A 72,089-nucleotide genomic window follows, 5' to 3' on the forward strand; every position below is an offset into this window, starting at 1 on the left:
TTTTTTCATTCTCACTGAGAAAACCATATAACAGACATGAATTGCTGTTGACATCCATAAATGTGACAAAGTTCCTGTTTTTCAAATTCTCACTGACAAAAACCATTAAACATCCATGAAAAACATCAAATAAATCGACCAACACACATAACCATCCAAGAAAACATACATAAATGTGACAAAATTCCTGTTTTTTCATTCTCATTGACAAAAACCATAAACCACGTGGTTCTCGTGCTCATATATGGTGTTAAAAAAAGTTGTAGGTGGCAGCAGGGGTGAAGCGTCGGGCTGGTACCCCCATTTCTACTTGTATGGTATACCAGACAAATACACTAAAGTGATTAGTGCTATGCACGAGAATAACACTGCTGCGGTTAATGCAGGAAATGAGGTTAGCAGCTGGTTTTGTATTAAATCAGGAGTTAAGCAGGGTTGTGTTCTATCCCCCTTTATATGGATTATTTTGATTGACTTTGTCTTAAGGAGCACAGGAAAGGCAATGGGAGACCACGGAATCAAATGGAGAGGAAAAAGTCTTCTGGACTTAGATTATGCTGATGATTTAAGCATTCTAGATGAAAGTGTGAGCAAAATGAATGAAGTTTTAGAGGTTTTGCGACTTCAGGGTGCTAGAATAGGTTTGAAAATTACTGTTAAGAAAACTACGTCACTAAGGCTAAAAATAAGTGAAGATGAAAAGGTGACGTTCGGTAATGAAAAGATTGATCAGGTGGGCAGCTTCACTTATCTTGGTAGAATTATTAGTAAAGATGGTGGGAGCAGTGAAGATGTTAAAAGTAGAATAGCCAAGGCCCAGGTTATTTTTTCACAGTTAAAAAAGTTTGGAAGAATAGGAAGATAAGTCTGCAAACCAAGTGATCAAATATGGCTCTGAAGCATGGGCGCTCAGAAAAGCGGATGAAGATTTGCTAGATGTTTTCCAGAGAAATTGCTAAAGGATTGTTCTGGGTACCCGGCTGAGCGACCGTATTTTAAACAATAGGCTATACGAAAAATGTGGTTCAATACCGCTCCCTAGGGCTATAATGAAAGAAAGGTTGAGGTGGCTAGGGCACGTTGTGCGGATGAAGGATGACAGATTGCCGAAGATTGTTCTTTTCGGCCAACCGTCTAGGGCTAAATGGAAAGCATGTCTTCCTCGTCTGGGGTGGGAGTACGTTATAAAAAAAGATTTAAAGGAAATGGGCACTTCGCGGGGGTTGTAAAAAGGGAGGCTTTAAATAGATTGGGATGGAGGATGAGCGTGCGTAGCTGCGCCGGCCTCAGGCGGCTTGGTGCTGCGGTGAGTTGTTGTTAGTAGTAGTAGTAGTAGTGTGTGCATAACTAGCTGAAGGAATGACAAAAGTCCTCTAAGCCAAACTCTCTTTATTGTTCTTCAATATAACTTAGGATACCGATGCACGGGGGCCCGCTTGGATTTTCTTCCAGTCTGTGAGAATAATCCCTGTGCTACGAAATATAGGCCTTTATTTTTGCAGCCATAAGTTGGCTTTCAAAATTAAAACTTTCAAAAATTTCAAAATTATAGTTGCAAAACTTTCAAAAATATAAGACAATATTAACTTCGATTCCAAACACATTTTGAAACTTGAGCACATTTTTGAAACATTAGAATCAAAAACAGATTCATGTTACTAGGGTCACCACCTGTAGCAAGAAGGTGTTATTTTAGCACTATTTCATTGCGTGTAGCACTGTAGCACGTGCTCAGGGTTGCCACTTGTAGCCCAAAAGTGCTATTTTAGCACTATTACAGTGAATTTCTTGACTGTACCACCGAAAATCGCTGTGTAGCATGCAAATTTGGGCAATTGTAGTACTTCAGGACATGACCGTGGTGGCAACCCTGCTTATTACACTTGCTTCAAAAATGAGCTCCATATGGTAAACCTAACGCAAAGAGTTGTCAAACTTTCGGCTCTACTTACACCTACAAACAGTTTTTTTTTTCTTTTTCGTCAATGAAATGGATCAAACACAAAAACACACTAAAACATAACGATCGTTGACCTGCAGCACAACTAATAATGCGCGAATACCCAACTTTACATCATTTTGAAAAAGTTAAGGGAAAGACTGGGTATTTCTTTTAAAATAGTTTTATTTTTCTTTATTTCATATATACCTTTTTCAGTTTTAGATTTATATTTTTATTTAAAATGTATGTTTAGCATCATTATTATTATGTTCAATATGATAACATCTAGGGATAATAGTAAACACAATAATAGCTAATTAGGTTCTAAATTTTCACTCCAAATGATGTCTATAAAGGGTCTAAATCTAATAAGGGAACATGTGATTTAAAATACGGCCCAGCAGGCTATGATGCATTCCGAAAATGGCCCGCAAAATCATTTGGGTTGGCCACCTCTGTTTTAACAGGAAGGCCACCATGACTATTAACAGATCTAGCACTGTTCATCAATTGACACCCATACTATCAAGGAACGTTTTTTTTCCCTTCAATTGTTTATTTAAAGAAGATGAAAAAAGAAATTGGACGTCGGAACTCTGCACAGATGCGAAAAACGTAACTTTTGAAAAAGTATAGAAGGGAAAGGACCCCCGCCCCCCCGCTCGTATTCTTTTTATATTCTTGTGATTTTATTTTCATCGTTGTTGGATAAAAAAACTTAAGCTGACTCAAAACTTTGCAGATAAGTTTGTCTTCAGTTTCCAAATAAAATAAATAGAAAAAGTTAGTAAAAGCAGTTTTTTTCAGAAATCCATATTAACCAGAATAATGTAAGACTTGGAAGGAGTTTATTTTTATATATTATTCATAAGTTGGCAGTCCTTTCTGCTTCAAAATAATATGAATCTGTTAATTTGAGCTATTTCAGGTCAATTCAAGCACACATTTTGAAACTGGAAGTATGTCAGAGGAGTATTTCAAAGAAGAGGGAATTTGCTTCTATAAACATTCTTGATTTAAAATTTGTTCATTTGAGAACATAATGTGGTTTTAATTATTATAGAAAATATGTCACTAAAGCTTTAGACTACTGGGAAATAGCATCAATATTTTCCTTTAATTTTGTTTATTGTTGCCTCGTTTTCAGGCTTATTTTATGCACGTTGAAGATATTTGAAATTAAAAATGTTGAATTTTGGACTTCGGAGTTTTTGGAATTTTAGCGTGGTTTGTGGATTAAATTCACCTACTTAGGTGACATGTATTAAGAAAAGTGTTAAATAATTTTTTTCTATGTTCAATAATTAACCGATCTTTTTTATTTTCAGACTACATACACAGACAAAGGACCAAAGGTAAGACTTAAATTCAAATGCTTTATTCCCTTGAATCTCTTATAACGCCTCAGAGAATCCACATGAGGATTAAAAAACATGCAAAAGAAAGGACTTCGGGGGAGGGATTTAAGATAATTTATAAATTAACTTCCTAGCTTGTTACATATGGTAAATATACTGTAAAAATCCAGTAAAAATATTAGATTCTATTTTAATATGTGAGACGACGTGATTTTCTTCTTTTTATACAAGAGCGTAGAATTTAGCTTAAAGTTTTTTTTTGTTTGTTTCTCTTTCTTGCAGTCTGCGCGTCGATACTCCACCTGGGCGCTGGTATTTACCCCCCCCCCCTTGGATACGGTGTTTACCCCGGAAGGAGGATTTTTTCTGGTGGAATATCTTCCACGTGGGTAATTTTCGAGGGGGGGGGGGTAAACGCTTAGATTCACTCCACCCATGGAAAAATACCAATTTCTCAGGAGAAGGAAAAGCCTATTTCTTTGTTTCTCAGTTGTCTTGTGTTTGAATAATTGTAAATAATAAATAATAGACATACACCAGCAAATAATAAATAACTGTCCCCATACAGGGAGAGTGGTAGATTGGGCCCCTCTCCAAAATGTGAAGAAGCGGAATTAAACACGGACCTTACGGACATTTAGCTATTGAACTTAAATATCCTTTCCATATTTGAGCCACAAATCAGCTTGAACTTTGGCCCCATTCTCCTCCAAAAAATCAATTAAGTTGGATAAAGGCAATGAGTGGTTATTTCGTTGTAAAATTTGTAAATATTTTTCTAGTTCAAAGACGAGGTAAGAGAAACCGTTTGTTATGTCTTTTAACAGTTTCCAGTATTTATTTAGATAGAATAAAATAATATTTATTTTCAAAAGGCTATCACAAGCTCTAATAGAGCCGATATTTACTTCATATGTCCAGTAAAAGAAATAAAAACAAGAAATCAACCAAGACAGTTAGACAAAAGTTAAAAAAATCAATCAACCATAAAAATGGTCAATAACAATTTATTAATGAAATATAGCATTAAAAAAAATTGTCTTCATGAACTAAAATGAGCTTTTGTACGATTATTGACAGAACAATAAAAGAGGAGGGGGAGGGATAAAATAACAGGAGAGAATAGTTTATGACAAGCAACTATCCGACGCTTTAAAAAAATCGCATTTCAAATCAAATACAGCAAAAATCAAAACAATTGAAATCGAAAACTCAAAGCCATTAAGGATACGAGAAGAATCAGAAATATTAACAATTAAAGAGAATTGTATAAACGACTAGATTTTAAAAAAGCACTTAAATATGTATCACAAATGGGCAGAGACAAAAATGCAACGTTTTATGACATCACTTGAAACGACTTAAGAACTACATAAGTATTTGCAATCATTTAACTTTATTTTACAAAAATATTCACATAAGTGCACAACCACGCTTTCAGACTTAAGGGATTCCCTCCTGGGAAACTCTAAATTTGGTGCTTACGATCTTATTAAACAACGAAGTTGGATAATTAATTTTTGTTTCTAGCTCCCTTTGAGGCTTTATTTTTCGGACCTAAGCCACTTTGGTCTTTAAAATGCTTTAACCTGTTAGCTGTCAAGAATTTCAATATGTGCTTATGATGACGCCTTAATGGCTTGCTTCTGGCAGTTAGATACAACCAGAATATTACAGAAAAATTATCATAGCTGTGACCCTTCATTTGATAACTGGAATTATACGCTAGACCAGTACCCATAACTAGTTTCAAACCTTCTTTTAAACATTTGATCACACCAGGGACTTTGATTTAGGTCTGTACAATCCTCTGAAATCGAGCAGACTGAATGGAATCAATTAGTATGGAATTTATTGAAAATTACTTGTGAAGTACTTGTGAAGAATCCAGTAAACACGCGATAGGTGAAGTTTCGTTAATGCTAATGAAATAAAACAAAATGATGAAAATATGATATTTCAGAAACCAATTTGGGCTATATTTTTGCACATTAGGGTGTGGGGGTAGAGCATAGCATATATTAAATAAGTAACCTAACCTAACCTAGGTACCTTTATTCACCCTTCAACCCCAAAAAACAAAAGTTTAAATCTTTGTCACAGAGTGAGCAATACGTCACTAGGCAGCGAAAACCTGTTTTTCATACAGAATCTTTGAGATTTCGATGCGGTCTTTCCCGTGTGTTTACTGAATTCTTAACGAGTACCGTTAAATCAACTAATGAAATTGAAAGATCAAAGATCTTTTTTTTATTTATAGTCGCATTTCACTTTTTTTTTATTTTACCAATCGCAGTTAGAATTGCGATAAGTTCCATTTGGCGGTGCTTTTGCTGTTTTATTTTTTCTTCTTTTTTTATTCAGACTATTTCCGGTAAATGGTTTTTTGTCTAAATTGCTTAAGCTTTTGTTCTCTATACTTTATCTGAATGATTTTTCTTTTTCAGCCAGAAGCAGGAAAGTTCATTCATTTTGACCATCTCACTTTTTGGGTTGGAAATGCTCAGCAGGTATGCTTTGTTTAAATAACCCCGATTTTTTTTAAGTCCTTCAAGTTACTATCTTCATTGAGCAGCTTTTCTATCTTCGTTGAGCAGCTTACTATCTTCTATCTTCGTTGTTACTATCTATCTTCGTTACTATCTATATTCGTTACTATAAGTTACTATTTTCGTTGAGCAGCTTACTATCTTGTATTTTCGTTGTTACTATCTATCTTCGTTACTATCTGTATTCGTTACTATAAGTTACTATCTTCGTTGAGCAGCTTACTATCGTATATCTTCGTTGTTACTATCTAGCTTCGTTACTATCTATATTTGTTACTATAAGTTACTGTCTTCGTTGAGCGGCTTAATATCTTCTATCTTCGTTGTTACTATCTATCTTCGTAGCGCAGCTTACTATCTTCTATCTTCGTTGTTACTATCTATCTTCGTTACTATCAATATTCATTAGTATCTTCGTTGAGCAGCTTACTATCTCCTATCTTCGTTGTTACTATCTATCTTCGTTACTATAAGTTACTATCTTCGTTGAGCAGCTGTTTCAGAAAAACAATAACTAAATTTAGGGAAGAATTTATAAAACTACTATTTTAAACCTTTAAGCAACAAATTCACGGCTATCAAAATAAATGATTATTAGATAGATTTAATGACTAGTAGAATACAGGTTAACCTTGATCCCTAGATCACTATTACAGATAACCTTGGTCAAGGTTAACCTTGATCAAACAGTTCGTGGTAACGAACTGTAAGTAAGGAGCGACCCGGCTCAATGGTAACCGAAACTCTAAAAAACGGGATTTTGATACCAATAGATACATCAAAAGAATCAGATTTTAATTCTGATTTCAAATATATAAGTTTCATTAAGTTTAATCTTACCCATCAAAATTTACGTGCCTGAGAAAATTTGGCTGATTTTCGAAAAAAAGGGGAAAGACCCCTAAAAGTTATAGAACCTTAATGAAAACCACACCATCAGATTCAGCATATCAGAGAACCCTACTGTAGAGGTTTCAAGCTCCTATCTACAAAAATGTGGAATTTTGCATTTTTTGTTTGCCAGAAGAAAGATCACGGATGCGTGTTTATTTGTTTTTTGTCTTTTTTTCCCCAGGAGTGATCGTATTGACCCAGTGGTCCTAAAATATCGTGGGAAGGCTCATTGGAACGGAAATTAAAAGTTCTAGTGCCCTTTTTAAGTGACCGAAAATGGAGGGTAACTAGGCCCCCTCCCACGCTCTTTTTTCCCAAAGTCACCCGGTCAAAATTTTGAGATAGCCATTTTGTTCAGCATGGTCGAAAATATGATAAAAATGTCTTTTAGGATGACTTGATCCCCCAAAGTCCCAGGGGGAGGGCTGAAAGTTATGAACTTTACTCAAAGTTAACATATAGTATTGGTTATTGGGACGTATACAGACTTTTTCAGAGGAGATTTTTTCTGGTAGGTGGGGGAAGGAGAGGGTCGGGGGCTATATGGAAGGATCTGTCCATGCAGGAAGTTTTCATGGGGGAAGGGACAGTGCTATGACGGGGTCGCAGGATTTCCCAGCATTATTAAAGAAAAAGATCAGGAATTAGATAAAAAAAAACAAGTTTTTCAACTGATCAACTGATTGTGATTAAGAGGTCGTTTTTAAAGAACTGGAAAAAAAATTCGAACTATAGTTTAAAGAGCAGGGTATTGACTAGGGGGCGAACCCCCTAATATACGTGTTAAAAATTTATGAATATAGAAGTTCGTTACGTAAGTTAATTCTAAGTTACGTATATTTATTACTAATAAAAACGTTCGTAAATAAAATTAAACAAGTTTCGAGAAAGCCATTTAACCAAATATAATATGCAAATTTTGTTTTAATTATTCATGTACGGTGAGCCAAAATCAAAAACTGCATTAATTCAAAAACGTTCAAAAATTAAATAAAAAAAAACAAGTTTTTTAACTGAAAGTAAGGAACGACGTTAAAACTTAAAACGAACGGAAATTATTCCGTATATGAAAGGGGCTGTCCCCTCCTCAACGCCTCGCTCTTTACGCTAAAGTTTGACTTTCTCACAACTCTATTTTTTAAACAATAAAAAAACTTTAGCGTAAAGAGCGAGGCGTTGAGGAGGGGACAGCCCCCTTCATATACGGAATAATTTCTGTTCGTTTTAAGTTTTAATGTCGCTCCTTACTTTCAGTTAAAAAAACTTGTTTTTTTTTATTTAATCACTTATAAAGGTTAACCTTGATAACAATGTAAATATATTTTGACCTGCCTTTTTTTGCTGATGAACTAAGCCTAATCATTATTTTGTTATGCAATTGATTAAGGGTCTAAGAAGAACTTTTTGAGAAGAAATAGACCCACCCGTATATAAAAATATTCATTGGGGGATTAATCTTTTCTTTTAATTTTTGGCGCCAAAGATTATTTGTAGAATTTTGGTTCTAGTAAAATGTACTTCTTGCACTTAATTATGAAGTAATATGTCATGGTTGCCATCTTACACGCTCTCTATTTTCAGTCTCTTTATGCCTAATGCTGTCCCTAAGCATTAAAGCACTTTCTATGTTGCCTATTGCAAATAATTTTAGTTATTTCTAGCTTTCCAAGAAGTTTTCAATAAATTGAGCTTTCCAATTTTGATGTGACAAATTCTGACAAATTTTGATGTGGCTTATTCTAATTTATTGCATTTAGTTTTCCCTTATCGTTCTTTATAACATGATAAGCTCCAGGAGATCTTTTGTAAGTGAGCAAGAAAACGTATCTGTTTTTATAATAGAACAAGTTTATCAAGTAAAATTCATATCTATTAGTGAAAATTCTGCTCACTTTACTTTTAACACTAAATTAATGTAGCTCTCCCACAGAGAACAGTGGTCGAATTAAATTCAGTGGGAAATTGCCTGCTATTGTAACATACAATTATATTCAAGTTTGTGAAATTACATTTAAAAAATGCAACTAAAATAAACATTAATTAGCATGGCCAAGTGCCTAGAATCATTAAAAGGCAGTTTGAGGTTATGTGCTCCAAGAAGCGCAGTGTGATTGGAAAGACATAAAGTGTCTCCATAAAGTCTTTTTCACTTAAATAAAAAATATTACTAATGCAGTTAATATGATCTTTTACCCTGATTTATGTTATTTCATTATTGTTTGTCAATGTTTTATTTGCACTGTAAATAAAACAATAAAACAATGGGTGCCGGTAGGGGGTGGCAGGGGGCACCCCCCCCTGGAAATTTGAGACTATAAAGTAATTATCCCAAAGAAACCCAACGAAAGAGAGCAGAATAGGGAAAACCCATGTAAAAAATGTGTCTTGCCCCATTGTTGGCTGCCTGCCAATAGATTTTGACCCTTAATAAGGAAAATACAATTCTAATTTGTGACTGAGTGACCCCTTTCTAGTTTCCCAGAAACATTTTTGCTATATTATTTGGTTCGAGCAACAACAAAAAATCAAATTCTTCATGGTAGCGAATGTTAAGTAAATAAAGATCCTTGTCAATAACGAAAGCATAAGAGAGTAACTATTGATAACATTAAATCTAAGAATCAGCTTTTATGGTGATTCTATATATGTATTTGCTAATTAGTGCACAAGAAAGTTCGTATGATTATAGAAAACAACTTAATAAGGGGTAATTTCAGTAAAAATATGCCGTCAACTTTTTCCTTGCATTGCAAGAGTACCCATGAGCTGATATATGAAACCACCATAATCAGGAATGTTCTCCTTAACCGGAATTCTAGGAATTGTTTCCTCCTGAACGGATACGTTTTTTGTCTTATTATCATTTTTTTCCTGGAGTGATTGTATTTACCAAGTTGTCACTTTGAAAAAAAAATTACAGTTATGAAGTATAAAGTGTCAAATATATTGGTTTTTGGTATTCAAAATTAAATAAAAAATATTGAATAAAAATTTTCTATTTGATTTTCTTAATCTAAGTCTTAACATTTTACTTTGAACAAACTACTTTGATAATGCGTTACTTTATATAAACACTGAGTAGTCTAAAGGCATTATATATTTTGATGTTTGATAACCAAGTTCAAAACTGTCGATAATTTTAAAAAATATCCATCCAACTCTTTGGCATTGTTTAACAGAACTGACTGCTGGGAGTTTATATCGTAGTTTTTGTAAGTAGGCTATTGTTTTCTGTATTTTTTTTTAAATTACTTACTTTTTTAATTTTTTTTAAACTTTTACTTCAATTATCATACTTTTTCCATTGCCTTTAGAAAAATGTTTGTCTCTAAGGATCAACATAGACAAAAAAAACAAGATTTTTCAACTGAAAGTAAGGAGCAACATTAAAACTTTTAAAAAAATAGAAATTGTTATGTATATGAGTGGGGTTGCCTCCTCTTCAACATGTCGATCTTCACGCTACAACTTTTCGGCACTTAAAAAAAAGTTAAGTATTGTTCTAATTAAACGAACCTTGTGTTTCAGGAATCGCTTTTAAAGAATTGGGACACAATTTAAAGAGCGAGGTGTAGAGGAGGGGGTAACCCCCCTCATATGTGTAATAATTTCTCCTTATTTACAGTTCGTTTCCACGAACTGGTTGATTACCCATCAAGATCCAAACAGAGATCATTGAAATATTGATTTTTTTTTGCGTTACCAAAAGTATTATATTCATAATTCTTTGCAGTTTCATGAAATCTAATTAAACAAAAAGAAAAGGTTTTTCAACTAAAGTAAGGAGCAAGTTTAAAACTTAAAAAAAATTTAAATTACTTTTGTATAGAAGGGGGATTGCCCGTTCTCAACACCTTGCTCATTAAACAACAGTTTTTTAGTGCATTTGAAAAATCTTTTTCTTTTCAAATTGCAAATTTTCTTTAAAAGTTTGGACAAAAGCCAAAATTCACGGTAAAGAGTAAGGAGCTAAGTGAGGAGACAGACTTTTGATCTTCTACATAACTGAAGCCATCACGACCTCTACGATAGGATTTTCTTACGGATAAATACATTATATATATTTGTTTAAATACATTGAAGTACTTCATATGAATAGAAAAGGAAAATATTGCCATCTGAAATTGCTAAAAACTAAGTTCCTAGCAGTATTTGCCAACCCAGAGAAATATCCTGGCGGGGCTGATGATGGCCTGTCTTGCCTTTTCTACCTTTGTGCTAGTAGATAAGGGAATATAATATTTTAGCTGTATAGAGAAACATTTTAATTAATTCCGACTTTCGCCTACATCTTTTAAACTTTATCTGAAGCCTCATAAGGAGTAAACAGCGTGTCCATTAAAATGTACTTTTTTTTTAGTCTACCCTATCCCCATCTTAACAATGACTCACTCCCCCCCCTCACTATAGCTGATACGCAATTACAGATCACCAAACGTAGCCTAATTTCATTACAAATAAACCGAATCAACTTGTGTTGAACAAATGTGTTGAACAACTTGTGTTGAACAAAATGTGTTGTTTTTTTTTTTTTTTTTTTTTTCTCCATACCCGGGCACTTCGTATCGAAGGAGTTGTCGTAGAAACTTCGAAAAAGTCTCATTCGATTGGAAATTACAGTGGCTAGTGCCCTTTTTAATAGTCGAAAGTGATTGGAGGGCAACTAGACCCCCCTCCCCACGCCCATCATTCCCCTAAACACATCCACTCAAAATTTTGAGATAGCCATTTTGTTCAGCGTAGTTGATTTCCAGACAGAATATATGTTTTTGATGAGGACACTTCCCCACAACCCTCAGGGCTAGGGTTTTAAGTTATGCCCTGGGTGCATATAAGGTTTTTAGTGAAGGCGTTGTCGTAGAAACTTCAAAACAGGCTCATTCGATTGGAAATTCAAAGGGCTAGTACCCTTTTTAATAGTCGAAAGTGTTTTGAGGGCAACTAGCCCCCCCCCCGCACGCCCATCATTCATCATCCCAAACACATCCAATCAAAATTTTGAGATAGCCATTTTGTTCAGCGTAGCTGATTTCCAGATAGAAAATATGTTTTTGAGGAGGATACTCCTCCACAACCCTCAGGGCAAGAGTTTTAAGTTATGCCCTGGGGGCATATAAGGTTTTTATAGAAGGTGTTGTCGTAGAAACTTCAAAAAAGGCTCATTCGATTGGAAATTCAAAGGGCTAGTGCCCTTATTAATAGTCGAAATTGATTGGATGGCAGCTAGCCCCCCCCCAAGCCCATCATTCTCCCAAACACATTCAATAAAAATTTTAAGATAGCCATTTTGTTCAGCGTAGTAGATTTCCAGATAGAAAATATATTTTTGAGGAGGACACTCCCCCACAACCCTCAGGGCAAGGGTTTTAAGTTATGCCCTGGGAGCATATAAGGTTTTTATAGAAGGCGTTGTCGTAGAAACTTCAAAAGGGCTCATTTGATTGGAAATTCAAAGGGCTAGTGCCCTTTTTAATAGTCGAAAGTGATGGGAGGGCAACTAGCCCCACCCCCAAGCCCATCATTCCCCAATCATATCCAATCAAAATTTTTAGATAGCAATTTTATTCAACGTATTTGAAAGTTTCGGAAATTAAGTCTTTAAGGATTAAAACCCCCCTCCCCCCACAACACTCAGGGCAAGCGTTGTAAGTTATGCCCTGGGGGCATATAAATTTTTTTATTGAAAGCCTTGTCGTAGAAACTTCAAAAGGGCTCATTCAATTGGAAATTGAAAGGGCTAGTGCCTTTTTTAATAGTTGAAAGTGATCGCCCCTCTCACGCCCACCATTTTCCAAAACATATCGAATTAAAATTTTGAGACATCTTTTTTGTTCAACGTAGGTGAAAGTCCTGGAAATTTTGTCTTTTAGGATAATAACCCCCTCAGATCCCTCAGTGTAAGGGTTGTAAGTTATGCCCTGGGGGCGTATAAAGTTTTTATTGAAAGTGTTTTCGTAGAAACATCAAAAAGGCTCATTCAATTGGTAATTGAAAGGGCCAGTGCCTTTTTTAATAGTTGAAAGTAATTGTGTAGCAAATAACACCCCTCTCACGCCCACCATTTTCCTAAATACATCCAATCAAAAATTTTGAGATAATCATTTTGTTCAACGTAGTTAAAAGTTCTGGAAATTAGGTCTTTTAGGATGATAACCCCCTGAGAGCCCTCAGTGCAAGCGCTGTAAATTGTGCACTGGGGGCATATGATGTTTATATAGAAAGTTATTGTATATGATTTATAGAATAGATTTTAGTCTTCCTCAAATCCAATTTTTGTTTACAAGATATTCTACCTATTCATGAGGTAGGAACTTTGCGATTCGCTGGCTGGACGCTGGTCTTGTTCATTATTCATCAAGAGAAGTAGAAACCTGGTAAAAATGAAATGGCTGTGGCATTTCAGAATCCTTGCAGAATAGTTGAAATATCTAAGAGCTATGTTTTTCTAACAGAATTAATTATCGAAATTAGTATTATTTTTATTCCTCGAAAATTACTGCATGCAAAACTTCGAATAAACTCCTTCAGGCAAAATTCAGAAGTATATTAGAACTGCAGGATGTGGCTATAGTTATCGTGTATGAAAATCAACTTACCCACTCTGTGTAGACTGAGGCCATTTCTTTTCTAAGTCCCTATCATAGTCACTATCAGGCCTACCACTTAAAAGAGTTTTTGTTGTCACACTGATCGCAGGAATAGACAATAATTTGTAGGCAGATGTGGTAATGTAGGAAATTTCCTTACGATTTTGTCTTCGGGACAAAAAAACGTTGCCGCACCAGCGGTCTTCAATTTCTTCCCATCTTAGGCACGCGCTAGCGCTGCCTAAGTAAAGAACGATGTGGGCACAATGTGTTTTTTTCTCCATACCTGGGCATCTTCATATCGAAGGAGTTGTCGTAGAAACTTCGAAAAAGTCTCATTCGATTGGAAATTAGAGTGGCTAGTGCCTCTTTTAATAGTCGAAAGTGATTGGAGGGCAACTAGCCCCCCCCTCGCCCATCATTCTCCCGAATACATCCAATCAAAATTTTAAGATAGCCATTTTGTTCAGCGTAGTTGATTTCAAAATAGAAAATATGTTTTTGATGAGTACACTCCCCCACAACCCTCAGGGCAAGGCTTTTAACTTATGCCCTGGGGGCGTATAAGGTTTTTAGTGAAGGCTGTTGTCGTAGAAACTTCAAAACAGGCTCATTCGATTGGATATTCAAAGGGCTATTACCCATTTTAATAGTCGAAAGTGATTTGAGGGCAACTAGCCCCCCCCCCCACGCCCATCATTCTCCCAAACGCACCCAATCAAAATTTTGATATAGCTATTTTGTTCAGCGTAGTTGATTTCCTGATAGAAAATATGTTATTGAGGAGGAAACTCCCCCAAAACCCTCAGGGCAAGGGTTTTAAGTTATACCCTAGGGGTATATAAGGTGTTTATAGACAGCGTTGTCGTAGAAACTTCAAAAAATGCTCATTCGATTGGAAATTCTAAGAGCTTGTGTCTTTTTTAATTGTCGAAAGTGATTGGAGGGCAACTAACCCCCCCCCCCACGCCGATCATTTCCCCAAACACATCCAATCAAAATTTTGAGATAGCTATTTTGTTCAGCATAGCTGATTTCCAGATAGAAAATATATTTTTGAGGAGGACACTCCCACAAAACCCTCAGGGCAAGGATTATAAGTTATGCCCTGGGGGCATATAAGGTTTTTATTGAAATCTTTGTCGTAGAAACTTGAAAAAGGGCTCATTCGATTTGAAATTCAAAGGCTAGTACCCTTTTTAATAGTCGAAAGTGATTTGAGAGCAAGTAGCCCCCCTAGCCTAATCTAACATAAACCAGAGACGACAAACACACAGAGACGACACACACATAGAGACGACACACACACACAGACGAGAAACAAACAGAGACGACATACACACACAGACCACAAATACACAGAGATGACATACAAACATAGAAGACACACACAGAGACGACAAATACACACTTACAGATGACACACACACAGAGGTGAATCACAAACAGAGATGACAGACACACAGAGACGACACACACACAGAGAGGACACACACATAGATACGACACACACATAGAGACGACACACATAGAGAGTACCCTTTTTAATAGTCGAAAGTGATTTGAGGGCAACTAACCCCCTTCTCACGCCCACCTTTTCCCCAGACACTCCCCCAAAACCCTTAGTGCAAGAATTATAAGTGGTGCCTTGGGGGCATATAAGGTTTTTATTGAAATTTTTATCGTAGAAACTTGAAAACGGGCTCATTCGATTTGAACTTCAAAGAGCCAGTACCCTTTTTAATAGTGGAAAGTGATTTTAGGGCAACTAACCCCCCTCTCACACCCATCTTTTCCCCAAACACATCCAATCAAAATTTTCAGATAACCATTTTATTCAACGTAGTTGAAAGTTTTGCAAATTAAGTCTTTAAGGATGACAACCCCTTCGCTACAGCCCTCAGGGCAAGGGTCGTAATTTATGCCCTGGGGGCATATAAAGTTTTAATTGAAAGTGTTGTCGTAGAAACTTCAAGAGGGCTCATTCAATTGTAAATTGAAAGGGATAGTGCATTTTTTAATAGTTGAAAGTGATTGGATAGTGACTAACGCCCCTCTCACGCCCACCATTTTCCAAAACCCGTCCAATCAAAATTTTGACATATCCATGTTGTTCAACGTAGTTGAAGGTTTTGGAAATTAGGTCTTTTAGGATGATAAACCCCCCCCCTCAGAGCCCTCAGTTCAAGGGTTGTAAGTTTTGCCCTGGGAGCATTAAAGTTTATATCGAAAGTTGTTATAGATATTTCAAAAAGGGCTCATTTGATTGGAAGTTGAAATTGCCATTTTTAATAGTCGAAAGTGAGTGGAAAGTAATTAACCCCCCTCTCACGCCCTCCATTTTCCCAAAAACATTCAATCAAAATTTATAGATAGCCATTGTGTTCAACGTAGTTGAAAGTTCTGGAAATTATGTATTTAAGGATGGCAAACCCCCGATAGCCCCGTGGGCAAAGGTTGTAGTTTATGCTGTGGGGGCATATAAGATTTTATAGATAGAGTTGTCACAAAACTTCAAAAGGGGCTCATTCAATTAGAAATTGAAAGGGCTAGTGCCCTTTGTAACAGTCGAAAGTGATTGGAGCGTAACTAACCTCCCTCTCACATCCACCATTCCATCCAAACACATCCAATCAAATTTTTTAGATAGTAATTTTGTTCAACGTAGTAGAAAGTTCTGGAAATTAGGTCTTTGAGGATGACCTTATGGTAAGGGTTGCAATTTATGCCCTGGGGGCATATAAGGTGTTTATAGAAAGCGTTGTCGTTTCCAAAAGTGCTCATTCGACTGGAAATCGAAAGGCCTAGTGCCTTTTTTAATAGTCGAAAGTGATTGGAAGGCTTGACATTTTTATAGTAAAGATAGATGTGGATATAATGTATTATTTTTTGTTGTTGTTGTTGTTTAGACCTGGGCACTTCGAATTGAAGGAGTGTTCGTGGGAACTTCGAAAAGGACTCATTCGATAGAAAATAGAAAGGGATGATGCCCTTTTAATAGTCGAAAGTGATTGGAGGGGAACTAGTACCCCTTCCACTCCCACCCTTTCATTTGCCCATAATGTTTTAAATCTAATTGTTGACTTAAGATTAAATCAAAATGCACTGTGATAATGCGAATTCCCAATAAGGCATCTCAGCAGTATCCCAATAACGGCTGAGTGTATTATGTTCAAACTTTCGGGGTTACTTTTGCTCTTAAAATTTAACCAAATCAAAGTGGCGTATGTGTATCCAAGCTATTAAAGAACGTAAACAGATTTTTTTTGCGAATGGTATCAATTTTTCTATTTCAGGTCAACTTGAGGAGGTATAAAACTAAATTAAACAGTACTATTTGTGTCAAGATTTTTAAAAGGGTGGATGTTGTTAAAAATTGCTGAAAATTTTTCTCCAGCATACAAATAGCAGGCCAAACTATAAAGTCTTAAAAAAAGAAAAGATTTAAAGTATTATTTTCTTTTTCCCTGAAAAGACTATGTCAATATAAAACGAACAGAAATTAATTATAAAGACTTTTTCCACAAAATAAGTTTTTCAAAAAAAAGTAAAGAACTCCATTAAACAAAAAAAGAGCAAAAATAAAATCAAATAATCTACCAAGCGTGGAACTACCACAAATCAGCATCGATAAATAAATGAAACCCAAAACTAACAGAAATTGCAATGAATAACCGAGTCAAACTCAAAATGATCAGAAATTAACATAAGTTGGGCGCAAAACCCCTATGCCTTTCCAAGGTCAGAACAAAATTTGCACTTTACTGAAAAAAAACAAATGAATGTGTATTGCCAATTTAATATACATATTAAATAAAAAACAACAAGTTTTTTTAACTGAAAGTAAGGAACAACGTTAAAACTTGAAACGAACAGAAATTATTTCGTATATGAAAGGGGCTGTCCCCTCCTCAACGCCTCGCTCTTTACGCTAAAGTTTTTTTATTGTTTAAAAAAATAGAGTTGTGAGAAAGTCAAACTTTAGCGTAAAGAGCGAGGCGTTGAGGAGGGGACAGCCTCTTCATATACGGAATAATTTCTGTTCGTTTTAAGTTTTAACGTCGTTCCTTACTTTCAGTTAAAAAACTTGTTTTTTTTATTTAATTTTTGAACGTTTTTGAATTAATGCAGGTTTTGATTTTGGCTCACCGTACATGAATAATTAAAACAAAATTTGCATATTATATTTGGTTAAATGGCTTTCTCGAAACTTGTTTAATTTTATTTACGAACGTTTTTATTAGTAATAAATATACGTAACTTAGAATTAACTTACGTAACGAACTTCTATACTCATAAATTTTTAACACGTATATTAGGGGGTTCGCCCCCTAGTCAATACCCTGCTCTTTAAACTATAGTTCGAATTTTTTTTCCAGTTCTTTAAAAATGACCTCTTAATCACAATCAGTTGATCAGTTGAAAAACTTGTTTTTTTTATTTAATTCCTGATCTTTTTCTTTAATAATGCTGGGAAATCCGGCGCCCCCTTCATAGCACTGTCCCTTCCCCCATGAAAACTTCCTTCATGGACAGATCCTTCCATCTAGCCCCCGACCCTCTCCTGCCCCCACCGACCAGAAAAAATCTCCTCTGAAAAAGTCTGTATACTTCCCAATAACCAATACTATATGTTAACATTGAGTAAAGTTCATAACTTTCAGCCCTCCCCCTGGGGACTTTGGGGGATCAAGTCATCCTAAAAGACATTTTTATCATATTTTCGACCATGCTGAACAAAATGGCTATCTCAAAATTTTGATCGGGTGACTTTGGGAAAAAAATGAGCGTGGGAGGGGGCCTAGTTGCCCTCCATTTTTTTTGGTCACTTAAAAGGGCAATATAAATTTTATTTTCCGTTCAATTTAACTCTCTCAATATTTTCTAGGACCACTGGTTCGATACTAAAACCCCTGGGAAAAAAAAAAAAAAAACAAACAAACAAACAAACAAACAAACAAACAAATAAACACGCATCCCTGTTAATTATTAGGGCAAAAAATGCAAAATAACAAAGTTTTTTAGATATGAGATTTAAACCTATACAGTAGGGTTCTCTGATACGCTGAATATGATGGTGTGATTTTCATTAAGGTTCTATAACTTTTAGGGGTCTTTCCCCCTTTTTTTGAAAATCAGCTAAATTTTCTCAGGCGCGTAACTTTTGATGGGTAGCTCTAAACTTGATGAAAGTTATATATTTGAAATCAGCATTGAAATCTGATTCTTTTGATATATCTATTGGTATCAAAAACCCGTTTTCTAGAGTTTCGGTTACCATTGAGCCGGGTCGGTCCTTACTTACAGTTCGTTACCACGAACTGTTTGATACTGATATTTAGTAATCAAAATGTTAATATTATTTGATTTATTAAAGTTATAAAAGTAAAAACATTTATATTTTTTCAGTAAAAGGCAAATTTTGTTCTGACCTTGGAAAGGCATAGGGGTTTTGCGCCCAACTTATGTTAATTTCTGATCGTTTTGAGTTTGACTCGGTTATTGATTGTAATTTCTGTTCGTTTTGGGTTTCATTTATTTATCGATGCTGCTTTGTGGTAGTGTCACGCTTGGTAGATTATTTGATTTTATGTTTGCTCTTTTTTGTTTAATGGAGTTCTTTACTTTTCTTTGAAAAACTTATTTTGTGGAAAAAGTTTTTTTAATTCATCAGCATAAAAAGCCAGTACTGTCGGTCTAGCAATTTTCGAGATAATTCCATTTTTAGTTTTGGTGAATATTGACCCAAGTCACTTTTTACTTCCAGTTTTCTATCACGGTATTCTGTAACTTTTTTTTAAATGTCTGACTATATAAGGGATTTAAGTTCGAGGTGGAGAATTGTCCTGTTATGAAAGAGGTACATTTTACGTGGCCGGTATAAAATCAAGACGTTGTATTTATACAGGCAGGATGATTTTCGCGTTTCTCTACTCTTTCTGTAAACTATTCTAAGGAGTAGGAAATTGCATAAAGACAAGTCTACATCTACTATAATGTTAGTAAGTAATAAATCATTCAGTAATTTTGGTTTGAGTCTAACTTGCTTTTAAGATTCCATACATAATAATTAAATATATTATTGATTAAAGAAAGTAATCCCTGTGCCGGGAATCCTTGGTGTTTAAAATTTACTGTATTTTGTTTCATTTTGCATGAAATTTAATTGCTCTTTTTATTTGAGAGTTTTTTCTCACAAGTATTTAAATATAAACTTATTCCTACAAGAAAAATTATCCTGAAATATATTCCCTGTCACCAAACTCCCATTTCTATTTTGGCGTCTGGTCCCTCCGTGGAAAATTTTTTGCCGGCACCCTTGATGTACATTGAAACACTGTACTTCATTTTCTCGCTGTACTTTTCCTATTCTGGCAATACCCAAATTACGATTGTGGATATGGTCATCCTCGTTTTCTATGAACTGACCATTAAACTGGTCACGTAAAAGCAGCTGTGCAACCTGGCTAATTTTTTGGGATCGTGTAGTTTCAAGCTAAAGTTAGAGTTTATATCATACACATGCTGCTGTAACCTAGAGTTGCTTCTTTGAGGAATACCTCTCAGTTTTACTTATACGTACGAGGCTGTTAGCTAATGAAGGCCAGAGATGTCAGTTCACTTTTTTAGGGAGGGGATGGGAAAAAGTTAATAGTTCTCCTTAGGCAAAGGGTGACAAAAAACACCGTTTTCCATAATCCTCATAAAACGTGCCTCTTTTTCACACCTATTCTATGACTTATTGAATCAAACAGTTCATGGTAACGAACTGTAAGTAAGGAGCGACCCGGCTCAATAGTAACCGAAACTTAAAAAATAGAAATTTTATACCAATAGATACATCAAAAGAATTACATTTATATGTTGATTTTAAATATATCAAGTTTCAAGTTTAATTAAGTTTATTCTTACTCATCAAAAGTTACGAGCTTCAGAAAATTTGCCTTATTTTCAGAAAAGGGGGAAACATCACCTAAAAGTCGTAGAATCTTAATGAAAATCGTACTATCAGATTCTGTGTATTAGGGAACCCTACTGTAGAGGTTTCAAGCTCCTATCTGCAAAAATGTGGAAGTTTGTATTTTTGCCAGAGGAAAAATCACGGTTGAGTGTTTATTTATTTTTTTCCAGGGATGATTGTATCAATCCAATGGACCTAGAATATCGGAAGAGGGCTTATTCGATCGGAAATTAAAAGTTCTAGTGTCCTTTTTAATTGACAAAAAAATGGAGGGCAACTAGGCTCTCCCACGCTCATTTTTTTTTAGATTAACTGGATCAAAATTTTGAGATAGCCATTTTGTTCAGCTTAGTCGAAAAATCTTATAACTATATATCTGATGACAATTTAATCCCCCACAATTCCGGGGGGAAGGGCTGCAATTTATGAACTTTGCCCATTGTTTACATATAGTATCGGTTATTAGGAAGTTTTCAGACGTTTTCAGGGGGGGAGATTTCTTCTGGTGGGGAGTGGGAGGTTCGGGGATTTATTAGGAGGATCTTTCCACGGAGGAATTTTTCATCGGGAAGAAAATTTTCCATGAACGGGCGCCAGTTTTCCCAGCATTATTTAAAAAAACGATCAGAAATTAAATAAAAAAATTTCAACTGAAAGTAAGGAGCAACATTAAAACTTAAAAAAGAACAGAAATTTTTACGTATATGAGGGGTTTCATCCCCTTGTCAATCACCTCGATCTTTACGCTAAAGTATTTTTAGTACTTTCAACGAGCCATTTATTCTATTTAAACGGCCTTTGTGACTCAGGGGCCATTCTTAAAGAATTAGAACAAAATTCAAACTTTAGCGTAAAGAGCGAGGTATTGACGAGGGGACGAACCCCCCCCCCCCCTATATACATAATTATTTCTGTTCGTTTAAAATCTTAAGGTTGCTCCTTACTCTCGGTTGAAAAAAACTTGGTTTTTATTTAATAATTAATAGGTGGCGTGTCCCATACCCTCCAACACAACAAAAAACTGACGTCTGCATCTAAGAAACATGAAAAAAATGTAAGCAATTGCTGCCAATTTTTCTTTGAAACTATCAATGCATATTGTAATGACATATTACATGATTGTTAACCCAAATTATTATGCTGAAGCTTGCGCTGGGATTGCTAAAAGAAAAAAAAATCAGGTAAATTTAAACGAGTTCCAAATATTAAACTTATTTTTTCCGTTATACCTCTATGTATATTTATTTTTCTAGGCTGCATCATATTACTGCACCAGATTTGGATTTGAGCATATTGCCTACAGTGGACTGGAAACAGGTTCGCGCAAAGTTGTTTCTCATGTTGTAGGCCAGAACAAGGTAAAAATTATTTAAATATTATTAAGAATTATTGAAAATTATTTAGAAAGTACAAAAAAATGTGTTTACTGCTACTGCCACTTACAGCTTATCTGAAGCTAGGTCATTTGAGGCCAACAGTGCTCTGCATGCTCCTCTTCCGTCTTAATTCATTCTGAGCTTTATTCTTTCCTCTCTCTTTTTCTGCTTTTTAAACCCCTTTTATTTGCCCTGTTTTCACCCAATTTGAGGGTGTCCTTAATTTAGTTTGACCCCAGAAGACTTGCCAAAAAGGGTGGTTTTAGCCAACCTTCAACCGTAAAATATTACCTTGTCATCTTAATCCTTCTTCCATAATAGCTCTAGAAGGTGGGGTCAAAACACATTCTTCCTACAAACTATTTACTTTACAGCTAGTGTCTCAGGGCCACGCATAAAGTGACTGAGAGCTGCGTGCAAGTGAATGGCAGACGTACTATGTTCTTTCCAGTAAGAAATGGAGTCAGGCAAGGCTGCTCAGTTGCTCCTGAGCTATTTAACTGCATTATAAATAATGTTGTGACTTGCACAACCCGGAAGTTGAGCTTTGGACTCAAGTACAGGGATATAGCTGTCAATGATTTTGACTTTGCTGATGAAATAGCACTAGTCACCAGCTCCAAGTCACGGCTGCTTGTGGCTCTAAATACGCTTATGGGAGAATCTGTCAAGGACTGGGCTATCCATTAACTGGAAGAAGACAAAAGTCATGGTAGTGCAGCCAAAGTCTGACACCAGCAATTCTAATTACTTGGTCGCCGGGAACCAAATCGAAGTGGTTGACCATTTCACTTATCTCGGTTTTATAATATCATCGGACGGTTTCATCGGCCATGAAGTTGTTGGCCGCGCGACTAGGGCCTCTGCCGTCTTCGGTAGAATGACACATGTTTGAAAGCAGCCAATGATCAAACGAACTACCAAAATGAAGATCCTTTGAGGGTCAGTGTATTCGATCCTCTTGTACGGAGCTGAAACTTGGCCTGCACCTGTAGCTGTCCGAAGCCGTCTTGACACTCTTCAATCTAAGTGGCTTCGGACAATCAAGGGAATCCGAAGTACAGGCTTTAGTCATTAATGACGGCCTACGGATCATGACTTCCCAGTCAGCCTTGTCACAACTGGTTGCCGAGCGGACACTTTTCTGGTTTGGACGTCTTTTGCGACTGCCTGCTGACGCTCTGGCTCGAATTCTTTACGACTTTGAACCAACCAGTAGTGGCTGAAAACGTCAAAGGGGAAAACCCAAGTTCTGATGGAATGATAGTCTCGGGAATGACATGGACCAGGCTCGAATTTTGCAGTCTGATGCAAAGGTCCTTGCTGCATACCGCCCCACGTGGAAAAGGCTGACGAGACTCTAAACGCCACTCCGCCATAAGTATTGAGTAAGTAATATCTGAAGCCCAGTAAACTATACATTAATACAATTTAGCGATGTATTTACCTGCTACTTCATAGAAACAACAAAATGCAAAACCATGGGCATTAATCTAAGACAGTAAAAGAAAATTCTAAAGCTTTTATGAATTTCTCGGCTTTATATCTGAGGGTTGTCCTCAGCAAAGCACATTTAAATATAAAATGAGACTTGCAATAAAATATGATCAGTAAAATGAAAATAAAAATTAAAACAGTCCCTGAACCATTACTTCCAGGGACTTCAACCAGAACTGAAGAGAAAACAATGAAACGAGGTAATTCATTCAAGTAATACGAATTAAGAGCATCTTTTTAATGTTATTCTCGTTTCTTAGCAGCTAAGCTAAAACGTCTTTTTTTTTACAGGTTCATTGGTTTAAGCCATTGGTTTTGTAATGTAATTTGTTAAAGCATTCAGTTATATTTGTTTCGGTTATATCTGCGCATGAACGTTTGAATGAGTACTCCCCCAAATCACTGTCTAAAGAAATATTATTATTTTGCTTAATTTTAATTTCATATTGCCTCAGTGTCAGACTGATCGCTGACTGTTATTAAACTAAGACTCTTTCACTGTCTTAGAGTAATTCTCCATTATTTTTCATTTTGCTGTTTTATGATGGAAAAGCAATGTCGTCTTCATCGTTACTTACCTTCTACTTTTTATATGCCTTTCTCAAGCGGACAAAGTCTAAATATTGTACTGAAAGGTGTTATAGAAAAATGCAACTTTTGGCCAACCATCTAGGGCTAAACGGAAAGCAGGTCATCCGTGTTTTTTTAGAACTTTTAAAACAGCCTATTACTCTAATTAAACAGCCACTGTGTTTCAAGAGTCATTCTTAAATGATTGGAACAAAAATTAAATTTTGGCGTAAAGTGCGAGGTAATAAGGAGGGGCAACCCCCCTGATATATGTAATAATTTCTGTTCGTTTTAAGTCTTAATGTTGCTCCTTAGTTTCAGTTGAAAAACTTGTTTTTTTTTAATTACATTCAATATCACTTCATAAGACTTTTACTTTTAATACACGAAATCAGTAATTGTTTATTAATTTAGATAGTTCACAATAATAGTTACGTGAGATGATGCCTCAGGTGGCTTGGTGATGCAGAGAGTTACTAGCAGTAGTAGTAGTTGTAGTAGTAAGTTGATCACCATCATTTTTAGCTGGAGATAATCGATCCTTCATTGCTTTTATGTTTTATATACTTTCAGATTAGATTTGTGTTCAAAAGTGCATACGAGCCGGACGACACAGTTATGGGAGCTCATCTGGTGAAGCATGGAGATGGTGTTAAAGATATTGCTTTTACAGTTGAAGATCTTGATGCCATAGTTGCTGCTGCCAAGGAGCGTGGTGCGACCATCGTCAGAGATAGTTGGGAAGAAACAGACGAATCTGGAACTGTTCGGTTTGCGACTGTTCAAACTGTAAGTGGTTCTTTAATTTTAGGATCGCACGTATTTTTTCTAACACAAAACTGCACATTTTAAAGAACTATTGCAAAATTTCTCTAGTATTCGTTGTATTTTCTTTTTTTGCTTTATATATATATATATATATATATATATATATATATATATATATATATATATATATATATATATATATATATATATATATATATATATATATATATATATATATATATATATATATATATATATATATATATATATATATATATATATATCAAGGTCTTACTCGAGGGGGGGGGGGTTAGGGGTTACAAACACCTAACCCCCCCCCCTCCACCATAATTTCTTGTTCCTTGCCTTTTTCTTTAGCTGTCCGGATTCATTTGTCAGCTTGTGTAACTTAACTCACACATGCTAAACTAATACGTTCCTTCATCTTATTTAATTTAGATTTGTCTTTTAACCACAAACCTCGTTATGAAACATTTTTGTTTGCAAATCAATGTGAAGTTTGCTGTTCTTGTTCCATGCCTTTATCTTCAGGTGTTCAGTCATTGGTCATCATTTGTAATTTTGCATATTTCATAGATACTAAAAACCATACGACCACTCCTGAGGGGAAAATGATGCAATTTATGCTCTTGAAATGTGCTCATAAATATGACGTCACTCATATGAATTTATTTTCCAAATTAAGGCTCTAAGCGAATTTCGTCATACACGTGACCTATATGGATTGTTTTTTTCAGGCCAGAAAATCTCAGGGTGCCTGTTTTCAAAACAAAAAATAAAACTATCGTGCGTTTTTGTTAAAAAAATACATATGTAAATAAATAAATACATACACCGTTATTGCTCGTTTAAAGGAAGTAGATACATGCGCTTTTAAAACATCTTGCGTTATTACTGCAGAGGATTTTTACACAAGGTTTGGTTCCGTCAATATTCTGTGTGGGAGATTTTTCTCCTATTCCAAAAGAAGGAAAATCCTCCATTCAATGCCCATCTTTCAGACCTATAACTGTATACACCAGTTTGTGCAAGCCTTGTGAACTACTGTTCACAAAAGAGCTTGGAAAAAAATATTACACGCCTCCGCATTAATTTGACTTTCAACAGGACTTTGGATGTACAGACGCTCTTGGAGTTGTTGCTAAGGCTCTGCTTGATGCTTCTTGTACAGTTAGTTCACTCGCCTTGGTGAGTCATGATGTTCGCCGTGCTTTTGACTCCCTGATCCAACCCCTTATGCTTTTAAGGGCTGTTAAAACATGAGTAAATCTAGCTATCATCGGATCTCAAAGGGATATGCATGCTAAGCTACGAGTCCATCTTAAAATCCCTCCTAAGCAAGACGAAATGGCAAGGTCACTGTATAGAAATATACCAGTTAAGAAAGGAGCCAGGCAAGGTGCCATTACCTCACCTTGTAATTTCAATAATTGTGTCATCGAAGCTCAAGATCAGTGTGAGATGTCTCACGTTCTTTCTGGCCTCAATATCCCCTTAGTCACTTACGCTGAAGACATTTTAATCCTCAGCGGAACTTTGGACACTATTTCTGAAACTTTCCAATAACTGCAAACAGAACACTTAGAATCTAGTCTTAAATTTAATACTGAAAAGTCTGACGTAGCGCTTTTTAATTGGGAAATTCCTGATGAAATTGCACATAGAAATTGAAGGATCCGGCCATCTGACCAAATTATCTATCTTGTTATTCCCATTGGACACACAATTTCTCACACTTGTTATCTCGCAACAGAAGGCATCAATCGATGCATATCAGCATCATATGCTTCCATAGTCACTGCTAAGCTTTGTTTCAACCGCCATTATCTGGCAACGTTGTACAAAACTGTTGCTCTCCCCTATATCCTCTACATTGCACCCTTCTGGAATATTCTTACAACTGCTGATAAATTGAAAATCCTCTCCACTTTCTTCCATTTCGTAAAATATACTGAGACATCAAATTTGGACACACAGTTCAAAGCTCATCAGTTGTCTTCGTATAGCAGTTCCTACCATAACCGTTGCTAAGCTTATGTAGAAACACAACCGAAAGATTCCAAAACATGCTTGGAACTAACTTGGAACTTAGTTACATTGTCAAAGTTGTATGGTGCTCATTTGCTTTTTTTTAGTGCTCCGTCATTTTCGTTTTGTATGAGGACGGGTTTTCAATAAGTAATAATATATATATATATATATATATATATATATATATATATATATATATATATATATATATATATATATATATATATATATATATATATATATATATATATATATATATATATATATATATATATATATATATATATATATATATATATATATATATATATATATATATATATATATATATACATGCTTTTTTAGGGGGAAACTGCTACCATGGGTACTTTGAGAGGACGGTAACAGACGCCCCCACGTCACTTTGATACAGCGTCGCTCTTAAAATAAGTGGATTCTGGAGCAAAATTAATCCTATACCCCCCCCCCCCCCAAAAAAAAAAAAAAACAAAAAAATAAAAAAAAAACAAAATTTGAATGCTACATGACTAGTGCAATCCTTTTTTTTTCATTTTGGCCTAGGTGACCGCTCCTGTCTTGGCACTCAGATTCACTTGGGTCTTTGATTCCCCCTCCTTTGAAGAGACCTATCCCCAAGCAGCTTAAAAATTTATAAATTACTTTTAACAGATGAAAGTACTTTTCCGTAATGATGTCTGAATGAAGATGTTGTGCATTCTTGTCCCATTCTCATCATCCATCAGGAAATAATTATGTTTTTTGGTGCCCCCAAAAGATAAAATTAATGCTAGATTTATGTTTGCTTCAGTCTGCATTAATTAAGATTGCCCTGACAGAATATTTATCGCCATCTACATCCTTTTCCAATTCATAGCTACATGTATAATTTTATTTCAGTATGGTGATACGACTCACACACTTGTGGAGAGAGGTGGCTACAATGGCCTATTTTTACCTGGTTACAAGAAACCTCTTTATGAAGACAATCTCCTTAAGAAATTACCGGTTTGCCACCTGGACTTTATCGACCACGTTGTGGGCAACCAGCCTGACCTTGAAATGGAAGACGTGGCTGAATGGTACTTTATTTTTTCTTACTTACCGTTAAATACTTTTTTTGGGGCTCATAATATGCGTCAAAATTTTAATTAGCAGTATTCTGTTGAATGAAATCAAATTGCATGCTAAAGACTTTGCTATTTATAAAATAGGTTAACAGCATCAGAACAGCATCATAACAGCGTCAAATCCCTCGAAATTGTACACACTTCACTAATCAAAGTTGTGTCCACTGGAACCAGATTTGAAACGTGTTTTGAGCGGATTCGACAAAAATTGTTTTCCGGTTCTCCGTGTTCCACCCAGCAAAATTTTAAAGAGTTTTCATCTTATGGGTCTTAAGCGTGCTGGACACAAGTTCCTAAAAAATTGTAACGCACCAGAATAGCAAGGCTGAACACGGGTTCTGAGAAGACATTCGCCCTTGTTGAACACGGCACTTAAAACGCATTTTATCCTAGTGTTGGATCCAAGAAAAGTATCAGAATGATTTGTCTTCTCTCAATTCAGGATAAGCCACATTAAAGTACATTCTCCATAAAAATTACCGAAAAAATTACGTAAGATTTTGCGTTTCTGCACAATGTAAGACACATCCGAATTCCTACAAGAAAAGTGCCTGATTCGTCCTCTATTTTCTATTGTTCTCGTTGTTTTTTTCTCACAAAGAATCAGAATTCATGCATGTGAATTTTGGCTCTCGGTCACAAGAGCTACTACTTAGAAAATGCGCTACAAAACTAAAACACTTCCTTCCTCTAGCTTGAATATTGCGTATCATTGTTCTGTGTATTATACACCAACTGAAACTCAGTTATTCAGCTACTCAAAGTACTTTTTGAGCTTTTATTCCATGTTTAAACCTTCAAAGGAAACGAGAGTCATTTTTCCAAAAAGCATAACAACCGTATTTTCGCCCTTCTGTTCAATTATTAAGTAAACGTTGAGTAATTATTCAATTACACCCCCAGGAAGCAGAAGGGCTGTTCATGTTACCAAACTTATTCTAAAAAAAACTGGAATCAGAATGACGTCATGGTTTTGATCAAAAGAAGTAAGCTTTTGCTTACTTTTACCCCTTGGATGTAAATTGGAAATTTTTTGGTTAGACCAATATGAAGAGAGGTTCCAGTTTATGACATCACAAATCCGAGCTGTGACCCCATCAAAGCATGTGTCTTATCACCGATGTAAACACTAATATTAATAACATTGCTCGTACAACATGTTTACCTATCTACTCCTCCAACCAAATCCTTTCTACTCCCCTTTGCCTTTCTATTCCCCTTACCCGCAACCTGGTGCGCTTGGAGTTGATCTTTTTACCCCTAATTTTTCTCCATTGAAAAATATCCTTTTCCCCCATTCTGTATGATCCCAGATGTTCTATGCCTTTTGATAAGCATGCATTGGAAAAATGTATTTATCTTCCCTTGAAAAAAGAAGCCTCCTGGTGCCCGTTGTAAAAGCATATGCCTTACTTTTCTTGCGGTAGATTTCAGGAGATAGGGGGGTCATGTGCTTTCCTTCGAAAAGGAATATATGGAAGGACTTTCAATCCTTACTCTCTTCTACGAAGTTTCACTTCCCTAGAAACTTCTCGTGATTTATTTTAATTCCACTTGAAGATTCCCTGCCTTTGATTCGGACCTAGCTTTGAACCTCATTTGTGACCTAACCCTCTTAGTCTTTCCGTCTTAACGCAATTTTTGTGCAGCTTTTTTTCTGATATACACCTGCTCAAGTGAGTACCTAAAACTATCATAAGACATTTCCTGCGGAAAACATCTAGCAAGTTTTATCAACCTTTAGAAGTGCAAATTTCTCCAAGCCATACTAATCAATGATGTTATAAGTAATCAGCAATTGCAACCCTTCCGATAAAACTAACAATGCAATTAGAAACAGACTGAAAAGATTTATTTCAATAGTCAAATGGTTATCTAAATGCAAACCTGTTATCAAAAACAAAAAGTCTCCTTTTCACAGCTTAGATGTTCTTGTCTGTCACTTTCTATGGAATTTAGAAACTTCAATATGAAACAGGAAAATAAATACTTTCTATAGTACAATAGCAGACCAAAACGTTGTGTGGCACCGTCAAAAGGTGGGGATTGTGGTTTTATTAAAAATGATCTGATCATGGTTGTCAGAAATTGTTAATTCAATTTGTTATAAAATCTATAGATCACTAGAAAATCTATTTACTGTAATGTTTTGGTTAACTCATATTAATTAAACAAGGATTGACAACCCTGGATGCAGAAATAAAGTTGATAGGTTTCGTCTGGTATAAGTTCACGACCTTTAAGGAGGGTCACAGTCCCTCTTACACACGATGAGTTCAAAACCATTTGACCACTCCTCATTTTATTAATGTAATGTCTTACTGCAGAACTGTAAGGCCTTGCTGGACGTAATTTAATTTAATTTATTTAAAACACACAAATGAACATTAGAAATGGCACTGCGGAGTAAATACAAAAAAAAAAAATAACATCAATACGAAAACAAACCAAAAACAAAAAAATACATTTTAACCGATATTACAATGAAAAAAGCAAACTAGGGGGTCGGTGACAGAAGCAACATTACAAGTATTCGTAATCACATTAGAAGCCACACTGACCAGTCGCGCGCAAGCATCAGTGACACCATAACGGGATACAATATTTCTATTTCTGAAACGGCCGGGTAAATACATCAGATATTTACAGTATCTAAAGTAACCCCTTCTAAGTCTCCGTAAATCTTTTTTTCTCAGCAGGTGGTAGAATCCAGATAGGAAATTTACTCCTTGAGAGCAAAAACTATTATAAAGCCAAGCTAGACCCTTACGGTTATAACGCCCTCTATTTTTAGATATCTCACCATTCGACACACGAATATTTTTTAATGCATTAGTAGCCAACTCGGAGCAAGTTTCAAAAATAGACGGGCAAAACGATATACCAAGCCACTTAATATTATCCAAACAAGGTAATGAAATCGAACCAAGGTTCAGTGGAGATACAGAAAAGCTATTATTAAAGCACATAAACTCACACTTTCCCATATTAACAGATAGGCCAATATCACTAAGTAGAGAAGACAGCGTACGGAAATTCAGAGCCAACACTCGACGAGAAAAACTAAAAGGACATCGTCGGCATATGCAATATAACATAAACCTATATCACGAAAAAACACAGTAGGAGATAGATGTTTTAAACAAGTAGCGAGGACGCATTTAAATATATGAGGAGATAAAACACCGCCCTGTCTAACGCCTTTCCTAACAGCTACCGAATCAGAAATATGTGACATCCACTTAATAAGTACATAAGAATTATCATACCAATATCGCAATATAGAAATAACTGAATAATTAACTCCGGAACAGGCAAGGGAACACAAGTCCTGGGCGTGAACAAAATTGTCAAAGGCCCCGGAAATGTCTACTGTGCAGCAATACAATGAACACTTTTGAGCAAAAGCTTCCTTTAACAACCGGCTGAGCACATGATGTTCTTGGGGGCAGCCAACCCCTCTTCTAAATCCTAATTGAAAAGACGAAAAAACGCACTTAAGAAATTATTTCACGCAAAAGAGTGTACTCAATAATCTTACTCATAAAGCAAGATACAGTAATCAGTCTGTAATTCAAGCATGAATCTGGATCTTTACCTCGATTAAGTATAGGCGTGGCGCAACCATAAAGAAAACTATCAGGAACCAGAGATTGAGCTATACAAATCTGAAATAATAACTGCAGGTGTTTCAACAATAATGGGCAATCATAAGAAAAATTTCTAAAACATAGGCCATCACAATCAGTAGAATCTGATCTTTTTACTTTCTTCAGCGCGCGATATAAATTACTCATACTTATCGCAAGAACTCTATCATGACAAAGAATCACTGGCAGGACCGAACTAAGTAGATTAGAAAAATGTTTCTGAACATACTGGTTGAATACGGAAAATATGTCGATATAATGGTGCACAAAATACATAAGGTTTAAATTAGACTGAGCTGGGGGAGTACACTTACTGCTATTGATAACTCTATTCCAGGTCATTTTGCTATTTGGAGCGTCCCACGATTTGAGCCTTGCATTACGTAAACAGGATTTGTATTCTTTCTTCGTTTTCTGCTTGACTGCAAACTCAGCCTCGGAAGAAGGTCGATCACAAGCGTTCCACAGTCGCAACCAAAACTTTGCGCGGTTCTTTACTCTTTTCACTTTCGGATGTATATTCCACAGGGGCATCCGAGACCCAGAACACACGTGTTCAAACATGGCCGAAAGTGAACCGACTTTGTGGCAGACTTTAAACATTCCACAATCTGATAATAATCCGAATTTAGGTCTTCCTTGGAATCAGAGCAATTAATCGAAGTCTGGAGCAAGTGAAACGGGACTTTACTAGTTGAGATTAGAGTACATAAAGTAGTAGTATACGTCTCAACGTTTATCCGATTCCAATTGGGCTTTTGATACCATTTTGAATGGGGACCCTTAAAGTTGGCTTGAACATCAGGAGGCTCAATTAGGCACGAAATAAGGAGATGGTCATCACTGATTTTATCTTCACCAACAGACACCTCGGATTTAATTAGACTCAACTTAGACACAATAATATGGTCGATGTTGGATTTAACGGAGCCTCGATTATGAATGTAAGTATAAGCCAGGTATTTAGCAGCGACACGATAGACACTTGACAGAGATTCTAGCAGGAGTTCAGAGCCATCTGATGAGGTCAATATGTCAGTATTCATATCCCCAGCAAGGATCCAATCAATATTTTTATCTGCAAATTTTGTGAAAAGAGATTTCAGTTTATGGCAAGCTTTAGCAAAAGCAGTAAATGACTGAGTATTTCGAAGATTGAATGGGAGATACACATTTACAAAAGCCATGTTGTTACACTGATTTGATAGAATATTAGCATCAGAATAAATTTGTATAGGCTGATATCCCGATTCGAATGAAGATGGCGGTACCGCCGGAAGGGCGACCGTGGGCCTTTTTTGCATCATGGGTAGCAGACCGTCTGAAACTGGTCGTATTAACTTTAGAAAGTAGATGCTCCTGTAAGAATACAATGTCAAAATTTAGCAGCTCGTCAACTAGCAGATCCTTATCTTTAGCACCATTAATGTTCAAATAGATAATAGTTAAGGCTGAAGGAGAAGTCATCATAATGTCTTGGCAAGCGCATTTCTCAATACCGAGCATTTTAAACTAAAAGAAACATGCTTTCCTCCGCAATTGGCGCAATTAGGAGCAGCTGAGCAAGGGTTCTCTGCGGTGAATAGGGCCTTCCCAATCGAAAAGAATGGTAAACGCTTTGGAAATTAAGCAAAAGCGCCAGTAACCACTTTAATTCATTCAATAATTTTTCTGGTGTTTTCCTTGCGAGAGAAGTAAGGGAAGCGTTGGAGGCTGTTTGCTTTGTCCCCGCAATTTAAGGGGCAAGCCCAGCGGGTACCACGGCTCTTGTTAACAACTCTCCACCCCTCTTCTGCTTACTTTTCTTTCCCCACCTCAATTGCAGCATAAATTGCCTCTAATATCGGATGTCCTATTTATATATAGTAGCACTGCGTGATGGCTATTCTCCAATATTATCACTGGAATAATTCGAGTTCAAATCACTTTTACAAAATATAAATAAATGTCCAGGAGCTAGGTCAGTAAATTATAACATTTCTAATCCATATAAAAATGTTTTGAAAGAATGGTCACGCAATTAACGCTGGTTACTGAATTAATTTAAGATCCTACCGAGTTTCAAGTTCATAAAATCCAGAAAAGGTGTTATCACTTTCAAGACTAAATCAAGGCTTACTGTTTGGCAAAGTGTATTTTATCAGATTGTAAGTTTCACGAAAAGTTTTGAGCCAGGCTTGTATTCATGCAGACGACTTTGTGTCGCCCCCGAATAGATCGATATAGATGTACACCCTGGATAGATCTTCCTAGGGTCACCCAATCTGATTTGCATAGTATCGTATTGAAATTTGACAAGTTCCTTTATTCATGAACTTGACTCAGTTTCTATTGCTGAGGCTAGCTTTAAAAGCGAGTTCAAGAGCACGGACATTTCCACGGACAGTGTACAGTCTTGATGTTAAATTGGGGTTTTCCTAACGACACATACTATAACGGAGGTAGTGTGGTTGTTTACCGTTAAAACCTTATTCATTTTTCGTATCCAATCAGCTCTGTTGGGTATAGTTCATCCATTTATAACAACGATATCTTCTACTTCCCTCTTTTTTCTTTTTTTTTATATAAAAATTAAACCGTAATGAAATATTAAACTATAGATTCCTAATTACACCTAATATTCCTGTGAATTTTGTTTCCCTATTTTAGGTATATAAGGAATTTACAGTTTCACCGATTTTGGTCTGATGATGACAGTCAAATTCATACTAAATATTCAGCGCTACGATCCATCGTTGTTACCAACTATGAAGAAACCATCAAAGTAAGTTGGCCTGCTTTTAATCTGTGTTACGTGAATTTATATGTAGCTTTAGCTTTCAAGGAAAAAACGCACATTCTAAGACAAATAAAGCAAAATTTCACAAGCAAAATTGGCCTTAATTGTTACAAAATTGTTACACACTTTAGCGAACAACTGTTTACTCACGATCGATTAAGTCCGATTAAGTCCACGATAAGACCAACGGACAAAAGTGTTAATGTGTGTAAACTGTGTGTAAATATATATATATATATATATATATATATATATATATATATATATATATATATATATATATATATATATATATATATATATATATATATATATATATATATATATATATATATATATATATATATATATATATATATATATATATATATATATATATATATATATATATATATATATATATATATATATATATATATATATATATATATATATATATATATATATATATATATATATTAATTTAAAAAACTAAAAAACTTTTTCTACAAAATAAGTTTTTCAAAGAAAAGTAAAGAACTCCAGTAAACAAAAAAAAAGAGCAACAATAAAATCAAATAATTTACTAAGCGTGAAACTACCACAAATCAGCATCGATAAATAAATGAAACCCAAAACGAACAGAAGTTATAATAAATAACCAAGTCAAACTCAAAACGAGCAGAAATTAACATAAGTTGGGTGCAAAACCCCTATGCCTTCCCAAGGCCAGAATAAAATTTGTATTTTACTGAAAAAAATATAAATGTCGGTTATTTTATTGTAATTTCTGTTCGTTTTGGGTTTCATTTATTTATCGATGCTGATTTGTGGTAGTTTCACGCTTGGTAGATTATTTGATTTTATTTTTGCTCTTTTTTTTGTTTAATGGAGTTCTTTACTTTTCTTTGAGAAACTTATTTTTTTTTAAGTTTTTTTATTAATTTATGTTCGTTTTATATTGACAAAGTCTATTCAGGAAAAAAGAAAATAATACTTTAAATCTTTTAGGTTTTTAAGACTTTGTAGTTTGGGCTGCTATTTGTGTGCTGGAGAAAAATTTTACGCAATTTTTAACAACATACACCCTTTTAAAAATCTGGACACAAATAGTACTGTTTAATTTAGTTTCATACCTCCTCTAGATGACCTGAAATGGAAAACTTGATACCATTCGCAAAATAATCTGTTTACTTTCTTTGATAGCTTGGATACACTTACGCTTTTTTGATTTGGTTCAATTTTAAGAGCAGAAGTAGTCTAGAAAGTTTGAACATAATACCCTCAGTCGTTCTTGGGATACTGCCGAGATGCCTTATTGGGAATTAGCATTATCACAGTGCAATTTGGTTTAATCTTAAGGCAACATTTAGTTTTTAAACATAATGGGCAAACGAGAGGGTGGGAGTGGAAGGGGGACTAGTTGCCCCCCAATCACTTCCGACTATTAAAAAGGGCACCAGCCCTTTCTATTTTCAATTGAATGAGCCCTTTTCGAAGTTCCCGCGACAACTCCTTCGATACGAAGTGCCCTGGTCTAAACAACAACAGCAACAAAAATTATGCATTATACGAACATGGATTTTCACTGTAAAAGTTTCAAGCCTTCCAATCACTTTTGACTATTAAAAAGGGCACTAGGCCTTTCGATTTCCAATCGAATGAGCACTTTTGGAAACGACAACGCTTTCTATAAACAGCTTATATCCCCCCAAGGCATAAATTACAACCCTTACCCTAAGGTCACTTTCAAAGACCTAATTTACAGAACTTTCTATACGTTGAAAAAAATGACTATCTGAAAATTTTGATTGGATGTGTTTGGAGGAATGGTGGGCGTGAGAGGGAGGTTAGTTACGCTCCAATCACTTTCGACTATTACAAAGGGCACTAGCCCTCTCAATTTCGAATTGAATGAGCCCCTTTTGAAGTTTTACGACAACTCTATCTATAAAATCTTATATGCCCCCAGGGCATAAACTACAGCCTTTGCCCTTGGGGCTTTCGGGGGTTTGTCATCCTTAAATGCACAATTTTCAGAACTTTTGACTATGTTGAATAAAATGGCTATCTCTAAACTTTGATTGAATGTTTTTGGGGAAATGGTGGGCGCAAGAGGAGGGTTAATTACTCTCCGCTCACTTTCGACTGTTAAAAAGGGCAATTTCAATTTCCAATCAAATGAGCCCTTTTTTGAAATTCCTATTAAAACTTTCGACATAAACTTTAATGCCCCCAGGTTATAACTTACAACCCTTGCACTGAGGGCTCTGAGGGGGTTATAATCCAAATAGATCTAATTTCCAGAACCTTCAACTATATTGAACAACATGGATACCTAAAATTTGTTATTGGATGTGTTTGGGAAAATGGTGGGCGTGAGAGGGGCGTTAGTTACTATCCAATCACTTTTAACTATTAAAAAAAGGTACTAGCCCTTTCAATTTCCAATTGAATGAGCCCTTTTGAAGTTTCTACGACAACGCTTTCAATAAAAACTTTATATGCCCCCAGGGCATAACTTACGACCCTTGTCCTGAGGTATGTGGGGGGAGGGGTTGTCATCCTTAAAGACCTAATTTCCAAAACTTTCAACTACGTTGAATAAAATGGTTATCTAAAAAAATTGAGTGGATGTGTTTTGGGAAAGGGTGGACGTGAGAGGGGGGGTAGTTGCCCTCAAATCACTTTTGGCTATTAAAAAGGGTACTAGCCCTTTGAATTCCAAATTGAATGAGCCCTTTTTCAAGTTTCTACGACAACGATTTCAATAAAAACCTTATTTACCCCCAGGGCATAACTTATAATCCTTGCACTGAGGGTTGTGGGGGAGTTTCTGAGGGAAAAGTTTTCGTAAGAGGGGGGTCAGTTGCCCTCAAATCACTTTTGACTATTAAAAATGGTACTAGCCCTTTGAATTTAAAATCGAATGAGCTCTTTTTCAAGTTTCTACGACAAATATTTCAGTAAAAACCTTATCTCTATGTGTATCCATGTGTATTATCTCTATGTGTGTCATCTCTATGTGTGTGTCGTCTCTGTGTGTAAGTCATCTCTGTGTGTTTGTCGTCTGTGTGTGTGTGTTTCGTCTCTGTGTGTGTCGTCTTTGTGTGTTTGTCGTCTCTCTGTGTGTGTCTTCTCTGTGTGTATGACGTCTCTGTGTGTGTTTCTTCTCTGTATGTGTGTGTCATCTCTATTTGTGTGTCGTCTGTTTGTCTATCATCTCTGTTTTTGTGTCTTCTGTGTTTGTGTGTCGTCTCTGTTCGTGTGTCGTCTCCGTGTGTGTGTCGTCTCTATGTGTCTGTCGTCTCTGTGTGTGTCGTCTCTGGTTTATGTTAGGTTAGGGGGGTTAGTTGCCCTCGAATCAATTTCGACTATTAAAAAGGGTACTAGTCCTTTGAATTTCAAGTCGAATGAGCCCTTTTTCAAGTTTCTACGACAAAGTTTCCAATAAAAACCTTATATCCCCCCAGGGCATAACTTATAACCCTTGCCCTGAGGGTTGTGAGGGAGTGTCCTCCTCAAAAATATATTTTCCATCCGGAAATCAACTACGCTGAAAAAAACGGATATCTCAAAATTTTTTATTAGATGTGCTTGGAGAAATGATGGGCGTGGGGGGGGGGGCTAGTTGCCCTCCAATCAATTTCGACTATTAAAAAGGGCACTAGCTCTTTGAATTTCCAATCGAATGAGCATTTTTTGAAGTTTCTACGACAACGCCTTCTATAGAAACCTTATATGCCCTCAGGGCATAACTTAAAATCCTTTACCCCGAGGGTTGTGGGGGAGTGTCCTCCTCAAAAATTTTTTATATCTGGAAATCACTTACGCTGAACACAATGGCTATCTCAAAATTTTGAATGGATGTGCTTGGGGGAAAATGGGCGTGGGGGCTAGTTGCCCTCCAATCACTTTTAACTATTAAAAAGGGCACTAGCCAGTCCAATTTCCAATCGAATGAGGCCTTTTCGAAGTTTCTACTACAACTCCTTCGATACAAAGTGCCCGGGTATGGAGAACCAAAAAAAAAACACACACTGTGCCCATATTGTTCTTTACTTAGGCAGCGCTAGCGCGCTGCCAATGAAATGCTGGGCGTGAGACGGGCGTTAGTCGCTATCCAATCACTTTCAACTATTAAAGAAGGCGCTAGCCCTTTCAATTTCCAATTGAATGAGCTCTTTTGAATATTCTAGGACAGCGCTTTCAATAAAAACTTTACATGCCCCAGGGCATAACTTACATCCCTTGCACTGAGGGCTCTTAGGGGTTTATCATCCTAAAAGACCTAATTTCCAGAACTTTCAACTACGTAGAACAAAATGGATATCTCAAAATTTTAATTCGATGTGTTCGGGAAAATGATGGGCGTGAGAGGGGTGTTAGTCGCTATCCAATCACTTTCAACTATTAAAAAGGCACTAGCCCTTTCAATTTCCAATTGAATGAGCCCTTTTGAAGTTTCTATGACAACGCTTTCAACAAAAAATTTATATGCCCCAAGGGCATAACTTACAACCCTTGCCCTGAGAGCGGTGGGGGGAGGGGTTGTCATCCTTAAAGACCTAATTTCCAAAATTTTCAACTACGTTGAATAAAATGGCTATCTAAAAATTTTGATTGGATGTGTTTGGGGAAAAGGTGGGCGTGAGAGGGGGGGTAGTTGCCCTCAAATCACTTTCGACTATTAAAAAGACCCTTTGAATTTCAAATTGAATGAGCCCTTTTTCAAGTTTTTACGACAAAGATTTCAATAAAAACCTTATATTCCCCCAAGGCATAACTTATAATCCTTGCCCTGAGGGTTGTGGGGGAGTGTCCTCCTCAAAAATATGTTTTCTATCTGGAAATCAACTACGCTGAACAAAGTGACTATCTCAAAATTTTGATTGGAGGTGTTTGGGGGAATGATGGGCGTGGGGAGGGCTAGTTGCCCTCCGATCACTTTCAACAATGAAAAAGGGCACGAGCCACTCCAATTTCCAATCGAATGAGCCCTTTTCGAAGTTTTTACGATAACTCCTTCGATACGAAGTGCCCAGGTATGGAGAACCAAAAAAAAAAACACATTGTGCCCACGTTGTTCTTTACTTAGGCAGCGCTAGCGCGCTGCCTATCATATATATATGTTTTTCGATGCTATTGTGGTCTTGGTGCTATGCATAGGACTAATCGGTAATAAATACCATTGTTTTATTAAATTATCTCAAAATTCAAGTAGCACTTTGTCTGATCAGATTTACCCCATGGATCCCGATTTGCACAAGGCCCAGTTGCCTCAATGTACTGGTGACAATAGTTGTGACGATGATGAGGCTGGTGTACGGATTGAACTAGGGTCCGAACTTATCCGTACCGCACACCTACTGAAGTGAGGAAGAATCACCATTTGAAGCTGTATCACGAATTGTGACTATTTGTGGGCGTTCAGACGCTGGATTCTGTCTCAGACTCTGTCCAAGTTTCCCGCTCGGAATGGTAGAAAGTCCAAGGTATTTTCAGAAATAGGAAATTCAGAACCATAATTATCACCTAAATAAGTGTTTTCAGTTCTGAAGATGTAGCTTGATAGTTCCTATTTTCAGCTTACAGCCATTCTGAGCGGGAAACTTGGACAGAGTTTGAGACAGAATCCAGCGTCTGAACGCCCACTTATTTCGATTAATCTTAATGGTAAAAGTTTATTGCGAACAAGATTATATGGAAACTTCAAAAAATAGCCTCAAACCATAAAAAAATTAAGTCGGATCGAAACAAAGACTGCACCGTTGAAGTCACTATAGCTGAAAATCCTATATAGGAGAATTAAAGTCCCCCATCTTAAGTTGCAAGGAAAATCGCTTTTTCGCATGAGAAGCAGTGGTGTGTCTTACTTTTTTTTTTTTTTTTTTTAATGATAATGTAAAGGATGTTGATCGTACATGCCCTGTTTTTTGAGGAAAGGCTCATATTTTAGTTTCTGGACATTTTTCTATTCCATTTTCTGCCTAGTTTTGAAATAGCATAGGAATTTGATTATTCTAATTTAGTGTGGTTAAGAATTCAATTCATTATTCTAGATGCCAATTAATGAGCCTGCTAATGGTCTGAAGCGAAGTCAAATCCAGGAGTATGTCGATTATTATGGAGGAGGAGGCGTCCAACACATTGCTTTGAATACTCAGGATATTATCACTGCTGTAAGTATCTGTTCTGTACTGTACGCTAGAATCTCCCCCTTCTGTCTTTCCCGCCAAGCTAAAATGGTGGTAGTAAAAACATTTAGGAATATAAAAATGTCATTTTATGTTGATAAATTATCTATTCACATATATTTTTGCTTCTGAGCTGAGAAATAGTTTTGTTCAAATCAGCTTGCCTGCTGTACTGCCATCTACAACTGTTTTTTGAAACCATCGTGCGAAGAGTAAGAGAAACGGATTTGAGAGGAAATTTTGTCGCTTCAGTATTGGTCTAATAGAGATCTGATATCCTGTAGGATTAGAATTTTAAACAATTTTAATTATTAAAATATGGATTTCAACTATAATTCTGTATTAATTGGATTCAATCTAATGTTATCTAGGAGGAGCAAATAGGAGGCAAATTCTTTTGTTTTTAATTAATTTTTATTAATAAAAAATAGTTCATTTTTAGTGTGGAATAGAGTTAGTTTTTACACAATTTAAGAAATGAAAATATAGTGAAAACATGCATAGTATTTTAAAAAAAAGCAGTCGAAAAAACTAAATAACCCGAATATTTCGACTTCACATCCGGAAGCCTCTATCAACGAAAAAAACACAAAGCAAAAAAGAATTTGTTAATTGTTATGTTTTTTGTTCTCCTTTTCTTTATATGTTTTGTTTATTTTAGCTTAGTTCATATTTTTGTGGATTTATTTTTTTTTTCTTTGATAACGGCTTCCGGACGTGAAGTTGAAAATATTCAGATTTCTTTGTAAATTAAATTTTTTGTAAATTTTGTTTTGCTCTTTTTTTTTGTCCACTGATTTGTTGAAAATATTATACCCCTTTTCTGTATATTTATAATTTTTTCTGTAAATGTAAAGGTAGTGTGGTCTAAGAAAGTTTTATAGTTTTTTTTTATATTAGGCTATAATTTTGAGATAAGGAAAAACCCTTTCTGGCCAATATAGAAGGATCTGGTACCCTCTTACATTGTGAAACTCTATAATCGTCTAGACAAATACCATTCGATGGTTTCTGTTACTGTTTTGGACCTATGCTATTTTTTTGTAGACCACACTAACCTTCCATGACAAAAAATAAAAAACCAAAGAATAGAAAACCGAGAATGAGTTTTAAAAGGCCAACGAAAATACTGGACGAAACAATAAGAATAGCTGGGAAGGACAACCACTTCCCTTCTTAAGTGGTATATTAGAAAGTCTGAAAGGAAACATGTCCACAATTTTTGAACGTAAATGCGAACGAGCAAACCGGATGAAAATAAAATGAGAAGAACAAATGACGCAGAAATCAAAAAGAGTAAGAAATAAAAGCCCAAAATGGAAGAATTACAAAGCTTAGCTACGCAAAAAACAATGAAGATCGAATCAGAACTAACAGAACTAAAAACTTTAAAACCAATATCTACGACTAACAACAGACAATGGTCTCTTTAGATAGTAAACAAGAGTTTTTTTTTTAATTATTCAACAGTTTTTGGATTCAATAGCCTTGCTGTCACTCTGGACTTGTATTAATCACTTTAGGTTTGATATTTGTGTATTTGCATTTATTAGAAAACTGACGATCTGCTTCATTGATCATTTCCACAACTACCATACCAAATATGAGCATTTTGGCTCTAAAATCAATATTCTGAGAATAAAAGGCTCCTTCGCTGATAGTACTTTACCTCTTACTGATGCTGAATCTACAATTTCGGAATCTACAATGATCTGAATCTACAATTTCACTGATAGTACTTCACCTCTTACTGATGCTGAATCTACAATTTCGGAAGGATGTGGCGACCTATATCAACTAAACAGATTCTCAGGCTTAAATTTAACTAATATTTTTTGAATAGATACACATAAATTTAGATCGACCTGTAGGGTTGGGGCTAGAAATATTTGTTTCATTGATGATAAATCCTCATGAAATAAGGTAGGGTGGTTTCTTAAATATGGTGGCTCTGAGGTTAGAAATAAGTTATTGAAGATTATGAATATGATTTTTGAAAAAGGGGAAGTACCTAACGATATTAGGAAAACCTTAATTAAGCCACTTTATAAGAAAGGTGATAAAAGTGAATGTGGTAATTATCGAGGCATTAGTCTGTTCTCTGTAGGTAACAGATTCCTTAGTAATATGATACTTTTTAGACTGAGAGATGCCGTAGACAAAGTTTTAAGAGAAGAACAGTGCGGTTTTAGGAAAGGTATGGATAGTGTAGACCAAATTTTCACTCTTAGGTTAATACCTGAGAAGTGACTGAATTTTCAAACACCTTTGGTCCTCAGTTTTATAGATTATGAGCAAGCGTTCGATTCTGTTGATAGACTTTTTTTTTATTTTAAGGTTTGTTTTTTATATTTTTATCAGTTTTATTCTGCTCTGAGGACGGTCAAGCAGAGGTCTTGACCGAAATATTTGCATAGTTTTTTAATTTTGTCACTGGCTGTTAATTGTCCTCGTTTTCTTCCTTTCTTCGCGATTTTTTGTTTATCATGATTAGCCAGTGTGGTCTCAGAAATTATTTAAGTAAAGGTTTTATCCTTGTATGGTATACCAGACAAATACATTAAAGTGATTAGTGCTATGTACGAGAATAACACTGCTGCGTTTAAGGTAGGAAATGAGGTTAGCAGCTGGTTTTGTATTAAATCGAGAGTTAAGGAGGGTTGTGTTCTATCCCCCTTTATATGGATTATTTTGATGGACTTTGTTTTAAGGAGCACAGGAAAGGCAATGGGAGACCACGGAAACAAATGGGGAGGAAAAAGTCTCCTGGACTTGGACTATGCTGATGATTTAAGCATCCTAGATGGAAGTGTGAGCAAAGTGAATGAAGTTTTAGAGGTTTTGCGAGTTCAGGGTGCTAGAATTGGTTTGAAAATTAATGTTAGGAAGACTAAGTCACTAAGGCTAGGAATAAGTGAAGATGAAAAGGTGACGTTGGGTAATGAAAAGATTGATCAGGTGGGCAGCTTCACTTACCTTGGTAGTATTATTAGTAAAGATGGTGGGAGCAGTGAAGATGTTAAATATAGAATAGCCAAGGCTCAGAGTGTTTTTTCACAGTTAAAAAAAAGTCTGGAAGAATAGGAGGATAAGTCTAAAAACCAAGATTAGAATATTAGAAGCTACACTGATGACAGTGGTCAAATATGGCTCTGAAGCATGGACACTCCGAAAAGCAGATGAAGATTTGCTATATGTTTTCCAGAGAAATTGCGTAAGGATTCTTCTGAGTACCCGGCTGACTGACCGTATTTCAAACAATAGGCTATACGAAAATGTGATTCAGTACCGCTCTCTAGGGCTATAATAAGAGGAAGGTTGAGGTGGCTCTTCACGTTGTGCGGATAAAGGAAGACAGATTGCCGAAGATTGTTCTTTTCGGCCAACCATCTAGGGCTAAACGGAAAGCAGGTCGTCCCCGTCTGGGGTGGGAGGACGTCATAAAGAAAGATTTAAAGGAAATGGGAACGTCGTGGGCGGGTGTAAAAAGGTAGGCTTTGAATAGATTGGGGTGGAGAAGGAGCGTGCGTAGCTGTGTTGGCCTCAGGCGGCTTGGCGCTGCGGTGAGTTGTTAGTAGTAGTAGTGGTAGTAGTTGGGGAAAGCAAGAAAATTAGGTATGTTCTCATTTGCATCAAAACAGCTACTCATAGATAAAGAGCTCTGAAAAAAACTCTTTAAAGGACTGTTTTCAGGAAAACTTTAAGATCAACTTTTAAGGGAACTTAAACACTTTTAAGGAAACTTAAGAACTACTGATTTCTTCAAGTAAAAATTGGTACATTTCTGACATGTATACTAAGTTGGGTATATTATTATATCAAACAACAGCAGTAAGCGGTGGCTTGACGCTATAAATGAATGGAATGTGTCTTGTCTTAAATTGTTTTAACTTGAATGAAGTGTATATTTTTGAATAAACTGCCCTTTCTATTCCATATTTTGTTTGAAATGAATAGCTTAATGCATTTTATATTTTAGATTCGAAAGCTGAGGGAACGTGGATCCCAATTTTTATCTGTTCCTGATACTTACTACGATCAACTAAAGGAACGTCTTGCAAATTCAAAAGTAAAGGTTGCCGAGGACCTAGAAACCCTTCGGGTATGTTTTTTTATTATTAGTATATTTTACCTTACAGTTAGATCTTCCAATAGTTTGTATCTATTTTTCTATTTCAAAGTCTACTTTTCTAAGCATTCTCTCAACTAATTTTTTCTTCTTATCTACAATTTGAAATCAAATTAGAGCTCCTCATATACTTTCCTACCAAATTTAACAACTGACCTAATAAGCCCAGGGGCATAATTTGCTATTGGGCAGGGGGAAAACTACCCCTCCTAGACCTGGGTTTTCCCCTTCCATACCCTAGTCCCCCCCTAGCTGAAATTTAGTTTCTTCAAAAGCCTTGTCAGTCTAAGATAAGCCTGCATATTTTAAGCAGTCGCAGAAACGGATCATTTTTTTTTAGTATATCTCTACCTTTATGATACTACAAGGCTCATTTTTCATTTTTCACTTTAATTTTCACTTGATTCGGGGAAATTGGCTCCAAATCCCCCCCCCCTCAGGATTTTGATGAAATTACGCCATTGAATGAACCCCTGGATCACTCCAGATTCCTTCCATTTTAACCTGTTTACCCATGTAGACATACATGCAACTGATCAAAGAGTTGTTGCTGCGCATCAATGGTCAGCCTTTGCCCTTTTTCTTGCCACTCATTTATTGGAATGGAATTTCGTTTGTTATTCCACTAAAAAGCGAACAAACAACATAAATAGCTCAGTGCTAGATTCAGTTGGTAGAAAAGTTGTCTTGTTGTCTCTATCTTGGCGTATGTCATCACTCTCACTCTTTCCTTCTCTCTCTCTCTCTCTCTCTCTCTCTCTCCCTTTCCTGCTCCCTGTCTTTTTATCCTTCGCTTTTTCTCTGATAGAAGCATCGGTAAGGAATATTCCAAATATCTAAGTAAAGATTCAGCTATTTTTAAGATGTTTTACCAAAATTTGAAGGGATATCCTCTGACACAAGGAAGAAGCGTCTCCGATCCCTGAGGTAAAGTTATCATTGCAGTATTACCTGACATTATTATCTTAGTTTATGAGAAAAGAAGAAAAAGGAAATACAAGCGTAATTGTAAGTTAGATGGATGAAATGCTAACTTAAAGATTTAGTGTTATTTGCAGTTTCCCTTCAAGTTAGCAACAAGATGAACCTAATTAAAAATTATAATTGTCGTCGATAATATGTTTAGATTCTCCCATTGAAATTCTCCTATCCCAGAGCCTAGTATCTTCTAATTTTCAGTTTTAGGTTAGTTTGTGTCGAACGAAAGCATTTTGTAATTTGGTTCATTCTGTGGAACTTGGCCAATTTAATTAAAGTTTTCTATAATCCATTTTTTAGGAATTGAAGATATTGATTGATTATGATGACGAGGGGTATTTGCTACAGATTTTCACAAAGCCTGTTCAAGATAGGCCAACAGTATTCTTAGAGGTGATTCAAAGAAGAAATCACTACGTAAGTATTTTTCATTACGTAAAATACGGTTAGTCAGTTGGGTACCCAAAACAATCCGTAGGTAGTTTCTCTGGAAGACATCTAGCAAATCTTCCTCCGTAATAGCCCTACTTGGCCACCGCCATCACTGTAGCTTCCAATGTTCTAATCTTAGTTCGCAGACTTATAGTCCAATTCTTCCAAACGATTTTCAACTGTGAAAAAAAAACCTGGGCCTTGGCTACTCTATTTTTAAAATCTTCACTACACCCATCACCATTACTAATAATACTACCTAGGTAAATTAAGCTGTCCACTTGATGGATTTGCTCGCTACCCAACATCACCTTTTCAACTTTACTTATTTCTAGCTTTAGTGACTTAGTCTTCTTAAGATTAACTTTAAGACCTGTTCTTGCACCCTGATATGGCAAAACCTCTAAAAGTTTATTCATTTTGCTAAGAATTTAATCTAGGATGCTTAACATCAGCATAATCTACGTCCAGGTGAGTTTTACTTTCCCATTTGATTCCGTATTCTCCTATTGCCTTTGCTGTACTTCTTAGGATAAAGTCCATCAAAATAATCCATACAAAGGGGGATAGAACACAACCCTGCTTAACTCCTGATTTAATACAAAACCAGCTGCTAACCTTATTTCCTACCGTAACCACAGCAATGTTATTCTCGTACATAGCACTAATCACTAAAGTTTATTTGTCTGGTGTGCCATAAAAGGAAATGACCTTCACTGAAGCTATTCTATCAGTTAAAACAAACGTTTATTTATAATTTATAAAACTGAGGACTAAAGGTATTTGATGACTCGGGCATTTCTGAATCATTAATCTAAGGGTTAAAACTTGGTCTTAATTATCTTATTAAGAAAATTTATCTTAATCTAAGAGTGACCAATATAGCTAACTGGTAATTACAATTGTTTTATTTGGAGATTGCCTTCAACTAATTATTGAACTTGAACTTTATTATTTACCTTTTGCTTGAACTGAAATTAAAGAGAAAAGCCAAAAAAGCAAAAAGAAAAAAGACCCTTTCATTGTGCAAGTATTGCAACAAAAATTAAATTAGATGTTTGCAACGTTGCTTTTGTGTTAAAGCACATATTCTTAGAACATTGACAAAAAGGTCAAACCTTAGTATAAAGAGTAGGGTTGAGGGGTAGGCAGTCCATTTCGTACTTAGGGTAATTTTTGTTTCTTATAGGTTTCAATATCGTTCTTTATTTTTATTTGAAAAGAAAAAAGTTTTCATACTTAACGTCCTTCCTTTTTAATATCATATTCATGGTAATCCTAGATAAGAGGGGGCAATTGTACTCTCAATTCATTGTTTTTCACGATAATTCTATTTTCGTATCGCAATGTTTTGGGAATAAGGACTCATTTAGATTCCTTTACTTAAGAAAAGAAAGTAGGATTTTTCAACTAAATACGAGACTTTTGTTCCCATAAAACCGCTTAATTTCAACTTTTATCACAATACTTCGACATACAACGACCAATGCTTCCAGGAAAAAAGCTACCGTTCCTGTAATGAGAGAGATGTTGTCCCTCCCTCATCACCCAAAGTTTACGATTGTTCCAAAGCGAGGCAAGTTAGGGGGTGTCTCCCCCTGACTTGCATATTTTTCTCCTCTCATAATTTTCTGAAGACCCTGTCATAGGAAGTTTGAAAATTTGCTCCGAAAAATGCACTTTTTGAGGTTTTAGATCTCCTCCCTACATAAAAATATCTTATGATCTCCCAACTAATGTCTAGTGTGCAACCGTACAAACTTAATATTTCTGGATAAATTAGTCTGTCATTACCGATCCTTTTCTAGAGACTGCAAATATACTTAGGGACGAAGTTCGACCGTGCGGTAGTATAGCCTCTGAGAGGGTATAGATTTTTTTTTTCAATTGTTCTGAGCCTGGCTTGCCATCTCATTGTTTTTTATGAGTTGTATTTTGTTCCTATTCAGGGCAAAATTGTTGATTTGTGATGCCAGATGGTAAAAATTGGCATTTTGTTTTGGTGTGATGCATTGTTATTTAAGTAGGGTTAAATTCAAATTTCTATTTGAGTGAGACTCTCTCACTATTTAAAACCATTGTTTTGACTTAATGACTCGTGGGACAAAAAAATTAGAACTTATTTTTTCTTTCATTATCAAATTAAATGTCAAATTTAAAAAATATCAAATTAAACTACAAATAAAATCAAATTAATCCAATATCAAAAATCAATACCAATCTAAAAAAAATAATCTAAAAACAATCGAAAAAAATCCATATCAGACTAGAAAATGAATGAATTTTTTTATGCTTGGACCATAAAATGGGTTAAAACTCTTTGGGTTTATGTGTTATTTTCAAAATCCGTTTTTTTATTTTTGGGTTCTATTTATAGCGATTACTCTATATTTACCGTTCAATGCTTTTAATGGCTTGTGAATCAGATTTTAGAATATTGATTTTAACTTTTAAGAATATTATAATCAGATTTTTACCATGTCAAGAAATTTTACAGAAATTATTGTTCTTTTTCTAACAATCATTTTAAATACATCCCATTTTTCGCTGCTAAAATGTTTATTCATTGAATATGTGTTATTATCGATAACTAAAAAAGTATTTTTCATGGCCTAGGAAGGGTATGAAAAGTCGTATTTATAGGTTAAAATCAAGATATTTCTCGCATTAAAGGGGCGTGCTCGCCACTCACAAAATTTTCCAATTGTTTATATTTTGGGAACACACTAATTAATTAAAATGAAATATTTAACATTTAATATGCTTTGACATCAATTATAGTTGATCTATAAATAGTTCAATCTTTAATTAGCGCATATAGTTCAATTAAAGTTTTTAACACCAATTATACTTCATCATTTTATTTTAATTAGAAGATAATTAATATCGCACATGTTTCAGGATTTTTAGGCTATTGACCAATCGAGCACCCTTTAGTTTACTTGTAGATTTGAAAGAAGAATGAATTCTGCGAAAAAAACTAAACAACAGAACCAGAATGAAAATTAAACCGTAGAAAATTGTCAATAAAACTATAGAAAAATGACAAATAAAAAGATAAAATTAAGCATTGAACTTGGAAGATAAAGTTTGATATTGGGAGATGCAGTAAATTTCACTAGAAAATATCTATGACAATCTAGCTCGATTTCTGTTGACATCCATGTTTCAAAAGGCGCAATTAAAAACAGTCATCTAATTAATTAGATGATTAATTAGATCTAATTAATTAGCGCAATTAAAAACAGCAATTAAAAACAGTAAATCACAGTCAACGTCATCTAGCATCCTAATTTTCACCCTAAGCGTTATCTTCCTACTATTTCATACTTTGTGCAACTGTGAAAATTCCCTCTGCCTTGGTTATTAAATATTCTATATTTTATATTTTTCAGTTCACCTTCCTTACAGCTCTTCAACCTAATTTAATCCAAATCGAAATGGCGTAGTTTTGTGAAAATAAATAATAATAAATGAATTATATGTTATAAAAATATAATAAATAAATAATAATAATAAATAAATATGTTATATAAAATAATTAATTATATAAATTATATAAAATGAATTATATTAATATTAATTAATTTAATGAACAATAATATTAAAAATTAATATTAGTTAGTATTAATTAATTTAAATAAATTAATTAATAAATAAATAGACTATGTCGTCTAACTCATTGAACTTCCATAACCTCCAAATTTTGTTTACCTAGGACACTCGAATCGTCTGAGCAACCTAAGTCTAGGAAAATTTTACCTTTCCTTGTGATATCCTAATTATTTAAGCCTCTAATCTGTTCCTTAGGACAAAATTTGTCTAAAAAGTCCATACAAACGGGGATAAACACAACCCAGCATAATTCCTGATTCCACCTAAGACCTTCAAAATTCCAATGCCGTACCCACTGACTCAAACACCTGCTCATGATCAATCTAGCTTAGGATTAAATTAATTTGATAATTTAGACACTCCTCTTTTTTCGTATTTTATTAGATACAACACAATTCTGAACTAAATTTAGAAAATTATAACCGCTTCAGATTAGTCTAGTTCACTAAGCATTACAACCAAGACTGTGTCCAGGAGGGGGGATTTCTGGGTTTAACCCCCCCCTGTTTTTGTCCGAAGCACACAAATGTGAGAAAAATGCATATAAATAATTTTTTGATGGACTTTTAAAGTTCTTTTGGTAAAATTGTCCCCCAAAAAATACCCCCTCCTGAACAAAAATCCTGGATATGCCCTTGCTTTCAACCACAACTAAGCTCAAGAAAAAGCTACTCAACAAAGATATTCTTAAATGAAAGTCAATGAAATCAATTCATTGTTATCCAGCCATATCGAAAATAGTAGCTAAATCACATCTATGCTCTCTTAAATTGATAAGACAAAGACCTTATTTACTGATAAGACGCAAAAATTAAAATCGATCCTTCAGTACTGGGTCGTTACTCTTTAAGCTCTGAAATCAGGTTAGTAGTTTACTACTTCCAGCACCCACGGTATACAAAGATCTTCTAAAATCGGGAATATAACTTACTAATTGGGGCACCCTAAGATAATGTAACGATTTTTCAGATGACTTTCATGTATATACCAGTGATGGAATTACCTCTTTAAACCAGTACGCCGGGAAAAGTGAACTTGATAATGTCGATGGAAGTAAACTGAGGACCACTCCTTTAGGAGGAATTACTCTCCTTTCCAAGAACAAAAATCAAGAAGGATCAGAATTTGCTCGAGTTATAGCCTAAATTACGCAGGTTTGGCTTATTTAACTTCGGGAAGAAACAAAGGCCAAGTTTAATGCAGTGCGGTGCCAATTCACGAAAATTTCGGGGGGAGGGGTTCAAAATGTATTTTAAAAATTTAGGGGGTTATTTCGTTTCTTTTTTACCAATGGAAAATACCAAAGACTATTACCACTGAAAATACTATAGAAAAATGTGTTTTTAGAATTTTTTTTGGGGGGGAGGCAAAAATCTAGGAGGCAAATTGCCTTCTTCTCCCAAATGACACCTCTATTGATGCGATTTCTGGTGATTTAAATGAAAAATTCACTATTTGCTCGTCAACCAGTTAAACTAAGTGAATTAGAATTACCATATACTTTTAATCTTTTTTCATTTTTTTCTTTCATCATAAGTTTTGCTGTCCAATACGTTTGATTAAATCCTAAGCTTATTTAAGGTGATTTTCTTTTTTCTAAGATGGTTCTTTTTTATAAAACAAGATATATTTGTCATCTTTAAGCGTACAATATACGTAAGAAGTGTATTTTCCTATTCAGTAACCAAACGCAACCTCTGAAGCTATATTTAACCCAAATAGTCTAAATAAAATGTAAATGAATTTAATATCTTCGTTTTCAGGGATTTGGAGCTGGAAATTTCAAAGCATTGTTTGAAGCTATCGAAATTGATCAAGAAGCACGTGGAAACCTCTAATAGACTCGTCTGGCTGTTATTAATGGTTGAACTAAGTACGGTGTTTATTCTTGCCACTTGTTTCTGAAGTATTTGTAATTTTTGTTATTGTTTGGAAAAAAATGGTGGATTTTTGATGAGGCGTTTTAAACTGCATTGTTTTAACGAGGTGTGATTTAGGAAGAAAGAAGCCCTTTTTCTGGGCTGTTCTTATGTTTGTGGGGCGAAATTAATCTATGTTCTCCCCTCCTGCAAAAAATATGCGAACTAGCCAATAGTTACTTCGTAATCGACTTAAAAGAAAGATCTTCACTATGTTGCCTCACCTCCTAGCCATTGCACCAGGAGCAACTTGCATATCCCCCCCCCTCCTATGAGCGGTCCTACTTTTTAGTATTTTATTTATTAGGTAGGCTTTATAGCAATCGAAAGAGCAACCCTGGATTTATACTGCTCTGGTACCGTGCTTCATTATGGAGCATGAACTAAGACCAAAAATCGTACGAAACTTGACAGAAAAGCTAAAAGGGTCGTTTTTGTGCAAAAATTAAATAAAAAACACAAGTTTTTTTTTAACTGAAAGTAAGGAACTTAAAACTTAAAACGAACAGAAATTATTCCGTATATGAAAGGGGCTGTCCCCTCCTCGACGCCTCGCTCTTTAGTCTAAATTTTTTTATTGTTTAAAAAAATAAGAGTTGTGAGAAAGTCAAACTTTAGCGTACAGCGCGAGGCGTTGAGGAGGGGACAGCGCCTTTCATATACGAAATAATTTCTTTTCGTTTTAAGTTTTAACGTCGTTCCTTACTTTCGATTAAAAAAACTTGTTTTTTTATTTAATTTTTGAACGTTTTTGAATTGATACAGGTTTTGGTTTTGGCTCCCCGTACATGAATAATTAATACAAAATTTGTATATTAATTTTACTTTTATTTGGTTAAATGGCTTTCTCGAAACTTGTTTAATTTTATTTACGAAAGTTTTATTAGTAATAAATATACGTAACTTACGAATTACCTTACGTAACGAACTTCATATATTCATATATTTTAACACGTATATTAGGGGGCTCGCCTACCTCGCTCTTTAAGCTAAAGTTCAAATTTTGTTCCAATTCTTTAAAAATGACCTCTTAATCACAAAGGTCGTTATTTAGAATAAATAGCTCTTATGAAAGTACTAAAAAATCTTTGCCTTAAAGAGCTAGGTACTGACTAGGGGGTGAACTTAATCATACACGTAATATATTCTGTTCGTTTTAAGTTTCGATGTTACTCCTTATTTTCAGTTGGAAAACTTGTTGTTTTTTTTATATTTAATTTCTGATCTTTTTTTAAATAATGCTGGGAAATTCGGCGCCCCCTTCATAGCAATGTCCCTTCCCCCATAAAAACTTTCTTCATGGAAAGATCCTCCCACAAAATCCCCGACCCACCCACCCCCTACTTCAAGAAAAAAACGTCTGTATACTTCCTAATATACGTCTGTAACTTGTTTTTTTTATTTAATTTTTGAACGTTTTTGAATTGATACAGGTTTTGATTTTGGCTCACCGTACATGAATAATTAAAACAAAATTTGTATATTAATTTTACTTTTATTTGGTTAAATGGCTTTCTCGAAACTTGTTTAATTTTATTTATGAGCGTTTTATTAGTAACAAATATACGTAACTTACGAATTAACTTACGTAACGAACTTCTATATTCATATATTTTAATACGTATATTAGGGGGCTCGCCTACCTCGCTCTTTAAGCTAAAGTTCGAATTTTGTTCCAATTCTTTAAAAATGACCTCTTAATCACAAAGGCCGTTATTTAGAATATATAACTCTTACGAAAGTACTAAAAAATCTTTGGCTTAAAGAGCAAGGTACTGACTAGGGGGTGAACCCAATCATGCACGTAATATATTCTGTTTGTTTTAAGTTTTGATGGTACTCCTTATTTTCAGTTGGAAAACTTGTTTTTTTATTTTTAATTTCTGTTTTTTTTTTTAACTAATGCTGGGAAATCCGGCGCCCCCTTCATAGCAATGTCCCTTCCCCCATGAAAACTTTATTCATGGAAAGATCCTCCCACATACCCCCCAACCCACCCACCCCCCTACTACAAGAAAAAATCCCCCCTGAAAACGTCTGTTTACTTCCTAATAACCAATACTATATGTTAACATTGGGCAAAGTTCATACTTTTCAGCCCTCCCCCCGGGGACTTCGGGGGATTAAGTCATCCTAAAGGACATATTTATCATATTTTCAATCATGCTGTCCAAAATGGCTATCTCAAAATTTTGATCAGGTGACTTTGGGGAAAAAATGAGCGTGGGAGGGGGCCTAGTTGCCCTCCATTTTTGGTCACTTAAAAAGGGCACTCCCACGATATATATCGTGGGAGGAATGAGTCCTCCAACGATATTCTAGGACCACTGCGTCGATACGATCACCCTTGGGAAAAAAAACCAAATAAACACGCATCCGTGATCTTTCTTCTGGCAAAAAATGCAAAATTCCACATTTTTGTAGATAGGAGCTTGAAACCTCTACAGTAGGGTTTCTTATACACTGAATATGATGATGTGATTTTCATCAAGGTTCTATTTCGAAAATCAGCCAAATTTTTTTCAGGCGCGTAACATTTGATGGGTAGGACTAAACTTGATGAAATTTATATATTTGAAATCAGCATTGAAATCTGATTCTTTTGATGTATCTATTGGTATCAAAACCCATTTTCTAGAGTTTCGGTTACCATTGAGCCGGGTCGCTCTTTACTTACAGTTCGTTACCACGAACTGTTTGATACAGCTGTGCAGAAACTTCACAGTCTTTCCTCGGTCTTTTATCTGGCGTCTTAAGACGCCAGATCGTAGGCATCATGCATGGCTTGCATTGCCTTTTCAGTTGTTTCCCTATGATCTCTAACAACTTTTTCAACATCAAGAGACCAACCAGCCCTTTTGGAACCACCCAAGAAGGGCCACTAAGTAAGAATTTTTAGATACTTTCATGAATGTGATAACAACGAAGAACCACCTCCCCCCTCCCTTCCACCTTCTCAAATCCCCTTCTAAGAACTGAAGTGTATTGATTGAGTTGGCATTAAGTATAGCACTTATATTAGCTCTCAGAATCTCTGGTGAAGCTACCATGGGTGCCGCCCGGGTGGACTCTAGAAGTATCACAACCCCCCCCCCTTAGCCACCACCCTGGGTAAAAAAAAAAATAAACAAAAGGTCTGTAAGTTTCTTATACAGGATTTTGACCATAATGATCCCAATGGTGCAAATTTCATTTTGAACTAACGCCATTGCCGAGAGGTTCCAGGCTCATTTCCAAATTCCCATTAATCAATTTTTTTTACTTGTGTAAGCTTGTACTATTAAGGAATAAAAAGTTACTGAAATGAAAGTTACCTAACCTGAATTAGTTTCAGTATGTAATTCTTGCTCTCTGGAAGGTTATTTTTCAAAATGCCTTCTAAAACTTCCGGTTACTGTTAGTCGTCGTTCAATCTTCACTGGGTTACAGCTATCATTGCTAAGATTTTTATAGGCCCAACATTCTTGTTCAACGTTGTCCAACATAATTCAGGTTCTCAAGATTCGACCGTCCTCCACTTTCTTCAACTTTGAACTCTGGAGTTGTCTTAGGATCAGGTGGTTTTAATTTCTCACTGGAAATTTTTGCACAATTTCCGCTTCTGAACGCAGGCCATGCTCTACAACAACGTTTCTAACGGTTGTTTCGATATCTTCACAAATCAGAGCTCGATCCTCCTCGGTTGTAATATGCTTTTTGTTCCTCCACACTTTTTTTCTCTTCTTCACTTCTCTTCGTGCCCTCCGGAGCGGTCAGAATCCCCAGACCCCCTAGTTAAGCCAATGCTTAGAATAGTAAATAATATAGTACGAATGACTGCGGAGATTTGGACGTGTGCCAAGACCCTTGAGGGACTTCAACATGCTGTTGACCTCAGAGTCTTGTGTCATTAGGTACACACAAACCTTTTTTAAATATATATATATAAATATATATATATATATATATATATATATATATATATATATATATATATATATATATATATATATATATATATATAAATATATAAATATATATATTAAATATAAATATATATATATATATATATATATATATATATATATATATATATATATATATATATATATATATATATATATATATATATATATATATATATATATATATATATATGTAATATATATGTATATAATATATAGTAGGGAAGGTGGTCCATATTGAGCTAATGAAAACTTCTCATGGTTCACTATGTAGCATTTGGCAAGAGGTGGTTCACATTGAGCCAGCCTACGGTCCATACTTGGTCACTGAAAGATGCATACAAGTATTAATTAGTTTAATGGCTTATAAAGCTGTAGAAAATGAAGTACAAAACTAAATATAAAAACTGACACCTTTCTTAGTCTTACCAATATTCGAAAGTGAGGAAAGAGGATTGCCTTGAGGCTGTCCATTTTGCAGGGACTGGGTTTGAGATCTTCTTCGAAATATTCTGGCGATCATAGATTATGAGATCTTCCTTTTCAGGCCACTTCCATTTACGTATTTCTGTCATGTCTAATGCGCTTATTTTAGCTGAGTCATGACTCTTTGCTGAGCAACACCAGGGTAATATTCCCCGTCATAGACTACTTTCGCATAATCTCCCTCTGAAATAATATCAAATACTCCGTCCTCAGCAGGCTGCTCATTTTCTTCGTGTCTGTCCTAGAGGAAGAAATGAGTCATCATTCATTGAAAAACTTTTATTGCTGTCCAGATCATATTGCAATAATTTTTTCACCAATACTTGCTGGACTGCTTTTGGCTCTGCAACTTTGCTTCTATTTCCCATTTTTGCTTTCACCTCAGCTTCAATTTATTTTTTAACTGAAATATCAGTAAATACTTTTGTTGAGCTACACTTTTTTCTCCTAGTATATTGTTTTCTAGGAACATTTTTTGTAAAAGTTGTGACTTGCTTTGGAGTGATAATGGAAGAGGAAGGTTGTTCACTGCCAGTGAAGCCAATAATACCAACTTTCGCATATGCATACTTGGGCAGCCTTGAGGTTTGTCTTTGTCGTTTTCATTAGCCAAATGATCAGACAACATGCTTGGTCTGTCACTTACATATCGGACAACAATCTTCCTCGGTAAATACCTAAGGTTGAAATACCAAACACCAGATTTGGCAAATCCACTCTGGATATTGGAAGGGGTGAATGCACGTGGAAAGGAAATCCCAACCAATCCTGCTTTATTGTAGATGGTAACCGTTTTTCCCGAATTGTTTAGCATTCGACTATCCATCACTCTGTTGCAGTGAGCTTTGGGTGGGAAAAGAACACTGACGTCTAGTGGTTGTAGCCTATGGCTACTAGGAGGAGGAATGGTAAGAAGGACAATGCCATTTTCCTTTGCTATGTTTAGAGCGTTTACCAAAATATGTGATCCATGATTACCAAGGATCAGTAGATTTTTTCGCTCAGGGGAGGCACACGAATGCTTCATTAAATGGTGCAAGTACTCGCAGAACAGCTCTTGTGATATCCACCTAGACGGGTTTATTCCAGAAGCTGACCTATTTGGACTCCCGTTTAGCAGGGTGGGATGGAAGTTCTTTTTTGGAAAGACAAAATAAGGCGGAAAGAAATCTCCACTTTCTGTAACTGTTCCAATCATTGTAACTAGAGGGCCTCGTTCGACTGAAGTAACTTTGTCGACTATTTTCTTACCTATATCATAGGTCGTCAGAATATTCAGGTCATCAAATTATCATATGTACCCAATTTGTAAACGGCTGATGATAGGGACTGGCTTAAAAGTCTTAAGTTGTTTATAGACGTGGGTAATTTTAGTAGACGTACTTTTCTTTGTTTTATTAATCTTTTTCTAAGTATTTTATCATGTACAGAAGGTAACAATAAATTATTAGAGAATAAATTATGCTCTGGTACATAGTGAGTCAGTGGCTCACTATATAACACCTTATACTAGTGCAGTATGCACCAACCGCCCTCTAGCCACCAAAACAAAAATCTAATGAGACTGGTGCATTATAAAAAGAAATGATGGCGCTACTTACAATGTCTGATCATCAAGCATTCTAACAAGCCAATAAAAATATTTTTAGGATTAATTGAAATAGAGATAAATAAAAAAGTTAGGACACAAAAAATTTTTCTAGGGCGTAGCAAAAACTTTAAAGATAGCTAGCAAAAAATCAAGGATGTAAATTATCTTCACAAGGACCTCCACCAAGTCGTCCTCAGTGCTAAACAAAATTTAAAGAAAAGAAACCAACGAAAATCGAACCTTTCGAAGTTTAATTGCCAACGATAGAACAGAAACTCAGAAACTTTGATTTTATTTTTCATTTTGTTATTTTCTGTCCTCTCTGAGTTTCATTTTTCATGTATAGCCAGTGTGGTTTTAGAATATATATATATATATATATATATATATATATATATATATATATATATATATATATATATATATATATATATATATATATATATATATATATATATATATATATATATATATATACATATGTGTGTGTGTGTGTGTATAGCAAGGCCCGATCTTCATTTGGCATTAGAGATTATATTAAAATGTTAAAAAAAACGATTTTAGGAGGGGAGAAGAGAGGAAGGCACGGGTCCAAAGACCGCTTATGTACACTTGTAAAAAATAGAGATGTTTTTTATTAAATTTCATTTACATGAAAGAACGTAGACAAATACTAGTAACTTGTGAATTTCTCTCTCTCTCTCTTTTCTTCTCCTCCTCCCCCTCACTCTCTCTGTCTCTATATCTTAAAGGAATTCAATTTCCCTCACGTATTAATTATACACTTTTGTCCATATCTTAGGTCGGCCTTACGGGACATTATGGCCTGAATTTGTACCTTTTCCCCATTTTCCGTCTGTATCCAAAAACACTGAAATACTTCTATATGTTTACATAGTACTTTACACATTCCTGAAAACTTGAATTTTACCAGGTCAATTAATCTCTCTTCAAAAATATTAAGTTTGTTTTTGTTACAAGATAAGAAAAAATAAGGAAACGAATTGAGGATCTTAACTCATTTTCAAATTTCAAGCCAAAAAATTATTCATTACTCAACCTAGTGTCAAATCTTAAACGACAGATTCCATCTTTCAAGAAGGGCAGTTTTCGTCATGTAATCAAGACTTTGGAGATGGCTTCGGGTTTTTTCTTAAAGATGTCTGCGGAAGTAATTAGCTTCTACCTAATAGACACATCAATCAATCAGCTCCATATGGTGACAGTCTCTGGAAAGAGCTGTAATTGAAATGGACTCAACAATTTTAACAATATGGCAAAGTTTAAAATCTCAAATTCATTTAAATCGTTAACAAGTCGAATCAGTTAACCCCTTTCTTAAAGAAGTTTGTAAAATAAATAATAAAGATTCTAAAAGCCCCCTTTTAAAGATAAAGTCTATGCAAGGAATAAACTCCTTTTAGAATCATTCTACACTAGGTTTTATCGACGCAGTATATTCAAGACTTTACTTAGTCAGGGTATTGAATATGGTTTACAAGTTTCACTCTTCACTGTCATTTCAAAAATGAAACACAAAAGTGGCGCTTTTTCGGACCAGTGCGCGTGCGCACTATCGGTGCACTTAAGTATATATGGTGGTTATTAGAAACTGTAGCAGAAGCGCCAACTTTAAATCAGAATAATCGTAAAATGGCCTCTGATTGGAGGATAGAGATCCCACGGCACCACTTTCAACTATTCAGAGGCATTTTCCACAGAAGTAAAGTTACTGAAAGGGAAAGTGTTATTTTATACCTTTAGTCAAAGCGTCACTGACAGCCAATGAACATTACTCTTTGTCGAGTGAAATCGGAATTTTACGATCCTTGTGGTTTAAATTTGGCACTTGTGTTAAAGTTTCTAATACCCGCCATAAATGCGCATTCATACTCATAGTTCGTATGCGCACTAATCCAAAATAGTGATACTTGGGTGTTAAGCAAATGAGACGTAGACGTGGACTACTTTTGCCACTCTGTTAGTAAACTCACAAGGATGTTGCTTAAATATAAAGACTAATACCGAAAAAAGTAAAAATCTTAGTCAGGAAGGTTTAGTTTTTTTCATAGAAGCCAATTTGACTAAATCCACACCAGAACGACACAAAGATTAATCACATTGAAGAATACAAGCAAACATGGTTGTCCGGTGTACGGCACAAATAAAATAGCTTTAAAGTAGACATTATTCGTGTGATCTCAAAACAGCATCACAAAAATTTATTATAAAAATTTATTCTAAAAAAATACTTTACCTTTTACAAATGAGTAATTTTACTCATTTGTAAGACTGAAGAAAAAGAAGAAGACCCATATAGCTTTTTATATCAAGAAAAGAACCTGTATTTATTTTAGAAACATAATATAGCTTTGATACAAAAACATTTTTTATGATTTCCCAACTCACCTGGAATTTGCCCAAAAGAATGAACTATTTCTTTCTCTTTTTTCTTTAATTTATATTTCAAGCCATTATTTCAATTAGTTTTCCTTTATCCCCTTTTAGTCTCTAAAATATAATAACTTTTTTTTTCATTTTCAGCTTTTCTTGTGAAACACATTTTCATTCTGAAGCGGTATTTACATAAACGAGGAAACCTTGTTTCAAGGGGGATTCACGCAGCTCCATATAACAGAATTCCGTAATCTTTAGGATCCCTAGCAACTCAGCACAAACCCAGAGAAAATGAACCACCCAGAGAGCCTCACACGGGACAGTCTACCTCACACACCTCAATCAGCAGACAACTCAACTCGCGGACAATTAAACCTCTTCAATGTTCAAATCTGTATAATTACGCCCTCCGTCACTGTGTTTTAATTTATCCATCTATTTAAACGTGTCGGTGCCACTTTTGTGAAGGCATATCAATCGATTCGATTGTCTTTAAGAGGAGACACTCAGAGTCAGGGGCTTTGTTTCAAGGGGGGTGCCCCCCCCCCCAGAATTTGGAGAAAAAACTATTATATATCCCGTGCCCCTTGAATATCCGGATATGGACCCCTCTCCCCCAATAAAATGCTGGAGCTACGCCCCTGATCAGGTCCTATTGCTTGAAGAGAATCTTCATTCGCAACTGCACTTCTATTTGGGATGTTTTTCATTGTGACGTCACCTCTGAATGTATCTCTGTTGGGGTGGCCGGCGTTTACCCCCCAGCGATTACCCCCACCCCCCGTGAAAAATACCAAACCCCCTACACAAAATAACCCCTGTTTTTTCCAGAGGGGTTTTTATCGGGGGGGGGGGTTATTTTCCGTTGGGGGGTTTTTTCCGGGGTGATATTTTCCGGGGGTATTTTCCGGGGGGGGGAACCAACAACCCTGTGTTGGTTCCTTCAAAAAGAATACATCGAAACACTTACAGCCTCGTGGTAGAACAACGTGAAGGACTAGAAGCTTATAAAATAATGTGAAGCATCTGGTGCTGTGAAGCTGGGCATGTAATGTATGAAAAAAAAACTGCTCTAGAAAGAATAGTATCCCAGATATTGAGTAGACTTCAAAGGATTAACTTCAGAGGCTATATTCAGAAAGGGACACTGACGAGACTTTGTAAAGGAATAAAGTTTTCCCATGAAAAACAAAGAACTGTTTAGAAAATGTCATCCCTCCTAGGAGGTCGGCCTCTTATAAAGGGCATAAAATCAACAACAACTCTCACACTTGCTGCCTCTTGGAAAATCGGTACTTCAGCTGGCCAGTTTTCAGTGGTAAGAGAGTCTTTCAGAAACTCTAATAAAGCACACTTACTACCGGTTCTTAAGACAGTAGTAGAAAGGCCCCTATTGATCCCACGCCCACACCAAATATGGGCATAGAATCCCCAGGGAGAACACGTGGTTAATCAAAGTGGGTCAATGACACTTCGTTCAAGATCAATTGATTGTTGTTGTTGATGTTTTGGCCAAGTGCACGCTCGAGGCGAATGTCAAGGTGTCCAGGAATAGGAAACAATAATTCCCCTTAGAAACAACAAATTAATTCCCCTTTCTTGACAAATCAATCAACCATGACATCATCTGTCAGACATTAAAAACTTCGCCCAGAAACAATTCTCCAGGAATAGACCCAAGACATTAATGAACTTTGCCCCGGAAACAATTCTACTGGTCGAACTCCAAAGATATTAATAAACTTCGCCATGGAAACAATTCTCCAAGAAACATCTTAGCGATGAAGAGATTAACGCGTGAAAGGGTTTCCCAGTAATTTGAAATGTGACAGCGCAGGGATGCCAAAAACAATAGGAACACGCTGAAATTACGTTTAGGAGTTATTTGAGCGATAGCGTTTTAGACATTTTAGGGAATTATTTCGGCGAAACAGATAGAGACATTTTAAAAGATGATTTTAGAAGATTTTTTAGAAGAGGTTTTGAGTGTGGTCGTTATAATACACAAGTTCCATTTGAACAGTGTTGTGAGGTCCTCTACCCCAACCCCAAAGGGCTCTGATCCCCCTACCCCAACCCCGAAGAAAGCCCCTGGTCCCCAAAGGTCCACTGGGCTCCCAAAGGGCCCCCCGGACCCCCAAAGGCCCCCCGGGCCCCCAAAGGTCCCCCGGCGCTCCAAAGGCCCCTGAGCCCCCATTTTTGAATACTTTTTTAAGGCTTTATTAAATCTTTTCAGAACAAGTTATTTTCTTAATGTCCTTCCTAAACCCATTTTCCAACTTGAAGTACCCATCCTTTTCACCCACAACATTACTATACTGCTTTTTTGAATGCTCCAACACCAAGAAATACTTTTCAAAGGCATTTCAGAACCAGTTCTTTTCTTAATGTCATTCCTAAACCCATTTTACAAGTTGAAGTACCCATCCTTTTCACCCTCAACTTTACTTTACAGCTTTTTGGATACCTCAACACCAAGAAATACCTTTCAAAAGACATTTCACAACAAGTTCTTTTCTTAATGTCCATCCTTAACCCATTTTACAAGTTGAAGTACCCATCCTTTTCACCCACAACTTTACTATACTGCTTTTTTGAATGCTCCAACACCAAGAAATACTTTTCAAAGGCATTTCAGAACAAGTTCTTTTCTTAATGTCATTCCTAAGCCCATTTTACAAGTTAAAGTACCCATCCTTTTCACCCACAACTTTACAGCTTTTTGGATACCCCAACACCAAGAAATACCTTTCAAAGGGCATTTCAGAGCAACTTCTTTTCATAATGTCCATCCTAAACCCATTTTACAAGTTGAAGTACCCATCCTTCTCACCCACAACTTTACTTTACAGCTTTTTGGATACCTCAACATCAAGAAATACCTTTCAAAGGGCATTTCAGAACCAGTTATTTTCTTAATGTCCCTCATAAACCCATTTTACAAGTTGAAGTACCGATACTTTTCACCCACAACTTTTATTTTATAGCTTTTTTGAATGCTCCAACACCAAGCAATACTTTTCAAAAGACATTTCAGAACAATTTCTTTTCTTAATGTCATTCCTAAACCCATTTTACAAGTTGAAGTACCCATCCTTTTCACCCACAAATTTATTTTACAGCTTTTTGAATGCTCCAACATCAAGAAATACTTTTCAAAAGGCATTTAAGAACAAGTTATGTTATAAATGTCCTTCCTAAACCCATTTTAAAAGTTGAAGTACCCATCCTTTTCACCCACAACTTTACTATACTGCCTTTTTGAATGCTCCAACACCAAGCAATAATTTTCAAAAGACATTTCAGAACAATTTCTTTTCTTAATGTCCCTCCTAAACCCATTTTACAAGTTGAAGTACTCATCCTTTTCACCCACAACTTTACTTTACAGCTTTTTTGAATGCTCCAACACCAAGCAATACTTTTCAAAAGACATTTCAGAACAATTTCTTTTCTTAATGTCCTTCCTAAGCCCATTTTACAAGTTGAAGTACCCATCCTTTTCACCCACAACTTTACTTTACAGCTTTTTTAATGCTCCAACTCCAAGCAATACTTTTCAAAAGGCATTTCACAACAAGTTCCTTTCCTAATGTCCTTCCTAAACCCATTTTACAAGTTGAAGTACCCATCCGTTTCATCCTCAACTTTACTTTACAGCTTTTTTGAATGCTCCAACACCAAGCAATACTTTTCAAAAGACATTTCAGAACAATATCTTTTCTTAATGTCATTCCTAAACCCATTTCACAAATTGAAGTTCTCATCCTTTTCACCACCAACTTTACTTTATAGCTTTTTGAATGCTCTAACACCAGTAAATGCTTTTCAAAGGGAATTTCAGAACAAGTTCTTTTCTTAATTTCCTTCATAAGCCCATTTTGCTAGTTGGAGTACCCATACTTTTCAGCCACAACTTTACTTTACAGCTTTTTTGAATGCTCCAACACCAAGCAATACTTTTCAAAAGACATTTCAGAACAATTTCTTTTCTTAATGTCATTCCTAAACCCATTTTACAAGTTTAAGTACCCATCCTTTTCACCCACAACTTTACTATACTGCCTTTTTGAATGCTCCAACACCAAGCAATACTTTTCAAAGGGAATTTCACAACTAGCTCTTTTCTTAATGTCCTTCCTAAACCCATTTTACAGTATTTTTTTAAACTTTTTTACGTATCTTAAAATGACATGAAATATGCTTACGGCCCTACCAATCGTACTATGTGCTTGTTCATAGACACGACATGGCTTTCCCACTGGTACTCTTTGGCAGGTTATTGACACTACCTAGTTTATTGCCTGCATTAAATCAGTATTTTTTACGCAGTGGAAGCATAAACATACTATTCCTATCTGTAAAAAAGTGAAGATGAATTATTCGACGAAAGTATGTGCATATGATAAAATCATCGTCGTGTTGAATGCTGACAAGGAGAAATACCTGAACTATGAATCGAGTGCAAGTGGTAAAACTATTGGAAATGTATGCATGCGTTGTCATGACAGCGATAAGCTAGATTTCTTTGGAATACCCAAGAATTTCAATCGTGTAAATAGTGGATATGCGAGAGTAACATTACCAGAGAAGTTAGTTCTTAAAGAGAATGGAAACTTAAAAATAATTGTCGATGATCGGGGACAACTCCTTGCTACTGTTGCTGGTAACACATTACCTGTTAATACATCCTATCATCATCTTTCCGGTATTAGCATTTTAAAGAGAGCAAGAAGAAGACAAGCGTACTCCTGCAATAATGTCATTAATCATATCTTGTCAATATGTCAAAACTGCTATCTATGTAAAAATAATGTGACAATAGACAGTGAAATCGCAGGCAGAATAAAAAGGACATTAGCAGACAATATCATCAATGAATATAAAGATGAATTGACGGAAAGTGAAGTTCAAGTGTACTAATAATGTATAATAATGTATTTAACGTATTTTATATTAATATTCTACATGTCGTTTTTTCATTAAAAATATCTTATGCATTATTTTGTTAAGTGTTCATTATTTTTAGGGTATGCTAGAACGTCAAACTTTCAGAATATCTATTAAAAAGGTCAGAGATGTAAGAAAAATAATTTTTAGAGATAAAGATACTACTAGCAGGCTCAATTTTTCATAGAAGATAGAAAAGTTCAAGATCTCTTCTGAATTTTACCAAAGAACACAATTCATTTCTAATTTCACCAGAGAAAATAAAAAGCTTCCACTTCAGTTTTAAGTTCACCAAGACATAAACATTTAAAGTTCACTTCTAAATTTGTCCGTATAAGATAGGAAAAGTTATACTATGATTGTGGTTATATTCCATGAAGATAAAAAGTTTCACTTTAATTCTAAATTTTCTTAAATTCAATTTCGACCTTTCTCAAAGAGTCAAATTTAAAGTTCTATTCCAAATATTTTCCCGGAACAAGAAAAGGTCCAAGAAATAAAAAATTTAAAGTTCACTTCTAAATTTTTCCGTAGAAGATAGGAAAAGTTATACTATGATTGTGATTATTTTCTATGAAGATAAAAAGTTTCACGTTAATTCTAAATTTTCTTAAATTCAGTTCCGACTTTTCTCAAAGAGATGAAAAAATTTAAAGTTCTGTTCAAAATATTTTCCCGAAAGAAGAAAAGTTCAACTTCGATTCTGAATTTTTTCAATGAAAATGAAATAAATTATTGATCAATTCTATTTCCCCAAAATAATATAAAAGGTTTCCACTTCAGTTCAGATTTTTCTCAAAGAGATAAAAAATTTTTTTATCTCTATTCTAAATTTTTCCTTGTTAGGTTAGACTAGATTAAGTTAGGTTAGGTTAGGTTAGCCTGCGTACGCGCACGGACGTAGGCTAACCTAACCTAACTTAACATCACCTAACTTAATCTAGTCTAACCTAACCTAATTTAATCTTTTTACCATGTTTAAGTTAGGTTAGGTTAGCTTATCATGAGCGCTCATGATAAGTTAACCTAACCTAACCTAACTTAAACATGGAGAAATGTTTCTAATTATTTATTAATATTTATTTATACCTAACCTAACCTATTGTTTTTGATGGTTAGATGAATGAACCGAATTTAAGAAAAATTAGAAATAAACTGAAATTTTTTATCTTCATGGAAATAATCACAAACATAGTATAGCCATTCCTATCTTCTATGGAAAAATTTAGAAATGAACTTTAAATTTTTTATGTCTTTGAGAAATTAGGAACTGAAATGGAAGCTTTTTCATTTTCATTGGTAAATTTCAGAATTGAGCTAACTTTTTTCTCTTCTCTAAGAAAATTCAGAAGAGAACTGGTACATTTTGCACTTCTTCGAGAAAACTCAGAATTAAAGTGGAGCTCCATATCTTCATGAAGAATATTCACTATCAAAGTATAACTTTTCCTATCTTCTATGAAAAATTTGGAACAGAACTTTAAATTTTTTCATCTCTTTGAGAAAAGTTGGAACTAAATTTAAGAAAATTTAGAATTAAAGTGAAACTTTTTATCTTCATGGAAAATAATCACAATCATAGTATAACTTTTCCTATCTTTTACGGAAAAATTTAGAAGTGAACTTTAAATTTTTATGTCTTGGGACTTTTCTTCTTCCGGGAAAATATTTGGAAGAGAACTTAAAATTTTTTCATCTCTTCGAGAAAAGTCGGAACTTAATTTAATAAAATTTCGAATTAAAGTGAAACTTTTTATCTTCATAGAAAATAATAACAATAGTAGTATAACTGTTTCTATATTCTATGGAAAGATTTAAAACTGAACTTAAAATTTTCTATTTCTTGGAGAACATAAAAGTGAAGTAGATGCTTTTAATTTTCTCTGGAGAAATTAGAATTGAATTATGTTCATTGCTAAAATTCAGAAGAGAACTTGAAATCTTCTATCTTCTAAAAAAAATTTGGAACAGTATTTTAAATTTTTTCATCTCTTTGAGAACAAATCTGAACTGAAGTGGAAACTTTTTATATTATTTTGGGGAAATAGAATTGATCAATAACTTATTTAATTTTCATTGAGAAAATTCAGAATCGAAGTTGAACTTTTTTTCTTCCGGAACAATATTTGGAACAGAACTTCAAATTTTTTCATCTCTTTGAGAAAAGTCGGAAGTGAATTTAATAAAATTTAGAATTAAAGTGCAACTTTTTATCTTCATGGAAAATAATCTATGGAAGCTTTTTATTTTCTCTGGAGAAATTAGAATTGAATTGTGTTCTTTGGTAAAATTCAGAAGAGAACTTTAACTTTTCTATCTTCTATGAAAAATTTGGAAGTGAACTTTAAATTTTTTATGTCTTGGTGAACTTAAAACTGAACTGGAAGCTTTTTATTTTCTCTGGAGGAATTAGAATTGAATTATGTTCTTTGCTAAAATTCAGAAGAGAACTTGAACTTTTATATCTTCTAAGAAAAATTTGGAAAAGTATTTTACATTTTTTCATCTCTTTGAGAAAAATCTGAACTGATATGGAAACTTTTTATATTATTTTTAGGGAATAGAATTGATCAATAACTTATTTCATTTTCATTGAGAACATTCAGAATCGAAGTTGAACTTTTCTTCTTCCGGGAAAATATTTGGAACAGAACTTTAAATTTTTTTCTATCTTCTAAGAAAAATTTGGAACAGTATTTTAAATTTTTTCATCTCTTTGAGAAAAATCTGAACTGAATAGGAAACTTTTTATATTATTTTGGGGGAATATAATTGATCAATAACTTATATCATTTTCATTGAGAAAATTCGGAATCGAAGTTGAACTTTTCTTCTTCCGGGAAAATATTTGGAACAGAACTTTAAATTTTTTTCATCTCTTTGAGAATAATCTGAACTGAATTTAAGAAAATTTAGAATTAAAGTGAAACTTTTTATCTTCATGGAAAATAATCGGTGGAAGCTTTTTATTTTCTCTGGAGAAATTAGAATTGAATTGTGGTCTTTGGTAAAATCCAGAAGAGAACTTGAACTTTTCTATCTTCTATGAAAAATTTGGAACAAAATTTTAAATTTTTTCATCTCTTTGAGAAAAATCTGAATTGAATTTAAGAAAATTTAGAATTAAAGTGAAACTTTTTATCTTCATGGAAAATAATCACAATCATAGTATAACTTTTCTTATATTCTATGGAAAAATTTAGAAGTAAACTTTAAATTTTTTATGTCTTGGTGAACTTAAAACTGAAGTGGAATCTTTTTATTTTCTCTTGAGAAATTAGAATTGAATTATGTTCGTTGGTAAAATTCAGAAGAGAACTTGAACTTTTCTATCTTCTATGAAAAATTTGGAACAGTATTTTAAATTTTTTATCTCTTTGAGAAAAATCTGAATTGAAGTGGAAAATTTTATATTATTTTGGGAAAATAGAATTGATCAATAACTAATTTCATTTTCATTGAGAAAATTCAGAATCGAAGTTGGACTTTTCTTCTTCCGGGAAAATATTTGGAACAGAACTTTAAATTTTTTCATCTCTTTGAGAAAGGTCGGAACTGAATTAAAGAAAATTTAGAATTAAAGTGAAACTTTTTATCCTCATAGAAAATAATCACAATCATAGTATAACTTTTCTTGTCTTCTATGGAAAAATTTAGAACTGAACTTTAAATTTTTTATGTCTTGGTGAACTTAAAACTGAAGTCGAAGCTTTTTATTTTCTTTGCAGAAATTAGAATTGAATTGTGTTCTTTGGTAAAATTCAGAAGAGAACTTGAACTTTTCTATCTTCTATGAAAAATTTGGAACAGTATTTTAAATTTTTTTATCTCTTTGAGAAAAATCTGAACTGAAGTGGAAACTTTTTATATTATTTTGGGGAAATAGAATTGATCAATAACTTATTTCATTTTCATTGAGAAAATTCAGAATCGAAGTTGAACTTTTCTTCTTTCGGGAAAATATTTGGAACAGAACTTTAAATTTTTTCATCTCTTTGAGAAAAGTCGGAACTGAATTTAAGAAAATTTAGAATTAGAGTGAAACCTTTTATCTTCATAGAAAATAATCACAATCATAGTATAACTTTTCCTATCTTCTACGGAAAAATTTAGAAGAGAACTTTAAATTTTTATGTCTTGGTGAACTTAAAACTGAAGTGGAAGCTTTTTATTTTTTCTGGTGAAATTAGAAATGAATTGTGTTCTTTGGTAAAATTCAGAAGAGATCTTGAACTTTTCTATCTTCTATGAAAAATTGAGCCTGCTAGTAGTATCTTTAGAATTGAATTATGTTCGTTCGTAAAATTCAGAAGAGAACTTGAACTTTTCTATCTTCTATGAAAAATTTGGAACAGTATTTTAAATTTTTTCATCTCTTTGAAAAAAAATCTGAACTGAAGTGGAAACGTTTTATATTATTTTGGGGAAATAGAATTGATCAATAACTTATTTCATTTTCATTGAGAAAATTCAGAATCGAAGTTGAACTTTTCTTCTTCCGGGAAAATATTTGGAGCAGAACTTTAAATTTTTTCATCTCTTTGAGAAAGTTCGGAACTGAATTTAAGAAAATTTTGAATTAAAGTGAAACTTTTTATCTTCACGGAAAATAATCACAATCATAGTATAACTTTTCCTATCTTCTATGGAAAAATTTAGAAGAGAACTTTAAATTTTTATTTCTTGGACCTTTTCTTCTTCCGGGAAAATATTTGGAACAGAACTTTAAATTTGACTCTTTGAGAAAGGTCGAAATTGAATTTAAGAAAATTTAGAATTAAAGTGAAAATTTTTTATCTTCATGGAATATAATCACAATCATAGTATAACTTTTCCTATCTTCTACGGAAAAATTTAGAAGTGAACTTTAAATTTTTATGTCTTGGTGAACTTAAAACTGAAGTGGAAGCTTTTTATTTTCTCTGATGAAATTAGAAATGAATTGTGTTCTTTGGTAAAATTCAGAAGAGATCTTGAACTTTTCTATCTTCTATGAAAAATTGAGCCTGCTAGTAGTATCTTTATCTCTAAAAATTCTTTTTCTTACATCTCTGACCTTGATAATAGATATTCTGAACGTTTGACGTTCTAGCATACCCTAAAAATAATGAACAATTAACAAAATAATGCATAAGATATTTTTAATGAAATAACGACATGTAGAATATTAATATAAAATACGTTAAATACATTATTACACATTATTAGTACATTTGCACTTCACTTTCCGTCAATTCATCTTTATATTCATTGATGATATTGTCTGCTAATGTCCTTTTTATTCTGCCTGCGATTTCACTGTCTATTGTCACATTATTTTTACATAGATAGCAGTTTTGACACATTGATAAGATATAATTAATGACATTAGTACAGGAGTATGCCTGTCTTCTTCTTGTTCTCTTTAAAATGCTAATACCGGAAAGATGATGATAGGATGTATCAACAGGTAATGTGTTACCAGCAACAGTAGCAAGGAGTTGTCCCCGATCATCGACAATTATTTTTAAGTTTGCATTCTCTTTGAGCACTAATTTCTCTGGTAATGTTACCCTCGCATATCCACCGTTTACACGATTGAAATTCTTGGGTACTCCAAAGAAATCTAACTTCTCGCTGTCATGACAACGCATGCATACATTTCCAATAGTGTTACCACTTGCACTCGTTTGATAGTTCAGGAATTTCTCCTTGTCAGTATTCAACACGACGATGATTTTATCATGTGCACATACTTTCGTCGAATAATTTATCTTCACTTTTTTACAGATAGGAATAGTATGTTTATCCTTCCACTGCGTAAAAAATACTGATTTAATGCATGCAATAAACTAGGTAGTGTCAATAACCTGCCATAGAGTACCAGTGGGAATACCGCGTCGTGTCTATGAACAAGCACATAGTACGATTGGTAGAGCCGTAAGCATATTTCATGTCATTTTAAGATACGTAATTTTTTTTTAAAAATACTGTAAAATGGGTTTAGGAAGGACATTAAGAAAAGAACTTGTTGTGATATGCCTTTTGAAAAGTATTGCTTGGTGTTTGAGCATTCAAAAAGGTAGTATAGTTAAGTTGTGTGTGAAAAGGATGGGTACTTCATCTTGTAAAATGGGTTTAGGAAGGACATTAAGAAAAGAAATTGTTCTGAAATGCCTTTTGAAAAGTATTGCTTGATTTTGGAGCATTCAAAAAGCTTTAAAGTAAAGTTGTGGGTTTAAAGAATGGGTACTTCAACTTGTAAAATGGATGTAGGAAGGACATTAAGAAAACAATTTGTTCTGAAATGCCTTTTGAAAAGTATTGCCTGGTGTTGGAGCATTCAAAAAAGCTGTATAGTAAAGTTCTGGGTGAAAAGGATGAATGCTTCAATTTGCAAAATGGTCTTAGGAGGGACATTAAGAAAAAAATTGCTATGAAATGTCTTTTGAAAAGTATTGCTTGGTGTTGGAGCATTCAAAAAGCTGTAAAGTAAAGTTGTGGGTGAAAAGGATGGGTACTTCAACTTGTAAAATGGGCTTAGGAATGACATTAAGAAAAGAAATTGTTCTGAAATGTCTTTTGAAAAGTATTGCTTGGTGTTGGAACATTCAAAAAGCTGTAAAGTAAAGTTGTGGGTGAAAAGGATGGGTACTTCAACTTGTAAAATGGGTTTAGGAATGACATTAAGAAGAGAAATTGTTCTGAAATGTCTTTTGAAAAGTATTGCTTGGTGTTGGAGCATTCAAAAAGCTGTAAAGTAAAGTTGTGGGTGAAAAGGATGGGTACTTCAACTTGTAAAATGGGTTTATGATGGACATTAAGAAAAGAACTTGTTCTGAAATGCCCTTTGAAAAGTATTTCTTGGTGTTGAGGTATCCAAAAAGCTGTAAAGTAAAGTTGTGGGTGAGAAGGATGGGTACTTCAAGTTGGAAAATGGGTTTAGGAAGGACATTAAAAAAAGAAGTTGCTCTGAAATGTCTTTTGAAAAATATTGCTTGGTGTTGGAGCATTCAAAAAGCTGTAAAGTAAAGTTGTGGATGAAAAGGATGGATGCTTCAAGTTGTAAAATGGGTTTAGGATGGACATTAAGAAAAGAAATTGTTCTGAAATGCCTTTTGAAAAGTATTTCTTGGTGTTGAGGTATCCAAAAAGCTGTAAAGTAAAGTTGTGGGTGAGAAGGATGGGTACTTCAACTTGTAAAATGGGTTTAGGATGGACATTATGAAAAGAAGTTGCTCTGAAATGCCCTTTGAAAGGTATTTCTTGGTGTTGGGGTATCCAAAAAGCTGTAAAGTAAAGTTGAGGGTGAAAAGGATGGGTACTTCAACTTGTAAAATGGGTTTAGGAATGACATTAAGAAAAGAACTTGTTCTGAAATGC

General features: G+C 34.9%; 1 protein-coding gene across 1 annotated transcript; it reads left to right on the forward strand.

The window, feature by feature from the left end:
• The first annotated feature begins 21,550 nt into the window (after positions 1 to 21,550).
• Positions 21,551 to 52,938, forward strand: Hpd (4-hydroxyphenylpyruvate dioxygenase). Its single transcript, XM_089097877.1, has 8 exons — positions 21,551 to 21,649; positions 24,308 to 24,523; positions 27,452 to 27,633; positions 33,981 to 34,095; positions 40,152 to 40,271; positions 44,266 to 44,388; positions 45,694 to 45,810; positions 51,204 to 52,938. The coding sequence occupies exons 2-8, from the start codon at positions 24,353 to 24,355 to the stop codon at positions 51,276 to 51,278; spliced, it is 903 nt and encodes a 300-aa protein (XP_088954003.1). The 5' UTR covers positions 21,551 to 21,649; positions 24,308 to 24,352; the 3' UTR covers positions 51,279 to 52,938.
• The last annotated feature ends 19,151 nt before the right edge of the window (positions 52,939 to 72,089 follow it).

Source organism: Artemia sp. Qi Xiang Cuo, chromosome 12 (genome assembly GCF_049724085.1).
Source record: "Artemia sp. Qi Xiang Cuo chromosome 12, ASM4972408v1, whole genome shotgun sequence".
In the NCBI taxonomy this organism is placed as follows: Eukaryota; Metazoa; Arthropoda; class Branchiopoda; order Anostraca; family Artemiidae; genus Artemia; species Artemia sp. Qi Xiang Cuo.

What these genes read in the sequence shown, in the direction of transcription:
- Hpd (XM_089097877.1), top strand. Translation starts at nt 24,353, where the DNA reads ATGGGAGCTCATCTGGTGAAGCATGGAGATGGTGTTAAAGATATTGCT. An exon ending in GGTTTGCGACTGTTCAAACT is followed by an intron (nt 24,524 to 27,451) that starts GTAAGTGGTTCT and finishes ATTTTATTTCAG; the next exon opens with TATGGTGATACGACTCACAC. An exon ending in ACTATGAAGAAACCATCAAA is followed by an intron (nt 34,096 to 40,151) that starts GTAAGTTGGCCT and finishes TCATTATTCTAG; the next exon opens with ATGCCAATTAATGAGCCTGC.